Raw genomic sequence first — 72089 nt, 5'->3', positions numbered from 1 at the left:
AAGTATATAAGCATGCTCCCTGTACGGGGATTGCCAAATCTAACTCAGACATTGCTTTCCAGGCAAAATTCTCTCTTGACAAATTCTCAGAAACTTGGATCCTATCCAAGTCTGATTATGGAGACAGCAGCCATCAACAATTTTACCTGACCTGTACAGCATGCCAGCAAGGGAGTAACATCTATTTCTAGGTTTAGCCACAAGACATTTTCCAGGAAAAGCAGTAGTCTACCAATGGCCTTGTAATTTGCCTTGTCCTGACCCACTGGATCTCTCAGCTGCGGGATTTCTAGCCAGTGTCTGCAGTTGCCCCTTCCACCCCGCACCCCATTGTGTTGAACAATGCTAAACTACAGGACCCACCATCCCCAACACTTGTGGAAGGATGCTGATTTAGAGGCGCCAAATCAGCAGGGAGGTAAGCCACAGCAAAGGAAGACAGGTTGGGGGGCTGGAGCTGCATGAGAAGAGCTGGATCTGGCTGCCAAGCCCTGAAGGTTTTCCCTGCCAGGTAAGGAGTGGGAAAACAGCAAGTGAGCAAGCAAAATCTCCCTGCTTGGTGAAAAGAGAAGGAAGAATTCTACTAGCAAAGAGAGACTAGAGGAAAGAGAGAAATGAGAAAATGACTAAACAAAGTTATTTCTGCTTAGCAAGGAGAAAGAACAAAAAGAAAAGTAGGATCTGAGTAGTTCTTAATGGGATGACCTTCCTAGATTGTATTATCCTAAATATGATCTTGAAAAAATATATCAGTTCAGTAATCTAATCTTGGAGTTGTAGTTCTTAAAAGAACTGCTGGCTGAGTGGCTAGAGTGAAATGGCCTGTTTTGCAAGTAGCTGTGTTTCAGATATTTCCCCCCACCACCACTTTTTTCACAAGTTTAAGTTTAATAGCATACTCTTCATTTTGGAATGACTAGAGATTTTTGCAAAAGGTTTCCTGTTGTAACTTTCAGGCCAACAAATTAGTCTTCATGCAGCACTGGCAACAGTCTGGGGTTGATCCACATTAAATTGTTGGCTGGATTTCTTCTGCTACTCTGAGAATGATTTTTCACATTGGTATAAGTCCAATGATTGTGGCCCTGAACTTTGGAACTAGAGAACCAGTTTGTTCTCTTGATTTTATTAAATTAATCCACTGATTGCTTTGTAGATGGCTTGGACATTTTTGAGGGCAGCTACAGTATGCCTGTATTTGGATAATTGATCTTGCATGATTTGTGGAGTATTTCTTTTCAGTACTTTAATGTTTATTCAGAGTTGTTTTAATAACAGTGTCTATTAACTGGTTGCTTGAATAAGTAGAAAAATTGCTGTATTTTAAAAAAGTAAAAAGGTTACCCTGGTTAAATTAGGACATGGATGGCTAACTAGCAATATAAGTGCCATTGTTGGCTAGGATAGGTTCTCTTTATGGACTGGAAAGCCATTTATGGTCTGACTACATCTTCTTTACTCCTTTTATGTAACCATTGCTCAATAAATGAGGGGAAAAACAATTTCAAGGCTCAAGAACTAAACATATAGTGTATGTTCAAGGTATTCTTTAGAGTTTATTGTGATATATACTTGCTAAGGAGTTGGATCATGGGTATGATATTGCTAGGGTGGGAGAACCTGACGTATGCATGATTAAATAAATGTTAAAGATACCTATGGGTTTTAGTACTAGGAATGTTATTATTTGTTGTTTTAACCATTCAGTCATGTCCAACTCTTGGCGACTTTATGGGCAAGTGTTCTCCATGCTACCCTGTCAAACATAGCTTCTTTCAGTTCTTGGATGTTCATATTTGTATCAGTTTTGATATTACCAAGCCAGCATGTTCTTTGCTTGCCCTTTCTTGTCCCATTAACCATTCTAGCATCATTGACTTCTCCAATGAATTTACACACATGACATGGCCAAAGTAAATCAGATGTTGGCTTCCAGTGATATGTCTGGTTTAATACAATTCAGCACCTCTCTCTTGGTTACTTTGGCTGTCCATAGTATACACAGTAATTTACACTAGTATCACAGTTTAGAACCATTAGTTCTTCGATCAGCTGTTCTTAGTATCCAACTCTCACACCTATACATTATTATAGGGAAGACTATTGCTCTAACTAGCCTGATTTTTGTATTTATATCAATATCTCTGCTTGTCCAGATCTTATTCATTGCAGTGCTGCCAAAGTTTATCCTACATTTGATTTTAGGAATAGAACTGCCATCATGAACTATTTTTGATCCAAGGAAGATATAGGACCAAGGACCACCCGGAGGCTTCAGCTGGTGCAGAATGCGGCCGCGCGAGTCGTGATGGGGGTCCCCCGATACTCCCATGTAACACCTCTACTCCGCGAGCTGCATTGGCTTCCGGTTGCCCTTCGGGTGAGATTCAAGGTCCTGGTGATGACCTATAAAGCCCTAAATGGCGAGGGTCCGGGATATCTGAGGGAACACCTGCTGCCAGCATCAAGCTCCCTTCGTCCAGTGCGCTCCCACAGGGAGGGTCTTCTTAGGGTGCCGCCGGTTAAAGATTGCCGGCGGGTAACACCCAGGGATAGGGCCTTCTCAGTGGGCGCGCCTGCCCTTTGGAACCAGCTGCCCGTGGAGCTTAGGACTGCCCCCGACCTCCGTTCATTCCGCCGGGGCCTGAAGACCTGGCTCTTCGAGCTCTCTGGCCCAGGCTGAGAATTTTTAATTTTTAATTTTAACTGGGTTTTTTATTTTCTCTCAGGGTTTCATTTAATCTTTTTAATTGTTTTAACTTTTGTATGGATTTTCTTTTAAATACCCTGTAAACCGCCCTGAGTCCTTCGGGAAAGGGCGGTATGTAAATCTAAATAAATAAATAAATAAATAAATAAATAAATAAATAAATAAATAAATAAATAAATATATTCTCAAACTAGTTCAATTTCCTCCTTGTTGATTATAAATATCTCATGTCGATCTGCAGTTTTTCCATTATCTTTGTTTTTCTGATGTTAAGACTCAATTCTACTTTTTCACTTTCGTCCTTGATTTTCCAGATCATTTTTCCAGGTCTTCCTAATTTCGGCATGATTGTTGTTGTTGTTGTTAGTTGCGAAGTCGTGTCCGACCCATCGCAACCCTATGGACAATGTCCCTCCAGGCCTTCCTGTCCTGTCCTGGCATGATTATTTCAGCATATAAATTGAACAAAAATGGCAATAAAATACAGCCCTATCTAACTCCCTTACTCATCCTGAACCAATCTGTGCTATCATAGACTGTTCTCACTGTTGCCTCCTGATCAGTATACAGTGAACTGCTAAGTCTAATCAGGCCCATGTTCTTGGGACACCAGGATCTTGCAAAGCTAACCGTAGTTTATCGTTTTCTACCCAGTCAAAAGCTTTTCTGTAATGGAAAAAACATATCTATATCCTTTTGATATTCATGTGCCTTTTCCACAATCCATCTATTATTGGCAATGTGATCTCAAGTGCCGTGCCCTTTCTAAAGCCAGCATGTACATCAGGTAACTCTTGACCTATGACATTATGCTATTATTTATTCATGCATTCATTGGATTTGGAAGGCTGCTCAACTCCAGAATGATTCTGGGAAGTTTAATTTAAAGGAAACAGAAAAACAGTCCAAAACAAGAAAGACATATATGCCTAGGTAAAAGAAACAACCAACATCCAAAATTCTTGTAAAAACTGTCATGGGTTCCCTAAGAACCCAATCCCAAACTGGGAGCAAAGCTATGTTTTTAAAGACTTGCAGAAGCCTTGCAGGATGAGACCCATGTGGATTTCTGGGAGGGAGGCTGCTGTAGAGGAGAGGTGCCACAATGGAGAAAACCTATTTCATCAGGTTTGTAAAACTCAGATGACATTTGCTATGTTTTTTATAAAATGTAACCTTTGTGGTTACATTTTCTTGTATTCCAGTAGTATAAAGCTGTAGGCAAGCAGGTGCAATTTTTTTGCAGCTAGCATGCATTTTAGATAGAAAGGTAATTGGAGTGGAAATGTGGAGCCATATTAATTCTGAAGCAGATATAGAACTTCATTCTGAGAAGAATCAAGAAAGGGCCAAGAATGTTGTGGGATTTATTTTATGAATGGGTTGTAGAGATAGTGATTCTAAACTGTAAAACTCCCATTTGAAGTGGATTTACATTTGAAATTATTGCTGAACAGTTCAATTGTTTAAACCTTTGTGGGGAAAAATAACAGCTTGCAAATTTTACAGCCAAACAACCATTTTCTTGAAATGAGTATGACTTTCAAGAAGGACTTACGGTACCTGTTCCTGTTCCTTCTTGTCTTTCGGGGTTCAGTTTATTTAGGACTGTATATAATTCTGCTTCTCACTCTCCCCATCCTCTTTCTCCCCTCCCTTCCCTTTCCTTCACAAAAAATTGTCTAGAGTCCCTTTGCTTGCCTTTATCTAGTTTCTCCAGCACCATTCCTTTTCCTTTTTGTGTTTCCAGAATATGCATATCAATCTTCGACAGGCAATTTTTGAAAAGGCTTTGCAAAAAGTGACAGCTATTTTGCTCCTGGCATATTAATTTCTGTAACATAATTAAGTACCAGGTAGTTGCAAGTGTTAAAATTTTATGAGGAATGCTTCTGAGAAGCTTTTAAAATTGAACTTAACTGCATTATATAGCATTGAAACAGCGTTTTCCAATATAAAATTATTTGTTTATTTTGAAAATTTGCCCCTACTAATTCAGTGCTTATCTGAAGCAAATAATAATCTCGGTAGTTATGTTATGCTGAGAGAATGTATTTGTGTTTCCTCATTTTTTTATGGCATCAAGTCAACTGCTTAGTAATTTTTATTCATTTTATTGTAAATGTTAAAACAATTTCTGAAAGGTAGTATACATGTTTAGTAATGGACATTTCATACTATGAATTTGGCATGGAACTGAGGGTTATTGAGGCATGGTTATTTGAGGGACCATCTCTCTCCAATCACATCCATACCATCACTTCTGACGTGCTCTGGGTCCTGCTGGCTAGGGAGTGTTGCCTGGGGGAGCCCAAAAAAGGAGGCTTTTCTGTTATGGCAGTTTGGAACATCATCCCCTCAGAGATCAGATTGGCCCTCACCCGGCTGGCTTCTTAAAAAGCCCTGAAATCATTATTTTGCTAATGGGCATGGGGAACCAGGATTGTGGTAGAGCCTGTACAATGGCTGTACATGTAGTCCTCAACCTATGAGGTGTGCAGATGGAGGAGGGTTTCCTGTCTGAGCAGGGGGTTGGACTAGAAGACCTCCAAGTTCCCTTCCAACTTTATTATTATTAGATTTACTCAGCAACTTGCAACCTTTTTCTGCTATCTTTTCCATTGACTTCAACATCTGCACAAAAATGATTTTTAAAGTAATGGGTTGAAATTTCTAATATAGATGCCTCCCCTTTTCAAGAGCCCTGGTGGCGCAGTGGTTAGAATGCAGTACTGCAGGCGACTTCTGCTGACTCCTGGCTGCCAGCAGTTTGGCAGTTCGAGTCTCACCGGCTCAAGGTTGACTCACCCTTCCATCCTTCCGAGGTCAATAAAATGAGGACCCAGATTGTTGCGGGCAATGCGCTGACTCTGTAAACCATTTACAGAAGGCTGTAAAGCACTGTGAAGTGGTATATAAGTCTAAGTGCTGTTGCTATTGCTGTTTTGGTAGGAAAGAGGATTTGCTTCTTATTTGCTATCTGAATCTGTAACTATCTTTTATTTATAATACTGTGTGTATGTGGTTGTGGGTGTAAATCTCCATCTGCCTACCTACTTATTTACCTTCCTACCAACTTATCTACCTGCCTACCTACCTACCTCTTGCTTACATCTTCTAATTTGTGATTTTCGTTAGTTGTTTACAGAGAGCCAGTGTTATGTAAAAGGTGTCCCTTTGCTACTTTTATATTGCTGAGTAATTTGTTCACTTTAACAGAATTCTTGTAGCTCTTCAAGCAGATCATAGCCGGCTGCTTTAATGAACAGAGGTGCTTTGCTCATGTGATCTCTGAAGTACTTCTGACTCATTTTCAAAGCATGCATTGTCCTAAGAATTAGAGTAGGCTTATTAAATGCAGTACTTGACTAATTACTTGGGACATTATTTATAGTCCAAACATACACAAAAAAATCTCCCCACAAATTTTACACTTACTGAAAGCCATTAAGGGATTTCTTTTACACAAAAGAACAAATTTGAAGCTGTCTTCTGGGTGGATTTGCTTGCCTTCTTTCTTGTTCCCTAATCTTGTTCCCCATATTAGTGATTGTGGCAAGGAATCTTACATGTTAAGGATTAAGGAAACAGTCTTATACAGCTTCGCTTCACTTGTCCTTAAATACTTGCCATAACCAATTTCATCAAAGCAGTGTTGCTTTAACTTGGGGCTCTATAGATAAGAGCAACCTCATAGTCAAAGCAATACAGCTACAATAGATTGTGCTGCTGGTTGGTCGATCTGCAGGCGACACGAACGCTAAGTCTCAGGAAAGAGTATAGAAATTATGCCTGTCTTCAACACGGTGAGGAGGAATTATGGGAAGTAAACTGCAACACATCTCAGAGATATCAGGCTGACCCAGATTCGTTTGATAGAAACAAGTACCGTATGTATCGCTGTAGCTAATCCTTTGTATAAAATGGTTTATTTTAACTGAAAGGAAATCTGTTATCTGTTGTGAGATTCTTAAGCCTAATACTTATTTGAAACATGTTATTTGAATGTGACAGAACAATGTCAATCCTAGCTTAATTCAGTTTGCCAGTGGCTAAAATTTGCAAATGTTTTCTTCTGGTTATTACCTGAACATGACCATTTATATAAAGCTAGTCTTTCTGTTGTAGTGAATATTTATTGAATTTGTAGCAAGGTCTCATGCTGTTCAGTCTTGTGCTCCTCCTCCTCCTTTTCATGGCCTGGTGCCTCCCCTTCACAATCTCCTTCAGCACAGAATCATCTGGATACGGGCAGGTGTCTATTAAGAAGGCATTGCATCTGTCGGATTGTGTAAACTCTAATTTATGTAGAGCATATTTAATATTGTGATGTTTTTTAACTGATTTTTAATGCCACATTAGTGGGGGGTTTTATAACAAAAATACCAGAATAAACCAATTGCTTTACAAGTGCTGCTGATTTATGATTATGTGAATATCTGTTACCATGGTGATTTTAGGAGCCTCTTAATTTATTTCAAGATATTTGTTTTGAAGTTTAGGTATCTTCTATGTCAGCGGCTCCCAACTTTTCCTATACCTCGCACCCCTAGAATGCTTCTGATATATTCTTTCACCCTTTACAAAAGTTTGAAATAACGGCAACGAATTATGCATATACACTATAATTTTGAAAACCCAAGTTTTCGCACCCCCAGTTGGGAACTCCCATTCTATGTGGTTATACACAGACCATAGGTCAGATAGGTGTGCCTCTAGATTACTTACATTACACATGGTATTCTAGCTGGCTGATACTATACTAGACCTTCTTCATGAAGCTACTTCAGCTACAAATTTTTTGGTATTCTTTCTGAATTGATTCTGAATGGAAAATCTGTGTCTTTGTGTATATAGTCTTTTTTTCCTAGTAAAAGCCATATTACAGGTAGATCTCGCTTAATGACTACCATGTTTAGCAATCACTCCAAGTTATGACAGCACTGAAAAGTGACTTTGCAACCAGTCCTCCCACTTATGACTTTCAAAACATCCCCACAATCACATGATCAAGAATTGGATGCTTCACAACCATCAGGAGTTTAAAAACCTCACAACATCCCGCAGTCACATGATTGTGATTTGCACACTTCACAGTCAGCTTCTGAAAATCAGACTCAGTGGAGAAGCTGGCAGTAAAATTGTAAGTCACAGTCATGTGATGTTAACTATGTTGCTTAGTGATAAAGTTGCGGGTCCCAATTGTCATTAAGTGAGAACTACCTGAATTTAAAGAACCATGATCAACATAGATAATTTTTCTGCTAATTTTTCCTTTTGTTACTGAAGGCTATAAAAGTACAATTCTTTGCAAACCTACAATGGCATACTATCCACTGCATGCAATAGGTTAATCTAAAATAATTTATTTATGCATTGTTTAAATTTAGAAGATTGCTGAACACATAGCAACTCCGGGAGGCACGGAAATGAAAAGCAAAACTCGAATATATTAGTAACTAAAATATATAAATAAAAAATTGCTATGGTAAGCAGGGAACAAACAAACCACAAATGTACTAAACATCTCATCCTTAGGCAGTTACACCTGTCTAGCCCAGACCCTGGGGAAAAGGCAAGCCTTCAGGTTGTTCAAACCTCTGGGGTGATTTAATAATTTTAATTTCAGTTGCTTTCCAAACATTGTGATGAAAATGCTATATTTTACAGTATTGACATTAAATTAATTGAGATTTTGATGGATTTTACTTTGCTTTCATAATCACATCATTCTGGAGATTTTAATGCATCACCATTAACAACCTGCATTCAGCAGTAAATTCTGACTGGACTCCTTCAGCAGCCAAAAATGCAATCACATTGTGTTGCTCAAATTGTACTGATGAATATGTACTGCAGGTTTCAAGTTCATTAATAGTGGCAACATTAACAATAGCAACTTTTTCTTACAACGCCTTTTTGCCAACTGAAGTGAAATGACAAATGTTAGAGAACACACCAGAACTTCTGGAGAACATCATTCTTGCCCTTATAATATTGGAAGTGTTAAATAGCGAGTTCTTTGGCACAGGAATGAAGACGCTGAACTGAGTACAGGGTAACTCATTGTTTATTTTGTGCTGGAACTGTACTGGGGAAATGCCTGTGACTAGCTGCAATATATAGTTTAGCCCCTAGGCGGCAGCCAATAGGTTTGAATCAACCATTGCTGCCTGAAGATAGCCAATTGCAGCACAGGAGACTTGTAGTCTGGGTTGCTGGATAGCCGTTAGCTGCTCCAGCAACCCACGTGGTATTTCACAAGAGCCCAGTACATAACAGGAGGCATTACTTTTCTTTCAACCTTCATAACCCAGAACAATTAATGATGGTGATTATAAGATTGGAAAATGAGAATCAGCACTATTAATACACTCATATAAGGAAATAATTACAGAGAATCTACAAAAGTGGATATTTATGAACTGTGCATATAAATGGATAAAACGGGAGCAAGGAAAAAACTGTTTAGATCCTGAAGATTGTTATAAAAATGCATATTGATAGACAGTCTTCTCTTAGTTGTCTCTTCAGATTTTAAATCTTCTGAACACCTGTCTAGTCAGTTTCATCTACAAAAAATGCATCTATGTACTACTTTTCCAAGTACAGAATTTCACTATGACATTAAGTCTGTAGCCTATAACATAAACAGCACCTAAAATACTTTGAAATCAGTTCCATAGTTAATTGAACATTTAGAAAACTTTTTTGTCTCCATTTTTTTCTTTTAGTAAGAACTGTTTGCAATGACACCTTCAGTGTATCTTTTTTTCTACATTTCTCATCCTTTGTGGACATTTTTCACATTCAGGATTTCAAGCCATTGGATCTGTCCTACTTTCTGTTTGAGCATCCAGTCCACTTGTCTGAAATTACTATACAGCTCTTTTCTACTACTAATATTATGATTAATATTATTAACATCAATACCCTGCGTATTATAAACAGAATGATAACATGGTTGCTTTCTCCTAAGGTTCCAATTACTTTTTTTCCTTCAACTGCCTAATTCTTTCTCTTTAGTGAGAATTAGTTTCAGGATCCCAGACCCCCTTGTTCCTTCACCCATCTTCTAACCAATGGTGTGAACAAAAGAGGGCAGGAATTTGTTGGACTTGGCAGAGTTAGATTTCCATCCACTGTCAGAGTAGCTGAAATCTCCTATTATCACTGTCACATGCTTCTTTGAGAATTTGGTCAACTGACATAGAAAGGCTTCGTCTGTATAATCTTTAGACATAGAAGTTATTTATAGTAGATAAAAACTGGAATTGGGATGGGATAGATATGCAAGGACAACACTTTTGGTGGAACTGCCCACAGAGTCACACAGATGTATGAACACATGCAAACAGCTGGTGATCGTCTCAAAAGCAGCCACAAAGACTTTCTAAAGGGCAAGGCTGCTTGAGGAAAGTTGCCTAACTAACGGTGACAAGCCTAATGAAGCCTCTTATTTGAATACTTCAGGTAGTATGCAGTATTTACACTCTCCCTCACACGCATACATTCTAAGGAGCTATGTGTGATGGGTTAAGTGAGAAACGTAATTCTGGACTGAACATGACCAACTCTTTGGTCCACTCTGCATTCTACAGATTCAGCAGGACTTTAACAAGAAGCCAAAAACCTTACAGAGCCTTGTGGATTTAATAAGAGTCTACTAATTTATAGAGTTAATCCACCTAACTATAGGTAGTCTTTGACATATAAATGTTTAAAGTTATGATTGACCCCCAAAACAATACAACCCAGATTCAAAGTTCCAAAGGCTGTGGTCATGTGACTACAATTTACATTTTTTTTAATGGAAACTGGTCTTTGCTTCCAGCAAAAACCACCCATGATGGACAATAGGTTTACAAAGGACTGCGGTATTTGCTTAACAACCATCACACAAAAAAATGTTGTAAAATCAGATCAATCACATAATGATCCACTTAATGACCCACACGATCTATGACCGTAATTTGGGGCTGAATTACAGTTGTTAGTGCTAAATTATACAACAAAGGAAAGTTTATAATCATTGTCTCCTCCTTAAAGGCCATTTTCTTCATGTCCCATTAAGAAAAAAGCATTTAGAGTGTGAATAGTTATATATGTTGGACTAATGACTTGTTTCCCCTTCATGGATTACTGCCTTGTTGTGGCGAAGGGGCTTGCGTAATTCAATGAAGCTATGAGCTATGCCATGCAGGGCCACCCAAGATGGACAGGTCATAGCAGAGAGTTCTGACAAAATGTGACCCACTGGAGAACGAAATGGCAACCCACTCCAGTATCTTTGCCATGAAAACCCTATGGACAAGTATCAAAAGGCAAAATGATATGACGCTGGAAGATGAGCCCCTCAGGTCGGAAGGCGTCCAATATGCTACTGGGGAAGAGCAGAGGGCTAGTACTAGTAGCGCCAGAAAGAATGAAGCGACTCGGCCAAAGCCGAAAGGACGCTCAGCTGTGGATGTGTCTGGTGGTGAAAGGAAAGTCCGATGCTGTAAAGATTTTTTCTCCATAGGAACCTGGAATGTAAGATCCATGAATCAAGGAAAGCTGGCCGTGGTCAAACAAGAGATGACAAGACTGAACATTGACATCTTAGGTATCAGCGAACTAAAATGGACAGGAATGGGTGAATTTAATTCAGATGACCATCAGGTATACTACTGCGGGCAAGAATCCCTCAGAAGAAATGGAGTAGCCTTCATAGTCAATAAAAGAGTAGGAAAAGCAATACTGGGATACAATCCTCAAAATGACAAAATGATCTCAGTTCGAATCCAAGGCAAACCATTCAATATTACAGTAGTCCAAGTCTATGCCCCAACCACCGGTGCTGAAGAGGATGAAATTGACCGGTTCTATGAAGCCCTACAGCACCTTATAGAACTAACACCAAAAAATGATGTCCTTATCATCATGGGGGATTGGAATGCTAAAGTAGGAAGCCAAAAGATAACCGGAAAAACAGGCAAGTTTGGCCTTGGAGTACCAAATGAAGCAGGGCACAGGTTGATAGAATTTTGTCAAGAGAATACGATGGCTCTACACATGGACATCACCAGACGGTCAACACAGAAATCAGATTGACTATGTGCTCTGCAGCCAAAGATCGAGAAGCTCTATACAGTCAGTAAAAACAAGACCAGGAGCTGACTGTGGCTCAGACCATGAGCTTCTCATTGCAAAGTTTAGGCTTAAACTGAAGAAAGCAGGGAAAAGCACTAGGCCACTCAGGTATGAATTAAATCATATCCCTGTTCAATATACAGTAGAGGTGACAAATAGATTTAAGGAATTAGATTTGATAGACAGAGTGCCTGAAGAACTATGGACAGAGGTTCACAACATTGTACAACAGGTAGCATCCAAAACCATCCCAAAGAAAAAGAAATGCAAGAAAGCAAAATGGCTGTCTGAGGAAGCTTTGCAAATAGCTGAGGAAAGGAGGAAAGCGAAAGGCAAGGGAGAAAAAGAAAGATACGCCCAATTGAATGCAGAATTCCAGAGAATAGCTAGAAGAGATAAGAATGTCTTCTTAAATGAACAGTGCAAAGAAATAGAAGAAAACAATAGAATAGGGAGGACCAGAGATCTTTTCAAGAAAATTGGAGAGATGAAGGGAACGTTTAATGCAAAAATGGGCACGATAAAGGACCAAAACGGCAGGGACCTAACAGAGGCAGAAGAGATTAAGAAGAGGTGGCAAAATTACACAGAAGAACTATACAAGAATGAGCTTAACGTCCCTGATAATCACAATGTGGTGGTCACTGACCTCGAGCCAGACATCCTAGAATGTGAAGTGAAGTGGGCCTTAGAAAAGCTGAGCAACAACAAAGCTAGTGGAGGTGACAGTATTCCAGCTGAGCTATTCAAAATCTTAAAAGATGATGCAGTAAAAGTGCTACACTCAATTTGCCAGCAAATTTGGAAAACTCAACAGTGGCCACAGGATTGGAAAAGATCAGTTTACATTCCAATTCCAAAGAGGCAGTGCCAAAGAATGTTCAAACTATCGCACCATTGCACTCATTTCTCATGCTAGTAAAGTTATGCTTAAAATCCTACAAGCTAGACTCCAGCAGTATGTGGATCGAGAACTACTAGAAGTACAGGCAGGATTTTGAAGAGGCAGAGGAACCAGAGGTCAAATTGCCAACATACGCTGGATCATGGAGAAAGGTAGAGAGTTCCAGAAAAACATCTACTTCTGCTTCATTGACTATGCTAAAGCCTTTGATTGTGTGGATCACAACAAACTGTGGCAAGTTCTTAAAGAGATGGGAGTACCAGACCATCTTATTTGTCTCTTGAGAAACCTATATGTGGGCCAAGAAGCAACAGTGAGAACTGGACACGGAAGCACTGATTGGTTCAAAATTGGGAAAGCAGTCCGGCAAGGCTGTACACTGTCGCCCTGCCTATTTAACTTATATGCAGAGCACATCATGAGAAAGGCAGGGCTAGATGAATCAAAAGTTGGAATTAAGATTGCCGGAAGAAATATCAACAACTTAAGATATGCAGATGATACCACTCTAATGGCAGAAAGTGAAGAAGAACTAAAAAGCCTCTTGTTGCAAGTGAAGAAGGAGAGTGCAAAAGTTGGCTTGAAACTAAACATTAAGAAAACTAAGATCATGGCATCCGGCCCTCTCACTTCCTGGCAAATAGTTGGGGAAGAAATGGAGGTAGTGACAGATTTTATTTTCCTGGGCTCCAAGATCACTGCAGATGGAGACTGTAGCCAAGAAATTAAAAGACGCTTGCTCCTTGGGAGGAAAGCCATGACAAATCTAGACAGCACACTAAAAAGCAGAGACATCACCCTGTCAACAAAAGTGCGTATAGTCAAGGCTATGGTCTTCCCAGTTGCAATGTATGGTAGTGAAAGTTGGACCATAAGAAAGGCCGAGCGCCAAAAAATTGAGGCCTTTGAGCTATGGTGCTGGAGAAGACTCCTGCGAGTCCCTTGGACTGCAAGGCGATCAAACCGGTCAGTCCTAGAGGAGATCAACCCTGACTGCTCTTTAGAAGGCCAGATCCTGAAGTTGAAACTCAAATACTTTGGCCATCTAATGAGAAGGAAGGACTCATTGGAGAAGAGCCTAATGCTGGGAAAGGTTGAGGGCAGTAGAAGAAGGGGACGACAGAGAATGAGGTGGCTGGATGGAGTAGACGTGATCTTAAATGGACTCAAGAAGATGGTGGAGGACAGGAAGGCCTGGAGGAACATTGTCCATAAGGTCGCGATGGGTCAGACATGACTTTGCAGCTAACAACAACAACAATGACTTGTTTAAACATGGTTAATATGGAAGGTCCCAATAACTCATCTTGTACAATCTTCTGTCCCAAGCCTAGAACTGCCTTTTTGCTGATACCTTCTAGTGACTTTGGTTTCTATTGCTTGAATTTTAATGATGGTATGAACATGAAGGCAATAAACAAGGCTATGGTATAGGGTCAACATCCTGTACCATGCTATGCAAAGGATTTTTGCTAACATAGATGCCAACAAAGGAGTTGGGCAAATGGAATTGGCACCAGAATCTCACAATTTATTAACCTTTATAATATGCTATGGTTGTTATGGGTCCTGCAAAATTTCATTTGGACTCCAGTTTTTCTAAGGCTTATCAAAAAGATGTGGAATTTTTTTACACGTCTTCTGGTGTTATCTGGACTATGGATGGCATCGTCCTCAATGCAGAAATTGTTAAAAGGCTCTGTGATAGATTGATGCAAGTGAGAGATTTCTTTAAAAAGAACTTAAACTAAACAAAAGCAAATGCCCCTTTGATTTTGATTTTTTTTTTGTACTATGGTAGATTGTTTCAGTTTAAGGAATTAAACATGATCCAAAGAAAGGAAAATATATTTTAGAAGCACAAAGTCCTGAAAATCTAGATTTGCTGCATTCTCTCCTAGATACTCAAGGCTATCTTATGAAATGTATTCCTAGCTATGCAAATATTTCAGAATAACCACAACTGCTGACTAACCAAGGAGACATTTGGCACTATTTAGAAGCAGCTGAATCTGCATGTTTATAACTTAAAGATGCTTTAACTAAGGATCCTAAGGAACCCATTATTATAATCTGAATGTACCAGCTTTTGTGGTGAGTGATCTTCATGCCTGTCCTGTGGGATTTGGTGCCATCTTGTTACAGGTTTTGGAAAAAAGATCACAGAAGCCTGTTTAATACTATATGTCAGCCATTCACGTTTTTCTCTCGAGCCGAATTCTGCCTAGCAAGATTCTTTGCTCATAAAACTTTGACATGCTGTCCAATCCAATAAATGGCCAGAAATAATTGTTCCCTGTGGCTGTTTAATCATGCAGCTGCCAAATTTTCTGTCCATGATGATTAGGATGAATGAATTGTTTTACCTGAACACAAAATGTGCCAGTTGTTAGAATTAATTCATAAGAAGTTTAAAGAAATAGTGTGAATCAAAGAGATTCTGCTTGCTAAGTTTTACTTGCATAATATGGATGATACACATGTAGAATATTTTCTCAAGAACTGTGCTGCTTATATGCAAACTCAATCTTTTTATTTCGATTGGCTATAATGCTCTCTCCCAGTCATTGGGCCAACTTTTTGGCCCTCTGCAGGGCTCTGGATGATGAAGCACTAGAAAAAAAAGCCTACAGCCCTATTGGGAAACAGACAAAGAATGAACCTGACTGAACAGAAATAAAAGCTCATCTTAGGGATTGTATTGTGGTGAAGAGAATGGCAAAATGTAATTATTTTTCCACTCTTTATCACATCCATAGATAATAATCCAGCAGCCCTGTTTAAGATGACTTAGTTTTTGTAGGAGGTGGACAAGTCACAGGATCATTTGCAGGACTGCTATAACGAATATTCTGGCTATCTAGTGGATAAAGTGGCTTGGATCATTTCAGAGTTGGGCTCTGATAGGAGAGGTCCCATCAAGGTGACTGAGGCAACATCTTGTGAGGTTAGCTAATGTTGTGTAGTGAGTTCTTTGGAGGCAGGAAGCGAGACGGGAGGTTTCAAACAGGAACATTGCTTTATTGAGGCAAACAGGAACAGAACTGAATCAGAGGCTTCTGCGCAGCTACTTATATGGTTGGCCACTAGATGGCGGCCAATAGGTTTAAAGGAACCCATTCCCACCCCAAATCATCCAATGGTCTTCTTGAAGACTGCATGTCTGGCTAGTCAGCGACCGTTACACAGACACCTCAATTGAGCAACCTTAAGCAGCATTCAAAAGACAAGTGAAAGCAGTTCAAGTAAAATCCCAATAAAGGTAAAGGTAAAGGTTCCCCCGCACATGCGTGCTAGTCGTTTCCGACTCTAGGGGCCAGTGCTCATCTCCGTTTCAAAGCCGAAGAGCCAACGCTTGTCCGAGGACGTCTCCGTGGTCATGTGGCCGGCATGACTAGACGCCAAAGGCGCACGGAACGCTGTTACCTTCCCACCGTAGTGGTCCCTATTTTTCTACTTGCATTTTTACGTGCTTTCGAACTGCTAGGTTGGCAGAAGCTGGGACGAGTAACAGGTGCTCACTCTGTTACGCGGCACTCGGGATTCGACCCACCAAACTGCCGACCTTCTGATCGACAAGCTCAGCGTCCTAACCCACTGAGCCACCGCGTCCCTTAAAATCCCAATACCTTAGAGCTAAAATGAAACTTAACCTGCTACTCCTAAGGAAATGGCCATTGTGACTGTGAGCTTGATCATGCATCTATTAAATTGTTGCTTTTTCTGGCTGATGCTGCCTAGGAACATGTAGTAATGTCAACCTCCTTAAAAGAGGTGGTAGTTCTCTTTGCCTTGAAAGTCGCAGTGCTGCACATTTTAAGAAGCTGAACTCAACAGTCTAGATAACAGTTGACTGGTATTTAAACTTCCCCTTTTTAGGGAATGTTGTTGAGAAAGTCTTGAGCTGCACTTCACAGGGACCCAGAGGAAACTTTAATCAGATCATTTTCAGTTGGGTTTCAGAATGAGTTACAATATTGAGACTACAGTTAACATGTTTGCTAATAATCTCTAGTAAGATTGTGACTGGGATGATGCAAGTGTCCTAGTTTTTAGTTGCTCTATAGTTTCTGATACCACTGATCATTGCATCAAGTGGATCCAGTATTCTCTGATTTGCATTTGTTTTTGTTTCAGTTTTTCACTGTATTACCTGACTGCTTTTTTTCTTTTCTTTTCTGGTCATTGACTTAAATAAAGGAATCTATCCTATTGAACTGCCTATGAAGATTAGAAGCTGGAAGTGCTTTTTATGGTGGTTCTCTTCTTTTCTCTGTGTATGGTTCTAGGAATATTGATGGAAAGAAGGGGGGATCCAGCCAAAACCATTTGCCATGTGGGATAACGAAGGCTCTTGTGTTTCTGTGTAACATCTAAATGAGACTGCTAGATGAGTTCATCTATCAGTTCAGGATCCAGTATCATCAGTATGCTGTTGATACCCAGACCTGCCAAGTGATGGAGTCAAGATCTTGACCCAGTGTCTAGATAGTAGAGGAGTGAACAGGGAGGGAGAGAGTCAAAATCAGCCCTATGAAGACTAAACTTCTGTTGCTATTTTGGTTACACGGTCTTGAAGAATTTTCACTTTGAGTCTTAGGATAGCACTTCCCCATTCAGTACTGCGTGATCTGGAGGTGTTCTTAAATTTGTACATCCTGCTCAAAGAGAAGTAATAGAAAGTAATATACAATTCTTTGTATAGGTCCATCTTGTGCACCAGAAGCACTCATTCCTGCATTGGGAAACTTTCTTGAGGTCAGCTATGACTTGAGAACCACACATGTGAAGACACTTGGAAGTAGGAACTGGATCACTATATAGTGCCAATAAAGGTAATGGGCATACCATGTTATACCCATGCAACATGTCTGCTTTGTGAGTTGCACTGCTTGCCAGTTAGCTTCAAGGTGCTGATTACCACGTATAAAATCATTCATGGCATAAGGCCTGCTACCTGATGGACTGGCATTGTTTGCATAATGAGAGAAGACCAGCATCTCTTGGTCTCATTGATTAAACCAGGGGTCTCCAACCTTTCTGGGCTCAGGGACCAGAGCAGCTTCAAAATTGGAGCATGCGTGAATGGGGCCATGCACACTGGTGCAGCACTAGTGGCTCCGTTCATGCATGCAGCATGCACTAGTGCTGTGCGCATGCGTGAATGGCCGTGCACCCCGTTGCAGCTAGCAGCTCATATGCACAAATAGGCTGCGTAATTCACCCAGGTTAGCAGTCCCATTCGTACATGTGCAAATGGGCCACGGACACCCACACCATCCTAGCGTTCTCATTCGTGCCCACACGGATGCATAAATGGGGCCACGGGAACTTGTGAGATTGGGGGGAATGTGCACCCACGCGTGCATGCACTGGACAGCCATTTCTGCGGCCTGCTGGCCAAGAGCCCGCTGCCCAGAACCGGGCCACGGCCCATAGGTTGGGGACCCCTGGATTAAACAATGTCACTGATTGGATCCAGGATATGTGTTTTCTCTGTTGTTGCACCTGCCCTCTGGAAAAGTTTCCCCTAGAGATCCATATGGTTCCCATACTGACCTCATTTAAAAGGTCATTAAAACATGGCCTTGGATTAGGGTGTGTGGTGAGCCTCTTATAGGACAGTGTATATTAAGCTGGACATTTATTCTTTTTTGGATGTGCATTTCCTTTGTTATATTTTTGTACAGTTTTTATTCTAAGCTGCTCAGAGTCAAAATTGGACATCATATCCATAGTTCTCCTTACTAGTTAGAATAGAATAGAGCTGGAAGGGACCTTGGAGGTCTTCTAGTCCAGCTCCCTGCTCAAGCAGGAGAACTTATACGATCTCAGACAAGTGACTGTCTAGTTTCTTCTTGAGAATCTCCAGTGATGGAGCGCCCATAATTTCTGGAGGCAAGCTGTTCCACTGGTTAATTGTCCTCACTGTCAGGAAGTTTCTCCTTAATTCCAGGTTGCTTCTCTCTTTGATCAGTTCCCAACCATTGTTTCTTGTCATTCCCTCTGGTGCTCTGGTGAACAACATGATCCCCCTCTTCCTTGTGGCAGCCCCTCAGATATTGGAATACTGCTATCATGTCTCCCATATGTCTTCTTTTCTTTAGGCTAGCCAAACCGAAGTCCTGCAGCCGTTCTTCGTATGTATTACTATTGTAAGAGTAACAGGAATATACAGGGTTTTCATCATTATTTTAAAATAAAAACCTTCAGGTTGCACTCAGTGAAGGAAGGAATTGGGAAAAAAGTATTAACTAAAGTATTAACTAAAATAATATTGTTCTATTCCACACAGAATTCCAAGGTGGGTGATGCACCAATTAGAGAGTAGCATCAGAAACACCAGGACCAAATGAACGATAATATTAATATCATAAAGTTAAATTTTACCTTTTAAAAATTGGGGATAGTTTACGTTGCTAACAATCTGACTGGTGATAAAGTTCAGCCAACATATAAAAATATCCATTATGTTGTTATTTGTGTGTAGGGGAATGTTTCTGATTCTTTCTTTGGTTAGCTAACCCCCAAATGGTACTGTTTTAATTAGAAATTTCAAGGATCTTAGAATGTTCCATCTCAACCGGAATTCAGTAAGGGGGTTGTCCTTTTAAATTGTTGCAGATTGTGATTTAATGTTTAGAGGGGGGAAATTCTTAATAGGAAAATAAATTTGAAAGTAGAACCTGTTACGCAGCATTTCAAACAAGGGCTAGACAGCCAACTCTCAAGAATGTCTTACTTTAGTTGCCTGGCAGAGATTTAGTGGCTTTAAAGGTTTCTTCTAAATCTGTGATTCTGTTAGTAATCCAAACCAATATGGTGGTGTATTTCTGATTTAATATAACTGTTATATAGTTTCTGATTTAAATATATTGCTGTTTTAACTGACATTTGAATTGTTATTTTATGTTGTGTGCCTATTTGTTGCTTTCCACGTTGTCTTTGACTGTTAAGACTGCAGGCCTATGGCAGGGATTTTCCTTGCTTCTGTACTAAAACTTGTATGTTTTAAATACTATACCTTTGTAAATAAGTAATAAATAGCAATGTGTATGCAGATAGTGCACAAAAAATAGGTATGAGGAGGTTGATTTTTTTTAATATAATGTTGCTTGCTTTTAGTTTTCACTTAAAATGTAGGTGGTGGCTCATGAAAAGGAAGTGGTTTAATATAAATAACTGGAAGTCAGTGAATTCTGCCTTACACTTTTAAAAGCAACATTTAAGCTGCTCATGAATAGACAAATACAATTTAATGTAACAAAACCTCTTGTATACAAGGCATATTCAACATAGTGTCTTCCCAACACACTGATTTAGGAAGGAAGGATGATCATAGTGTACAGTATATACATAGTATACAGTTTTATTCTGATATTCCCACATGGATAGCACATACATTTAGAATTGTTTTGGACATCATAAGTTTCCCATATTTTAGAGATCATACTAGGAAAATAAGTACTCTTTGCATAGGCTTTCACTTCTGTAGCTTCTAATGAGTAAATACTGCAATCAACATGGCATGGCTAGTAATGCATTATATAGTAATTTAAATATTCCACTTTTCTGAGTGTGTTAGTACATACCATGTCAGTCTTAGGTGGTTGTATATGGCAATAGTATGCTGATTGCTGGGGTTCTATAGAATAACAATAATAACAAGGTACAATAGTGTTGAAATAAAATTGAAATAAATTGCCATGTGGTTGTGCTTGTAGGTTACTGACTCAGCCTTCCATCCTTCCGAGGTAGGTAAAATGAGGAGCCAGATTGTTGGGGGCAATAAGCTGACTTTGTAATAATGCCGCTTGGGGGGGTGGTGTAAAAGCCCTAACAAGCAGGCATATACATAGAATGAAGGCTATTGCTAAGCACATTGATTTGTGCTTCTTAGATTGTAAGCCACCCTGAGTCTTCGGAGAAGGGCGGGATATAAATGGGATTAAAAAAATGTATCAAAACAGGCCATTAGTATTCTGACCACCAGGCTGGATTGTTCTATGAGGCATAAGTGTGGCTAAAGCTGGTACTATCTGTATTATAAAAAACATCATAAGAAAGCCTCAAGGCGACCTATGATTGATGGTGGAGGTCTTTGCAACTATCTGGTGGCAACTATGGAAAGTGTAAGATTGTGATTTGCAATGTAAGCGACATACATAATAGTGTACATTAACTGACATAGATTTGAAATGAAAAAAAAAAAGCTTTGTAGTCTGTAAAGCCAAAAAAGGGAAAGGTGGATTGTTCTTATATACTTGAGTTCACACAAAAACTGATCTTGAAAATCAATAAAATATAACCCTGCCCTGCCATCCATATTAAGTGCCTAACTCAGTTCTTAAAGTATCGTTAATAAACAGATGTATGAAAAAAAACTCTGTTTTGATTACCTTCTAAAACACTCTTAAGGATGGTATTTCTGAGAATAAACTCTTTCTCCAGGATGGAACTTAAGTTGAAAAGCAAGTGCCCTTCTTTCCTTCTCAGTTCTCACATGGGGTACCTATTGTCAACATCATCATCATGAAAAACATCAGATAAGTAGTTTTGCCTGAAGTAAGCAGTCCTGCACTTTGAACAATCAGCTCCTTGAATTATACTCAGATGTCTATTCAGTGTCTACAAACCAGTGTTAAATGGTAGTGGAGATTCTAACTTGCCATAGGATGGCTCTGCATATTGCAAAAAATGTGGCTTCCATGCAGTCTTTGAAGCAATCCCATACAGAGTACGGAGATAGAGGAAGATGGAAATGAAGGTATAGGTGTTAAATATGAAAGGAAGGGCTGAACTATACATGAGAAAGTATGAATTGGTGTCACATGAATTGGTGTCATCTCTTGTCTTATGTTAGCAATTCATACGTTGGTGAAAGTTACATATTACCTTTCAGTGAATGGTGAAATGTTGAGCTTCCTAATAGAGCAAAAAAAAAAAAAGATGACTCAGACGTATGTGGCATTACAGTGATCGGAAACATGAAGAAAGATGCTCAATAGAATGATGAAGTGACGAAAGTTTGTGACTGAGGTAAAAATATGTGTAGGAAAATGATTGCTACCAAAAAAAGTAGAGAATAGAATAGAATAGAATAGCAAATGTAAAGGAATTTACTCATCCTGGGAATGAAAAGAAATGTTTCTAAAATATTGCAGAATATAAACAGATGGAGATTTTTGTGTTAGCAAATAAATGATTGCCATGTTACACTGTGGTGGCACAGTGGTTAGAATGCAGTATTGCAGGCAAACTCTGCCCACAGCCAGGAGTTCAATCCTGACCAGCTCAAAGGTTGACTCAGGTTCCATCCTTCTGAGGTCAGGAAAATGAGGACTGAGATTGTTAGGGGCAATATGCTGACTGTGTAAACTGCCAGAGAGTGCTATAAAGCACTATGGGATGATATATAAGTCTAAGTGCTATTGCTATTGCTATCTTCCCCATGAAACTAAGACTCCAAAAGAGAAGTAATGGCAACAATAAGACTCCATTGCATACTAGTCAATGGTAAATGAGTCCATCTTTGAACAAATGGGAAAAACAAATAAACACATAAATGAGGCCAGGGCTCATATACCCAGTTTCCAAGATTCAACAAGAACAACAACAATAATAATCATAATCATGATGATGTTGGAAGGAACCTTGGAGGTCATCTAGTCCAACCCCCTGCTCAGGCAGAAAACCCTATACCAGTGATGGCGAACCTTTTAGAGACCGAGTGCCCAAACTGCAACCCAAAACCCACTTATGTATTGTCGGGTACTGGGTGGGCGTGGTCCATTGGGTGGGCATGGCTGTGGTGGTAATGGCAGACTGCATGGGACTAAAAAGTTCAATCAATCCAACTTTGCGAGATCCTTTTTCCCCCCCTAGAGAAGTTGAAATTGATTGATTGAACCTTTTTTTTTTTGCACAAGGCAGCAGAGGCCTAAAGCGAAAAGGTTTTATAAAACCCAGCTGAAGGCCTAGGACTGGGGTGACGGCACACATGCCCACAGAGAGGGCTCTGCGTGCCACCTGTGGCACGCGTGCCATAGGTTCGCCCTATACCATTTTAGACAAATGGTTGTCCAGGCTCTTCTTAAAAACTTCCAGTGTTGGAGCATTCACAGCTTCTGGAGGCAGGTTGTTCCACTGATTAATTGTTCTGTCAGGAAATATCTCCTTAGAAAGGAGAACCTAACATGTAATTCTGTAACCTAACCCATGCAAATAAAGCAAATTGTAGGGCTGTCCAACCCCCATGCAGCACAAGTCATTCACTCTTTAAAGAAATAGCACATTTTCCTAATATCGTGCAGCTGCTGTCGTGAAGCCCTGGGAAAAGAAGTATTTGGCTTAAGAAGTTACCAGCAGGTACATGACCATGCATGTATTGGGGAAGAAAAAAAACATTGTTTTTCCATTCAGAACTGAAGTGTGGACAAGTTTAATCTATAGCCCTATCAATTATTATTTCAGTATCACTCTTAATATTGGCTCAACGGTTGAATCAAAATTTCAAAATAAAAATTAAACCATAGTTCATTATTTTATTACAGGTTGTCCTGCTTTTCCAATCAATGGTCACATTAAGTCAAGAACAGTCCTGGAAACATGTGGTGAGTTGAAACACAGTGAAAGAAAATCCCAACTGGCTAAGAAATATCTGTTAAGACCCCAAGGTTTGTATCTGTGTCCTTCTTTATTAATGTGATTTTTATGTCATGTTTAAAAATACATACGCCGAAAGATGCAGTTACTTTCATCCATTGGGTGTTTTATGGAGTTGCACAAACAAGATAATATAGATGTATCAAATGATTGCAACTAAAGTTCATTATGGTATTATAATTATATAGGGAGAATAGGTTTTGCTGGGGATTTTGGCTTCTTTTAGGAAGTTAATTATGATTACTTTCTCCAGTGCCTTTTTCCTACTGTTAGCTTAACTATGTAGGAGAACTTAATTCCGATTCATTAAAATCTGTAGCTTCTAGGCGTTTGCAAATGCATGTGAGTAATATGATCTCTGAATCTAAGGTAGTCAGTAAACAAAACAGAATAAATTATATGTTAGGCATGGAAATCCTGTCATATAAATTTATTTAATTAATTTATGTTAGTGTCCAGATAAAAATGACTTTATGCAGCCTAAAGAAGAGAAAAATCATATACCTCAAAACAAAACAAATAATAACCAAGGACTGTCATTTTTTTTTCATAAAACATCTAAAAAGAATATCTCAGAGTAAGAACCACTTAACCTCTGGCCCAACCCGAACAAAAATAGTACATTACAGAAGTCCAGAATGTATCTGGGCTGTTTGGATTGGCCACTGCTTTGACAGATCTGATATGGCAAGCAAAATTTATAGAAGGTAGAAAATATCCAAATAACACAGCTCTATCGCCTTAAAGATGACATCCAGCACCCTAAATTTCACTCTGAAGCCTATTAGGAGCAAATGCAGCTTGCAAAGTAGTGGTGGATCCTATTTATAAGACAAGCCAGTAACTACCCATGCTGTTGTATTCTGAACCAGTGGCAGCTTCTGAGGGATCTTCAAGGGCAGATCCATAAATCCATAAATCATATTACAATCATTCAAATGGGAGATGAATATATTTATCATTTCTGGAATCTGGAAAAAAAGACAATGTAGAAACATACAAGCAATCTACTGTAAGTAAATAACGCCTTTGAACTGTAGGGAATGTGAACTAGGAAACTCTTGGTGCTTACTGAGAACCCAATAGAGGTTTACTGTACTTGTAACAATACTGGGAAAGATTGTTTGTTTCAGAAAGTGATTGAAGGGCTAATGAACCTTAGGAGGTAACTCTATTTAATGGACCTTGACTTCAGTTGCAGGAGGCAAAATATGCTTATACAGGTAATCCTCGGTTAACAGCCACTTGTTCAGGGATTGTTCAAAGTTACAACAGTACTGAATGAGTGGTACTTACAACTTGAAGTGTCCAACAGTCCTAGTACTCCTGTGGTCATTTGAAGGTTGCAAGCCACTGTAGTAAGCAGTTTGTACTCTCAGCACTTTTTACTTCAAGGAGCTCAGCTACAGGGCTCACCACGGTCATTTCCATACCCTCTGCCACCCAGCAGCAACCATCTCGCATTTTTATTGTGCCTTGACAGCCACCCACACATCCTCATGCACTCTTCCTCTCCCAATAGCAGCCTTCCCTCTCCATTGTACTTGTGCCAGCCACTTGTGCATCATCCTCCACAGCACCAGCTGAGCACCTGCCTGTTTAAGAGCTGCCAGGAACTTGCAACTTCCTGCCTGCCCCATTGACTTGCTTATTGGAAGCTGGCAGAAAGATGTGAGGAGGTTCTCACTTAACAGCCTTCAGTTGTTGCATAATAATGACAGTGGGAAGTGTTGGGATTGCCATTGTTAAGCAATCCGGTCATGTGACATGGTACTTTATAATTACATCATTTAGGAATGTGAATTTTAGTCCCAGTTGCTACTGTAACCTGAGGATTACCTTCTGATAATGTGTAAAATTCCATTTCCATTTAACACATGCATCAAATAAGGTAAAGGTAAAGGTTCCCACGCAAATGCGTGCTAGTCATTTATTTATTTATTTATTTATTTATTTTAATCCCAATTTCCAACTCTAGGGGCTGTGCTCATCTCTGTTTCAAAGCCAAAGAGCCAGCGCTTGTCTGAGGACGTCTCCGTGGTCATGTGGCTGGCATGACTAGATGCCAAAGGCGCACAGAACGCTGTTACCTTCCCACCATAGTGGTCCCTCTTTTTCTACTTGCATTTTTATGTGCTTTCGAACTGCTAGGTTGGCAGAAGCTGGGACGAGTAAGAGGCGCTCACTCTGCTACGCGGCACTCGGGATTCGACCTGCCAAACTGCCGACCTTCTGATTGACAAGCTCAGCATCCTAACCCACTGAGCCACCGCGTCCCGCATGCATCAAATACCCATGTGTAAAATCTCATTCATATTTAATGGATGTTCTGTTTTAATGAATGCCCCTTCCCTCCTTTAAATTAAGCTAAACATTTCATTTCTTCCCATAATCCCTCATTTAATAGGTACCACTGTATAATGTAAGAATAGTCTTCCAGAAAAATAGAATCTATTCCCCAAACAACATGGCTTCCCAAATTAAAATTAGTATACTCTCATGATTTCGGATTATTTCTTGGGATGGGGAAGTCAGCCATTGGGTGAGAAATTCCTTTAAATATGTGTATTTCTGTTTTGATGCAAATATGTTCCGCAAAACCATATTTAGATCAAAACTTTCCAGAATTGTTTCAGTAAATGGCAAAAGCAAACAAAATTTAGCAAGAAAATAGGCTGCTAATACTTCAGCAATGTGCATTTAGGTAAGGAGACAGAGCAAGACTGCACTGATTATATCTGTCACTGTTTCTCTAAAAACTTACTGTACTTTCATTCTTAGTTACTTTTTCCTGGTGGAACTGTTATGTACTGGGCTCATAAGTAATACTACGTGGGTTGTTGGAGCAGCTAATGGCTCTCCAGCAACCCAGACTACAGTCTCCAGCGCTATAATTGGCTATCCCTAGGTGGCAATGGTTGCTTCAAACCTATTGGCTGCCACCTAGGGGCTAGACTATATATTACGGCTAGTTGCAGCCATTTGCCAGTACAGTTTCTACACGAAATAAACTATGAGTTTCCCTGTACTCAGTTACCTCGTCTTCATTCCTGCGCCAAAGAACCCACGACATAACAGAACTATGAGTCCCTATGAATATCTCTGTGTTCTGAGCAGACCACTAGGACACAAAAATACATAACGATGTGTAAACAGTGTATTTTAATGTTATCATTTGGGTTCCAATGAAATCTCTGTATCTGACTTAAAGATCAGTCCAGCTCAGCTTGGCCTTGGAACCCATCAGCTAAACACTTTGATTTTCAGTCCAAGCGACTTCTCTCATTAGTGAGGGACTTTGATGGGCTGAGGACTTGTTCAGTTTCTCCACATTGCTGGGAATTTAAACTGTTGATCCTAGTACCCGTTTGGTTCTCATGTTTAGGCTTCAACTCTAATTATCCAGTAAACTCTTCTTGCTTTTAGCCTTATTGAATTCCTAATAACCTGTTGGATTTCGAACTCTGACCTCAGAGAGACCCTGACAGTAATTTCTATTGACAAAGATTGCCATTTTCAACCACACGTATTGTAAAGACCTTGGTACTTTGGGCGATGACTTAACGAGAAGTATTTCTCATTCTAATATTCTGTCTGCTTTCTCACTAGCTTTTGTTTCTATTATTTTGCTTTTTTTAAAATAATTCTAATATCTTTTCTTATTGCCCCTTTTTTCTGTAAATAGCTTAAGTTCAAAAACAAGTCTGTTGTTTTCTAAATTTAAATTCTGAATCCCTGTATAGTTCACTTATGTTGCCCTTGTGAAGTGAAATATAATTTGACAAGATCACATAAAAGCAGGGCATGATTTCTCTTATGTCTCACTTGCACAGCATATAGCATTCTAAAATTTTGAATGCTTAGCATTTTTTCCCACTGAGCAGGTCAAACCTGAATATACACAGGTATTGCAGAGGCAAATAATTGCCATTAATTCTCCTATGTCACTTTTTCTGTTTCTAGTTGAAGGTTCAGTTAAAGTTGCTTTCAGCTATATGGAACAATGAAAACACATGACCTTGTTGCTAGGGGTTACTGCTTGGAGGCTTTGAAAAAGCACTACTTGCTTGGAAGCAGGGTGAGAATTTCACATGGTTTGCTGTGTTTTGAAAAAGACCCACACAGTGGGACTGAAGTGCACATATGTGCTTCATTGTTCTATTCTCCCCCCTCAAGAACAAGCAGCAGTACATGGCAAGTGTTTTTGTCACAGTAATGTGTTCAAGACTGCAACAAAAGAGGAAGGATATTTAGCATATTGTACTATAAAGGGTTGGGGGAAGGGTAAAGGAGAAATGATGGGCTGTTCTTAATTTGCTTTTTGAGGTTCCAGAAGAATGAACATGAGAGGATAAAAAAAAAATCTTTGAACGATTCCATGGCTTTAATATAATCATATTCAGAGTGTTGGGTCACCACTTCTTCAAATGTTCAGCCCTGCATTAACAAGCATTCTAGAAGTTTTGCTAACTGCAATGTCTTTGCACACTGTATATCCTGTTTAGCAACCAGGAAGTGGTCACACTTGTTCTGTCAGACTTGGAAGATACTAGCTTAACATGAACTCATACCATTTCACTTAAAACCAGTGTGCTTGTATTTGAAAATAACCTAATGTTACATGGTTTCAACTGTCGAAAAAGAACAGTCTTTCCAGTTTTTCTAGGAGCACTCGACTTTTGTTCTTTATTAGCTTGAAAGATGAAAAAGACTCTACTTTTGATTTTGGATTTTTAGTACCTCCAAAACCTGTTCATCTTCAGCCTGCTGGACAGGAGAAGATTCCTCCAGCACCATCTAGGCCTTTGCCAGCAGATCCAAAGTCTTCAAGAACTGAAGTGCCTGAAGGAGAAGCCACACATGCCTCAGCAGATATAAGCAGGCTTATTGAAAAATTTGAAGGGATAAGGTAAGAGGAGTTGGTTAATTTTCCTGTTGGAGTCTCTTCATTTAAAGAATTTGGTAAAAATAAGCTACAATGGGGTAGCTGAGGCATACAGTCTCAAATACAGAAAATGGTAGTGATTTTATTGTAGTAGTGATAGTTATTATAATAGTTACTAAATTGGGCCATTTTAAGCCTGAAACCTCATAATCAATGGAGGCTTTTAAAAAACTGTGGAATACTTCTTTTCATATAAATAAAATGATTAGTTTTAAAATTGTTAATATATAATGGGTTGTAATATTGATGAGTGGCCAACCAAGAATCCATGATAATAAATATATTTCTATAGTTTGTTTCTGTTTGATCTTGTTTTAATGTAATTTGCTTGAACTCCATGGTTAGGCAGGGCTTTTTTTTCCTATAAAGAACACTTATTTAAGAATTGACATACTTGTCAGAAATCTGAGAAGTCACGAATATGTTTATATTATAAATGCCTAGGAAGCAGAGTTTTTTTATGATAACGTTATCTGTAGATGCTGGGTTTTGTTTTTGGAAGCTAAAAATACATAGTCTAATAGCTAATTCCACCGAATGCATTGACTTCCTCAATATAGTTCTCTTAAATCTATAAAAAGCCAAATTTGTGGCATTTATTTGTTCCTTATAAAAACTGAAAAGTGTTTAAATATATTTTTATAAATATTTATGGCAGCTTATATGATTATCCATTCAGCTATTCTAAAAAAGTTATAGTGTTTCTTAGCTACATTAATTCAAGGCAAAGAATGGGCCCAGTGCTCTTCAACATCTTCATCAATGATTTAGATGAGGGGATAGATGGGGAACTCATCAAATTTGCAGACGATACCAAGCTGGCAGGAATAGCCAATACTCCAGAAGACAGGCTTAAGATACAGGAGGATCTGGACAGACTTGAACACTGGGTGCTACCTAACAAAATGAAATTCAGTGGTGAAAAAAGTAAGGTTCTACATTTAGGCAAGAAAAACCAAATGTACAGGTATAGTATAGGGGCTACCTTGCTCAATAATAGTAACTGTGAGAGGGATCTCAGAGTCCTAGTGGACAGTCATTTAAATATGAGCCAGCAGTGTGCTGCAGCTGCCAAAAAAGCCAACACAGTGCTAGGCTGCATTAACAGAGGGATAGAATCAAGATCACATGAAGTATTAATACCACTTTACAATGCCTTGGTAAGGCCACACTTGGAATACTACATCCAGTTTTGTTTACCACGATGTAAAAAAGATGTTGAGACTCTGGAAAGAGTACAGAGAAGAGCCACAAAGATGATTAGAGGTCTGGAGGCTAAAACATATAAGGAACGGCTGCTGGAATTGGGTATGTCTAGTCTAATGAAGAGAAGGACTACGGGTGACATGGTAGCAGTGTTCCAATATCTCAGGGGCTGCCACAAAGAAGAGGGAGACAAGCTATTCTCCAAAGCACCTGAAAGCAGGACAAGAAGCAACAGATAGAAACTAGTCAAGGAGAGAAGCAACCTAGAACTAAGGAGAAACTTCCTGACAGTTTGAACAATTAACCAGTGGAACAACCTGCCTCCAGAAGCTGTGAATGCTCCAACACTGGAAGTTTTTAAGAAGAGCCTGGACAGCCATTTGTCTGAAATGGTATAGGGTTTCCTGCCTGAGCAGGGGGTTGGACTAGATGACCTCCAAGGTCCCTTCCAACTTTACTATTATGATTATGAATGAGGCTTAGAAAGACAACCAAATATATTTTGGTGCTGAAGTAGAAATTTCAGATTCTGTAGTTACATTGGTTTAACCAGCCCACTGAAAATTTGCTTCAGTAATAATTTAGTAATAGACCTCTTTTCCCAATCCAAAATTAGAGGTGGTCCTGGAAACTTAAATCTCTGGTAGCAGAATCTGTGATAGAGTAAAGATTACCTCAATTATTACTTCTTCACAGTCAACGAGTTCATATTGAGGTCCTAAAATCTGTCGTGTCCATGACCTTGAAATTTTGTTTTTATTTTCAGGCAACCCACACATGTTGGTCAAAGAAATCAGATTAATTTAGTTTTTAAGATGGAACAAGAACCAGATCCTTCTAAACAGCATTGCCCAATTGTCTATGATTTGGTGGCTTCCAGCACTTCAACAAATGAAAATGAAGAGATGGATGAGAGTGGGCCTAACATCTTGTGTAGTCCTGGAGTGTCTAATACAGACCTAATGAAAATCAAAGAACTAAACATAGATGACACCACAAACACTGAGGATTGTACTAATGCCTCCCTCAGCAAAGCATGTGTGGCAATACACAGCCATAAGGACACATCTGTTGAGATGAACAGCAATGGCAAAATCCCTAACAGGGATAGTGGAATAGACAGCCCTTCTTGTAATGTAGCGGGAGAGAATTTTCCAAATGAGGAAGCTACAGAACAGAAAAAAACAACAGGAACTGGGGTTCTAGCTGAAATGGATAAAAAACCTGTCCTGTTTTCTGCCGGGGAACAGAAGAGAGACTCTGCTCAGGATGAAGATAGTGATATTGACGAAGGAAGTAGTGAAGAGCCAGAAATAGCAGAAGTCTCTAAGCTGGACTGTATAGATGTTAACAAGGTATATTTTTTAACTTTTGCATTGCTGTTACAATACTATGCTGTGTGGGACTTTTACTTTTAGCACATTCTAGTATGCATAAAGTTGCATTATACTGTCATACACAGTGTATGGACTTAGCCCAGTACTTCTTACTACTTGGCTACTTGTAGAGTTTGTCTTTTTTATGCAAAGCATAGTTCTTGATACCACATTATTAACTTTCTTTACTAATTCCAGCTGGTATTTTTTGCACATTCTGTGTATAAGTGGTTTTTAGAAATAAAATAAGTATCATTGACAGCACATGTAAGCAAACATACATAAAAGTAGACTATTAATCAAATGCATTCTTGTGTAAAAATAATACATTTTAAAATTTAAGGAAAAGAAAGACTTTAACAAATTATTTGCTGGATGCTTTCTTTTGTTTTCTCTGCTATCTAATCTTTCTTTTATAACTGAATGATGGTGGATCAATTTCCTTTTTATTTATTTTTTTCAAATAGTTCTAAATTCCTTTTCGGTATTTGTTTCCTGACTGGTGTTTTAGGTGTTTTAAAGTTCCCCCAAAGGGTAAGAACTAAGATGTTCAGAAACTGGCTACAAAGAGAGCTTGTAGCAACCATTAGAACATCCAAATATCTAATAGAAAGGGCAAAGTCAGATGGATGAAAATTGTACCTGACTTCAATATTTACAAAATAGTCCAGAAAAATGGCTGCATTTACTATCATTTTAGCATGAGTATTAATTTGGCCTTAAAGACATAACATATTTTTCCATCAAAGAGACAGTATTATAACTAATTCATGAGCATTAGTTTATGGAGTAGGTGTTTCTGTTTTCATATACACCATCTTTTATACCAATCAGCTTATGAATATGACTCAGAAGGCCTATAAACATTGTTTTTGATGTTATGGCAACCAAGGTAGTGTATGTAATATCTAGTGCAATTAAGGCAAAAATTGGAAACTATTCTAAACATTACAGGCTCAGAATGTGTGTTCTTGTTTTGAAACTCTAATACATGGATAGAATAATTTATAATACAAAGAACGTTATGGTGGCAAATCCTTAATTTGCAATTATAACATCAGTCATGTCTTTTTAGTAATAGCTTGTATTGCATTATCTGAATTATACTTAAGGTAATACTATCCTTAGCATCAGAATTGTTTATTGTTGTTATTTAACTATACTCACCTAAATATATGTGGCAATGCACATAAAATGTTGACTGATTTTATTTCAATTTATATGGCTACCCATTTCAAATCCATGATTCTGGGTAGCTAACAATAATTTAAAACACCAAACAATATTTATTTATTTATTTATTTATTTATTCAATTTATATACTGCCCTTCTCCCGTAGGACTCAGGGCGGTTCACAAGGCTCTTAAAAACAGAGACAACAATTACAAAAATTAAAATCGATTAAAAAGAATTATATAAACCTGGCTATAAAACCCCAGTTAAAAAACAGTTAAAATCCCAATTAATATGCTCAGACCAGGCCAGAGAGCTCAAAGAGCCAGGTCTTCAGGTCCCGGCGGAATGAGCGAAGGTCAGGGGCAGTCTTAAGCTCTACAGGCAGCTGATTCCAAAGGGCAGGCGCACCCACAGAGAAGGCCCTCCCCCTGGGTATTGTCTGCCGGCAATCTTTTACCGGCGGTACCCTGAGAAGACCCTCCCTGTGGGAGCGCACAGGATGAAGGGAGCTTGATGCCGGCAGCAGGTGTTCCCTCAGATATCCCGGACCCAAGCCATTTAGGGCTTTATAGGTCATCACCAGCACCTTGAATCTCACCCGGAGGGCAACTGGAAGCCAATGCAGTTCGCGGAGCAGAGGTGTTACATGGGAGTATCGGGAAACCCCCATCACAACCCGCGTGGCTGCATTCTGCACCAGCTGAAGCCTCCGGGTGGTCCCCAAGGGCAGCCCCATGTAGAGAGCGTTGCAGTAGTCCAATCGGGAGGTCATGAGCGCATGAGTGACTGTGCGCAGGGCATCTCGGTCCAGGTAGGGCCGCAACTGGCGCACCAGGCGAACCTGGGCAAAGGCCCCCCTGGTCACGGCTCCTATATGGTCTTCAAAATTGAGCCGTGAGTCCAGGAGGATGCCCAAGTTGCGAGCCCTATCGACAGGGGGTAACACCTCACCCCCCATCATTAAAGGTGGAATAGACTGGTTAGTCCGAGATGCCGGTATGCACAGCCACTCAGTCTTGGCAGGATTGAGACGAAGCCTGTTTCTCCCCATCCAGACCTGGACCGCCTCCAGGCAATGGGACATCACGGCGAGGGCATCACTGGGTTGGTTCGGGGTGGAAAGAAAAAGTTGGGTATCATCAGCGTACTGATGATACCCCACCCCAAAACCACGAATGATCTCGCCCAGCGGCTTCATATAGATGTTGAACAGGAGGGGAGAGAGAACCGACCCCTGAGGGACTCCACAAATGAGAGGCCTCGGGGCGGACCTCTGCCCTCCCGTCAACACCAATTGCGAACGTCCCAGGAGATAGGAGGAGAACCACTGCAAAACAGTGCCTCCCACTCCCAACCCCCTGAGACGCCACAATAGGATACCATGGTCGATGGTATCAAAGGCTGCTGAGAGATCTAATAGAACTAGGACAGAGGAGCAACCCCTGTCCCGAGCCCACCAGAGATCATTCACCAGTGCGACCAATGCCGTCTCCGTGCTGTACCCGGGCCTGAAACCCGATTGGTACGGGTCCAGATAATCAGTTTCCTCCAGGAACAGAGGAAGCTGATGCACCACCACACTCTCCACAACCTTCGCCAAAAAGCGAAGGTTGGAGACAGGACGATAGTTGTTTAAAATCGCTGGGTCCAGGGCAGGCTTCTTGAGAAGGAGCCTCACCACCGCCTCCTTCAAAGCGGCAGGGAAGACACCCTCACTCAAAGAGGCAGATATTACTGCCTGGAACCAGCTTCGTGTCTCCTCCCGAGCCGCATAAATCAGCCAAGAGGGACACGGGTCCAATAAACAGGTGGTGGAACTCAGCCTCCCCATAATCCTGTCCACATCATCAGGGGAAACAGGATCGAACTCAGTCCAGATAACATGCTCAAGACCATCCGATTCCTCCACATCCGACTCTGCCCAATAAAAGATAACAGCACACATATAATGTGTAGGTAAATGCCAACACAGGTCAGCGCAGCCATTGTACAGGGTTAGGCACACACCTTTATCTTAAAGGCTTTAAGACCTTGCGGAACTCCAATAGAATCAGGACCAATCTAATTTCTAGGGCAGGTTTTCAACCTCAGCAACATTAAGATACATGGAGTTCAACTCCCAGAATTCCCCCAGCTGATACACCCTAATAGGTGAGACCCAGAGCATATCCTTTTTACTGGGTCTAATGGAACAGGTAGACATAATCAGGGAGTGATAGGTCCTCAACTATCCCAGTTCCATTCATAAAGCATTGATTACTTCTTCTCACAGCTGTATAACAGCTCATATTATTCATAATCTTCTGAAGGAAAATAGTTTAGTGTTGCAATGGTAGGAATAGGGAAAAATATAACTCTATTACCTTTATAGAAAAATTAAAACATTTTCTCCAAGTTTGTTTGTTTGGTTTTTTAAAAAACTCATTTGTTTCCTTTACTTGTCTATCAAGATTCTCAGTCATCCAGGTCATGGTTGTCCCAAAAGTGCTTTTTCAAGAGGCAACTGGACTTTCTTTGTTCTTCCTTGAAGACGTTTCACTTCTCCTCCATGAAACTTCTTCAATTCTGAAGCTTCTTCACTCAGAACTGAAGAAATATCTTGGATGAGAAGCGAAACATCTTCAAGGAAGAACAAAGAAAGTCCAGTTGCCTCTTGAAAAAGCACCTTTGGGACTTCACCTTTATTATTTTCTGCTTAGAATCCACCTGATCCTAAAGCTTTCATAGAGAACCTATACAAATATATCTGATTTGCTAACTACTAGTTTTATATACAGTAGGTGGAATGTCCAGATTATTCATTTTTTGTCAAGTAATTTTTGGCACTGGTCCAAAATTAAAAAGATTCTGCTCTTGCTGCTATTTGACAACAGGGTTGGATGATCTCTAATCTTCTTGTTTCAGCTAGAAACTGATTTGATGCTAGAATAGGAATGGGCAAATTAGTCTGTCTCCAGTTCATGTCACTTTTGCAGTTCTATAATTGATTGATTATGTGCCATCAAGTCATTGTCTCAAGTGAACTTTTAAAAAGAGGAAGTGGGCAGCTCCATTTTGCCTTTGTTCCTTTGTCTTCCATCACAGGAGATGACACCTCTCTCTCCCCAGTCTACCTCTCTCCAGATAAAAGGCGCATCCTAACCTGGAGAAAGGTTGGAACATTCAGAAGTAAATAGCCATCAAAAGAAACACAGAGTTTGATATAAGTTAGGAATTTTTAGAATTGATGTTATGGACTGATCTAATCTGTTTCTTTTTATGCTCAACCCTATTTCATTCTAACTTTGTGTGTGTGTTTCTTGATGTATGTTCATGCCTGGAGTTGTGACTAAAAACCTGCAGGATTCGTGAGACCTTCCTTTTCCTTTTTGCCTATTATTTTCAATTTTCAGTTAGTCCTTATCTTAATCATCTAATCTACATAATAAACAACTGAATCTTCTGGTACCAGCAGGCTTATTCTGACAGGGAATGTAGCCTATTATGATTCCAGATCACTCTGTCACTTAGAGAAGTCAAGAGCAGAGGAGAGTTCCCACTTTCCTCTTCCTGCAAACCGGTGCAAAGAGGAATTTTTTTTTGCTAATGAATGGAAAGTGTCAACAACTGAAAAGACTTTCCAAGGATTCTGAGAGAAGGGTAGGGACCACTACTTGAGGGAGCCAAAGTAGCCAACTACCACATATATGTGTTTCCACTACCGAACAAATGTGTATTAACTCACACCTTGCTGATTTAAATCGCCTCTCATTGATTTTGTTTAATGAGAGTACAGTTGTGTAGTTCTTACAACTATTTTAACATTAGTACTGAAGTAAAGCGGTGGCTCGTGCTGGAGAAGACTCCTGTGAGTTCCTTGGACTGCAAGGCGATCAAACCGGTCAGTCCTAGAGGAGATCAACCCTGACTGCTCTTTAGAAGGCCAGATCCTGAAGCTAAAACTCAAATACTTTGGCCACCTAATGAGAAGGAAGGACTCACTGGAGAAGAGCCTAATGCTGGGAAAGATTGAGGGCAATAGAAGAAGGGGACGACAGAGAATGAGGTGGGTGGATGGAGTCACTGAAGCAGTAGGCATGAGCCTAGATGGACTCCAGAAGATGGTAGAGGACAGGAAGGCCTGGAGGAACATTGTCCATAGGGTCGCGATGGGTCGGACACGACTTCGCAACTAACAACAACAACAAACCGGTGGCTCAGTGGGTTAGGACGCTGAGCTTGTCGATCAGAAGGTCGGCAGTTTGGCGGGTCAAATCCCGAGTGCTGCGTAACAGAGTGAGCGCCTGTTACTCGTCCCAGCTTCTGCCAACCTAGCAGTTCGAAAGCACGTAAAAATACAAGTAGAAAATAGGGACCACTACGGTGGGAAGGTAACAGCATTCCGTGCGCCTTTGGCATCTAGTCATGCCGGCCACATGACCACGGAGACGTCCTCGGACAAACGCTGGCTCTTTGGCTTTGAAACGGAGATGAGCACCAGCCCCTAGAGTCGGAAACGACTAGCACACATGTGCGGGGGAACCTTTACTTTTACCTTAAAGCTAAAATAACTTGGAGTTCAGATATTTTCTCAGTGCATTTTATGAAAGTGGAGATAAGCTGGTCTTTTCAAGAGATTTGGGGGAATAGTAATCATTAATATTTTCATCCTATCACTACTCTGGAACATATTGCTACTATGCATTTATTTCAGTCTGGGGCAACAATGGAGCGATCTTGTTTTACTTCGGTGAAAGGGGATTGATTCCTTCCTTCCTTCCTTCCTTCCTTCCTTCCTTCCTTCCTTCCTTCCTTCCTTCCAAGATCAGGAGCACTTCTTAAATCTCTTGTGATGAAACATGGATTGCCTTTGTTAATCAGTCATGCCAGTGGGACTACATTTGATTCAGGGAGGGAAATTCCATACTGAAATTAGTAACAAATTGGAGGAATTTATATAATTCGCTAACCTTGAAGATAATAAATAACTTACATTATTTATTTGTTATAGGGATTTTTGCTGTGCTAATTTGATTTTGGAATAACAGTGAAATGTGCTTCTTTAATAATCATATGCATTATTATTGCATTTAATTATATACCAATTGTATACTTAATCAATGCAAGAGAAAATAAGTTTTGTCACAGGGGAATACTTCAACAATTGGAAGAAACAGTACAAAGAGATTCTTGATTTCTCTTGTAATTGAATATGTATTTAAAATGGATTTTGCATTTTTCATATTGTTACAGTATTCAGAGCCACAAAAGCTGTTTAATATTGCAAATGAACTTCTGCATACAGAAGAAGCTTATGTTAACAGGCTTTATCTTCTTGATCAGGTAAATTTATTTTAACCAAATTTAACCAGCTTTCTCCTATTCTAGTTAAGACTAAACACCTCTGACTGGTAACCTACTGTTGTATGCATGGATCACATCCTAAAGGCACCTTGCTTTCTGGCGGCCTGTCTGTTGCTGTGTGCAATACCCATTTTAGATATGTGCACCTTAATTTCCAAATGGTTTCTTGTCCCCGGGTAGACTGCAGCAATCCATAAGAATGGAATGAATGAGATTATATAAACTGAACCACCTAAATGTTTTTTTCCTGCTTCTGTATGGTTTAACGCAGACATGTCAAACACAAGACCCGGGGGCCAGATCCGGCCCGCGAAGTGGTTTCATGCGGCCCGCAAAGCCATCCTAGAAACAGTGAGGGAACGGCCCCCACTGCCTTGGCCCTGGCCCAGAGACCCTCCTTCTGCCAGATCTGTCCCACTCCTGCCCAGGCCCCCATAGGCACCCTTGATGCGAACGATGTAGAGCTGGCCATGCCCACCCAGTAGGCCATATGCACTCTAGCCACGCCCACCCAGTAGGCCACGCCCACCCTGGCCATACCCACCCGGCCCCCTGAGGGCAACCACAATGCTGATCCGGCCCTCAATGAAATTGAGTTTGACACCCCTGGTTTAACGTTTCAGCTTCAACACAACTGGTTCTAGAATCACAATCACTTGGCCCATTCTGATGAAATGTTATGCTCTCTAAACTCTTTGAGAGGATGCCTTATCAACCAGAGTATTCTCCATCTAATTTTCCTTATTATCTTACTGTACTGCCCTTTTACTATATAATATTTACAATACCATAATCATCCATCCATCTATCCACCTACCTACCTACCTAAACATCTCCGCATGGAAGATAATTTTTCAATTATATGTATTTATATACAGTATATATATATATATATGATATAATATACAGTAATATAGCAAACATTCATTTAGAAATATCCGTAAATTGTATTTGATTCAGCTTTATAGTTTGAGTCTTCATTTTTGTTAAACAAAGCTAAAAAGAAAAAAATATTAATCACCTTATATGCTGAGTGACCTTGAAGGTGGGATACAGCTGCTAAAAAGGAACTGTCTTAACAAATTCAACATCTCTTGAATATATAATGGAAAGATTCCTTAAAAAAAGAATATTCTTTCAAAATCCAGCTACATTGGTATAAGTTATATACTATTTGGAAGTGATTTTGTGGGGAATTTGTGCTCTTTTTTGTGCAGGTTTTTTGCACTAAATTGTATGAGTCGGGAATTCCACCTGATGTGGTAACAGGAATATTTTCAAATATTTCTTCCATTTATCGCTTCCACGAACAGTTTCTCCTTCCTGAACTGAAAACAAGGATTACAGATGAGTGGTGGGTAAATGAAAAATTACAAGGAAATATTTCCATATTAAGATCTTCCTCATAAGTAAAAATGTTTCTGTAATATACTATATTTTTAATAGATTAGTAGAATATATTTACATACACATATATACTTTACAGATAGGAACTCAACAAATTCTATATCTCTATATTGATACTAGCAAAGTAAAGGAAGACAAAAATATTCTCATAAGACTATTCAATAGTCTTCCACCATTTTCCTAACCTTAAGAGTTGCAAGTCAGAACTAGTGCAAAAACATTGACCTTTGCCACTGTGCTCAGGGTTAGTAACTGTTACGTACTTGTATTCTCACTGGGTTAATTAAGCTTGCAGCAGTGAAGCCTACCTTTACAAATTCTAGCACAATCAGAGCACTGGCCAGGATGTAGAACTGGGTCCATAAAGAGGCAGTTGTGTGGATTCTAAGGTAATGATCAGTAAGAAGAATTTATTTATTTAGTTTAGTGATGTGTAATCAGATTGAAAAAATTAAACTGGTTTATGCCACATTTTGTTTTTTAAAAATACTATAAATTGAATTGGTCAGTTTGACATTATCTAAATGCATACTGAAAGGTGTATAATTCAGTAACCTCAAGGGTTATCTCCAAAGGCTCTTAATACAATATAGGTGGCATGGGATAAGAGAAATGGTCCTCTGAAGGAACTGTTATCTGGTTAAAGACAAGAGGAAGAAATGGATTTAAATTATTTTCACAATGAAGAAATAGAAACAGTGGATATCCATTAATATTTTGAAGTGTTATTTAAGTAGGTAATAAAGGATGTAACTAATGGCTATAAAGGGATGCGGTGGCTCAGTGGGTTAGGATGCTGAGCTTGTCGATCAGAAGGTCGGCAGTTTGGCGGGTCGAATCCCGAGTGCCGCGTAACAGAGTGAGCGCCTGTTACTCGTCCCAGCTTCTGCCAACCTAGCAGTTCGAAAGCACGTAAAAATGCAAGTAGAAAAATAGGGTCCACTATGGTGGGAAGGTAACAGCGTTCCGTGCGCCTTTGGCGTCTAGTCATGCCAGCCACTTGACCACGGAGACGTCCTCAGACAAGCGCTGGCTCTTCGTCTTTGAAACGGAGATGAGCACCGGCCCCTAGAGTCGGAAATGACAAGCACACATGTGTGGGGGAACCTTTACCTTTTTTTTAAATGGCTATAAATGAACTTTAACATCATCTTAAAATGATGTAAAATGCCCAGAATTTTGATTTATTTGGGCTGATGCATAAATAAATAATTTTTGCTGGTGACATCAGGATTTTCAGAAAGGTCAAAGTCCTTGAGTCCCAGAAATCTGTAATTGCACCACTATTTAATAATAATGGACTCTCTAATTAATGTTTGGTTATGATACTCAAAATACATTTTTACCAAACTTTCAGTATTGAACTTAATTTCATATATTACAGAAACAAGTAAAATTAACTTTATGCAAATAGAGGTAAACAGATATACTGTAAACTATCCTTGTCAGAAATAGATACAAACATTTGGTGATTTTCATTTTTTTTAATCTTTTGCCTCCTTCAAAATTTGTTCAGGATATTGGAGTATAGTGATGGGGAATGGAGTATTTCTGGTTCCCACCATTTGCAGACAATAAATATGAATCAAATCCAGGATATGCCTATAATTATTGACTATTCCAAGTTTATATATATGCACCTCTTTAAATGTGTGTATCTGTTTCTAGGGATATAAACCCAAGATTAGGAGACATCCTTCAAAAGCTTGCTCCATTTCTGAAGATGTATGGAGAATATGTAAAGAATTTTGACAGAGCAATGGATATGGTAAACACATGGATGCAGAGATCATCTCCTTTTAAGGATGTCATTCAAAACATACAGGTATGTTTTTCAAGTTGCCATTTGGAATGTAAATGTGTATGTATTTGCTCATTTTCTTTGTTAAATGTCAATATATTTTCATTCTGTTTTTAGCCCTACCTACAGAATATAAAACAGAATAATAACATAAAACCATAGAATTAAAATGGATCTAAAGTAAAGAGAGAAGATTTAAAACATTCATTCTCAAAGAAAAATTAAAAACCCATTGGAACAAAAAGATTTCTTTAGTCTAAAACTAATTGGGCATGAGATTGATCTGAAATTGGGGCTGAATTCTGCAACTGTGGGGCCTCAAGTGACCTGGCCTTGTGCTACCCTTATACCAGTCAGACATCAGAAGATGATATAGCCCAATTGCTTATGCTTATATGAAAGTGTATAACAGATGAAGTAAAACCAGTGAATAAATATTTTCCAGTCTATTTGAAGTCATGGCATTAGATATTTGTGAAGAGTTCATCATATGCAAAAACTTAGAGAAGGTTTGTTCTTGGATATTTGCAGCTGATATACATAGCTGAAGACATTTTGTACTGATGGCCCTATTTTTTCATAACTTAAAAAAAGCATCCTAGACTTGCTATGCAAATATTAAAACAAAGAGGTGACATGTTTAGTGTTGCTTTTTTTCTTACTATGCTTATAACATTTTCCAGTGTCTGCTGTCATCTCATATACCACAAATTTATCAAGATAAACTTATTGTATATTTCTGGATAAGCATACCAATTACCTTAATTAATAACTTTCATCTTAATTTGTTTTATAAATTTGTAAAGGTTGCGTGTGAGAGAAAGGCAAATATAATACTAAACATTATTTCAATAAAGAAATATGAACAGGGTAGAAAAGGGAAAAAAGAACTTTTGTAATTTTTGATGTTTAGACTGAAATTAAACTATTAATCGGGGTCTTCTCTCTATCTGATGTACATTCTACTTTTCCCCTTTATTTCTGGTTATTTGCCATATGAAAATAGTTTTGTATGTTTGCCACCATCTTCATATGAATAATATTGCAATCCACTGACCCTTTGTATGATTTTTATGGAATGAAATAGAAAAATAATAGTTTCTCCCCATTCTGTATGAACTAACAGAGTCAGCATGCACTTGGTCATATCAAGTCCTGGGACCTAGGAAGTAGGCTTTCTCTGTTATGGCACTTATTCACTGGAACAACTTTCTCCTAAAGAACTGTTTGGCCTCCATCCTGCTCTTATTTAAACAAGCCCTTAAAACTTGCCTCTTTTAACCAAGCCTTGTGCTATAGTGAGCAAAGGATCCCTTCAGGGATAATTAGTTTGTTGATTACTGGTGTGTGTGTGTCTGTGTGTTTTCTGGATGTTCCTTTTTGAATTATTTGCACTTTATTATTTTATATTGCTTAAATTGTACTCTACCCAAAGTGAGGTGGAACTGAATAGGCTATTGGTTTAATAAATAAGTCATCACAATGCATTCTGCTTATTCAAAGTAGCATCTGTGTCATATTTATTCAATTTGGAGCTGGCCTCACTCTGGGCAAGTCACAAAGAATAACAAAAAAAAATACAAAAAAAATATAACCAGATCATTCAATAGCTTAAATACATGACTATGGTTTTTTTTTCTTGTTTGTTTTAGTGACCCTCTACAATACAGTATATCTTTTTTTGAATTTCAGAAACAAGAAATATGTGGAAACCTGACATTGCAACATCACATGCTAGAACCTGTTCAGAGAATTCCACGCTATGAGCTTCTCCTGAAGGATTATCTTAAAAAACTTCCTGAGGAATCACCAGATAGGAAAGATGCTGAAAGTAAGTGTAGTTTCTATAGGTGCCATTTGAAACAAGTTGCTGCTCATAAATACTTTCTATATATTGTAACAATTAAAACTTGTTCTCATTGTTGTTTCAGTTTAACCACACACAGACAAACACACAGTTCTGGTCACTTTGGGCTATCTATATACTACTAACACTCTTGTCATGACCTTTACCTGGGTAAAGTGGTGCATCATAGGGCAACAGGTTTTGAACCAAAATACCTAAGTTACAGAATGTATCCAAAATCCTAGACCCATGACTCCCCAAAGAATGAAATTTGGGGACGTTGTGTCTGCTTCAGTGCTATTGGCTGCTGCTGCACTTCTGGGCTGTTACTACAATCACATGATCTTCATTTTCAATGTTCTGTGACAGTTTCCCAGCCAGTCTCACAATCCCTTTCCCCCCCTTTCCACCCAGCAGCATCCACCTACTTATCTACTGAGAAGAGAACGGAAGTTGTGATGCATTGTGTCTATGAAGGGGGAGGTGCTGTGATGTACTACAGTGAAGCAGCACTTTACCATGAAAGAGGGAACCATCCAAGGAGGGGCATGAGACAAGAGACAACTTCAGAGAAGGATGGATCAGAGAAGGAACATTGGGATAGCTGCCTCCTAAAATTTCTCAGGGTATATCAGAGTTAAGAGTGGTATAAATTTAGTCTGGTCAAAGATTTTGTTTATATGGTGTGAGCAAATAAAGAACTGAACATTGGCCAGATTTTTCTACACCACTCTAGGGCTAGGACTGATGGAAGGGAGAGGGAAAGAGATAGGAAGGAAGGAAATTATGATGCTTCTTGCCAGCTTCTCACAAAGAAACTCAATAGGGAAGCCAGCAGGAGAGCAGACTCCTGCTCCCTCTTCTTTTTGCCTGCCCTTCGTCATGTTTCTCTGATTAGGTAAGGAAATATCTCTGAAATGATGAACCAACAGGGCATCTAGTCTAGTAAACCCATAAAATCAAGAATTCAAACCTTTAATTTGTTATATACAGCATTTGTTATATACATGCATCTAGTAAGTACAGAAGTCTGTTTCTGTCACTGCTTTCCATTATGCCTGTAGGAGTGAAGCCTCTGGTACCTATTAGTTGAGATGGGTTATTGGCAAATAATATTTCCTGATACTTTAACAGCTGAAGAAGCAAAATGGCCTAGTATCCAACTTGAAAAAAGTTAAAAGGTGAACGAAGAAAAAAATCCTGCTGGGGTAGAATTATGCCTGTGTGGTATGATTGAGAGTTCAAAGACATCTAGTGAGAAATTACAGCTAAGGGGGGAACTGAGCTAAGATCCCGTGGTCTTACGCTCAGCACCCTATCTGCTACAACACACTGACCCTATAAATGAAATGAGGTTTCCATGATACAATACCACCTATTAAATCTGGGCAATTTCATTTAGGTTACTAAAATAACTGGAATCCTTTCTTACAGTTTTTTCTCGCCCAGAAAGGGAAGCCTGTAGTGCCTTCTGCTTATTGAAGAAAAGATTCATATATTTACACAAAAATGCTAAATCACAATTCAGGACCACTTCAATAAGCTCAACTAAAGTGCCAGGTTGTGCAGTCAAACATAAAAGTTAACTGTTATTAAAGATAAACTCAGTTAAACAATCCATGGGTCAAAATTGACTTTTCAAGGAACCGATCAATTTCTTTCAAGTCACATTTTCTGTTTCCATATATAGGATTATATGCAATAGAATTTAATAAGTATGTATCAATGTAGTATGTTTTTTGTGAAGTAGAAGAGAATGTTAGGTTTTCATACTGAATAGCCCATTTTAATACAAATTACCAGTTAAGAGACAGATGTATACCATGTTGTCCATTCAACACAATTTACTGTGTTTTGACATTTTGGTAAATACAATTTTCTTTTGCTTAGTAATTACTGCATATTGTGCTACTTTATCAGTGATGCTAACACTGGAAGACTTAGATTCATATTGATCCTAAAAGGCATGGACATAGTGCAGGGAGAAATGAGTTCGCTAGCTTGCAATTTTGGAGCCAGTTTGTACATACCAGGAAAATGAAAACTGTACTACTAACCAATAGCAATCTTCAGAATGTATAATTGCTACTGTCTACATTGCAGAATCTCTGGAGCTCATTTCTACGGCAGCAAACCATTCAAATGCAGCCATCCGAAAGATGGTGAGTAGAAAGCACATAAAACAAATGTCATCTGAGCCATCAGCTGAGATACTTGCTTGAAACAGTTTTTTTTAATCAATGCTGCGTAATGATGCTCATACTCATTGAACTCTCTAATATTTATCAGACTAAAATTTAACTATTGTGTTTTTATATTTAACATTTATGTGCATGCTTTGTGGGACTTTTTTCTCACTACTTGTTATAAATTATTTACAGTATAGGTAGTCCTTGACTTATGAGCTCACAATTTCTGTTGCTAAATGAGACATTTGTTAAGTGAATTTTACTCCATTTTTTGACCTTTTTTGCCACAGTTGGTAAGTGAATCACTGAATAGCCCATTTTAATACAAATAATATACTGCAGATGTTAAGTTAGTAACACGGTTGTTAAATGAATCTGGCTTCTCCATTGACTTTGCTTGTCAGAAGGTTGCAAAAGGTGATCGTATGACACTGGGACACTGCAACCATAATAAATATGACTCAGTTGCTAAGTGTCTGAATTTTGATCAGGTGACCATGGGGATGCTGAAATGGTCGCAAGTGTGAAAAACAGTCACAAGTCATTTTTTCCAGTGCCGTTATAACTTCAAGCGATCTGTACTATGTAGAAGTTATTATTGACAACAGGAAAATCTAGAAAATATTTTGCACTGGTTTTATTTAAGAAAATTAGTCTAGTTTTCTCAGGTGCTAATGCTCATAAGGTTATCAGAGAGGTTGAATTGAAGGTTTAGGTTTTATAGAACAACACTTTTAAAGTATTCCTGCAGAGTTAAATTTATATTAAAAAACTTAAAATCAAATCTAAAGTATAAAGCTGAAATGTTAATACTAGAAGATCTTAAGACAATTATACCTTTATGTTTGTAACTATTATACAGGGATTCCATCTATGTATCATGCAAAACATTCTGCTTTTCTAAGAAATAAAAATAGCATATTAAAACTATTTTTTCAGTTGAAAGATTCTCAGATTATCATTTTAGTGCTATATGTTATTTTATTTATTAATTTTATTAAAGGCTTATTCCTATTGCTTGATACACAGGCAGATTTTGGAATAATTCTAAATATTAGTTATGCAGTAAGCCATTATAGCAGAATTGTGTTTAAGTTGATATTCATAGGTTTCTTTTATGTTGCTACAAGGTAAATAGGAACTGATTAAAAAACAGATTATTCTGACTTCATCTGATAATTACTAATGTGTGAAAATTGGCACCTGCAGCTGCAAGATGAAGATAAGATAAAAAAGAGATAAAGAGAAATAATATTGAGAACCAAGGATTCCATAAAAACCTTACAAAGACAGATAGTAGAAATTATTCTTATTCACAATATAAAATGGCTGAGACAACTTTTATCTCTCCTTACTGAATGTAGAAAATGTCCTATGTGCCTATATTATTGCAGGCATTTCACTACTGCAGATGGGCATACACGTTTTAGTTCTTTGCAAGGCATGCAGGTTTAATTGTGGACTTTTTAGTGATGGTGTGACATCAAAAGAAAATGTGTGTATAAACAAGTCCCCACTGCTATGATTGTGTGTGAAGTTTTTCTGTTATTAGAAAAACTGTTCTGATGACTTATTTTGTACAAGAGTGTAAAATTAAGGTTGACAATAATTATTTAATGCCTAACATATTGTTTTATTAAATGATGGAATTACCTTCTCTTGTAGCATTTATAATAAATTAGTAAATACTAGAGATACCAAAATTAGTGGGTTTTTTTTTTATTCTTGTAGGAAAAGATGCACAAGTTGTTAGAAGTATATGAACGCCTTGGTGGAGAAGAAGACATTGTTAATCCTGCCAATGAATTGATTAAAGAGGGTCATATTCAAAAACTGTCAGCCAAGAATGGCACAGCACAGGATAGGTATTTATTTCTGGTGAGTTACTTGGTTTCTTTAATATAAAACCCTTACACCCTGCCCACATAAGCTCCTTTGACTAGATTAATCAATCCTTGGCACACACTCCCATACTCGGCAAACTATCAGTAGCTTTGAAACAGTATTCTTACCCCTCTTAGATGGCTTTCATTCTTTTATGATCAGTCCATTTGGTGTTACTACATTCAAAGAGTATTCCAAACATTTTAGAAATAGTTGATGTTGGGCTTTTTTCCCTTTAATCTTAGTGAGGGATTTTGTGTGTCTCTGTGTGTAAGTAAATTGTTAGGGCTTTTGCTAGTGTATTGGGGGTCCCCCCCTGTTTGAATGTGAATACTGCTACTAGGGACAATCTAGAGAGAACAATGTTATTTAGGAAAAGTTTGGTCTGAACAGTTGTGTCTTCTTAGTTGTGTTTGCCTTACCTTTGATCAATTGTCAAGAATCTTGAAAAGGGGACAAAAACAAACCAGGAATCAGCCAGAATTCTGTGTTAGATAAAACAGGATGCTATTTGTTAAACAACTTCAATCCACATTATTACCTTTCTAATTTATTGCCATAATATAAACTGTGCATTTGGTGTGCATTTATAGGCAAAATAAATCCTTCTGCAACTTTAGCACAAAACAGACTAGAAATTAGAAACTTGCAAATAATCTGCAAGGCTTTACTTATTTTTATATCTAAAAACTCTTTTCATGTGCAATTTTTGTAGTATTATATATGTTGCAGCAATAGACTTTATTGTCCCTGAATCCTCTATTGTGAGGTTATATATGTGTTCACAATAATATAAAATTTAAATTTAGATTATTAAATACAATAAAGAGAACATTTAAATAACAGATGTCAGTGAGAGATAAGGAAGCATAATGAGTAATTCTGGAGTTTGTTATCCTAAATATATCAAATTTCCCTTATGGATAAAGATAGAACAGAACAGTGTTGGCACAGTTATCTGCTGTTACATCAAATGAATTCTTCTAAGAAGTTACCTGGAGATACTTTTAAGGAGCAGTTTAGTGTAGGGTTGCAGTTTAGGTCACATTCATGTCCCCATTCAAACATGGTGCTCACTGACTCTGTGCTGATCACTGTATCTAGTAGGACTGCTGTAATTATCAAAACAAATTAGGGAGACCCTTGTATAGGGGCCTTGAAATTCTAGAGCAGGGGTGCCAAACTTGCTGCATCATATGACGTGTCATTACGTATCGTGACTTTTTTCCCCTTGCAGGAGCTGGGGTGGACACAGCTTACGTGTGATGCATCCGGCCCGCGAACAGGCAGTTTGACATCCCTGTCCTAGAGAATAGTGAAATAGAAATACAATAAATAAAAGATAAAACAATAACTCAGTACATGTGCATAACATGCCCTAAAGGGAATGTGCACAGATTGTTTTTGGTAGTAAGGAAGGGCACGATTCCATTGAAGGTAAAAATCCCCTAAAAGTACATCATTGTAGTACATCTAAATCTCCCAATTCTACAATCTAGAATCTTCTAATAAGTATCAAAAGTGTACAATATCTGTTTACTAAAGCTATATTTTATGATTCATGAAAAGATATATAAGAAAGAATTTGGTTATAAATACATATATACATACAAATACACCCAAGCTACAGATATTCGCCACTATTGCATACATATATGTATTCTTATGAAAGAATTATGTAAAGAATAACTTCATAACAAATACCTTTTTGTTATTTGCAGTTTAACAGCATGGTGTTATACTGTGTTCCAAAACTGAGGTTGATAGGTCAGAAATTCAGTGTTCGTGAAAAAATTGATATTGCAGGATTGCAGGTTTGTATCTGATTCTTCTGATTTTAATTTCTGACGTATGCATTTCTAGTCTTGTTTAAGATAGTTACTGTTTTATTTTTAATAAGGAATTCATTTCTGAATGAACTTCTCCTGTTGAGAGAAATACATTGGTTTGTCTGATCATGATTAGAATTAAATACTAAAAGATGCCAAAATGTTGGTTTGGTTTCCTAGGTCCAGGAAATTGTCAAGCAAAATGTGACCCATACTTTTTCAATAACAGGAAAGAAAAGATCCTTGGAGCTACAAGCCAGGTACAGATTATTTTTCTTCCCCTAAATATATTTATTTATTTTGAATGGGACCTTTCCCATCCTAAACTTCTATTGTAAGGTTTGGCAAATATTACAAGGAAAAAAGTTGATGCATCCTGTCTATATTATAATTGCTTAGACAATTAACTGTCATAATCTTATGTTCAATCCCAGCAAAGAATGAGTGCTGTTCAAGTGGAGAATAGTATTGAGTCGAGATTAAATCCTTCTCAATGAAAATGTGCAGCTCCTGAGGAGATCCCACTACAAGGAATAAGAAATATTTGAGGCTTCAACTCTCAGGGGCATGGCTTTGCCTCCCAACTTTCATATACGTTCATGAGAGAGGAAGGAGAAGGAAGCACAGGAGAGCTTTCCTTACACACCCCTTACTTTTCCTATTGGAAAGTGCCACGAAGATGCTTCAAGGGAGCCCTTTGAAATAGCGGGTCTATCTTGAGCCTTTTTTGTTCCTCTTTTGCAATTTCAACAAGACAAAGATCCAGTGAAGCAACTAGTTAAACTTCTAAAGGCTTCTGCCTTGAAGGCTGGCCTCCCATGGAGCAGGTTTGTTTGGCTCATTGGAAAAGATGATGAGTAGAAGAAACCTAAAGAGGTGACAGTATGGTGTGCATAGAGCACTCTTAAGGTGGAGGCTACCTGGAGGGCAGCATTATTTCTGAGTGGAAAAGCACAGTGGGACAGAAAGCCTCTGGAATTCTTTGTTTCATGGTACAGGAGAAGAAAAAAACCTGAGACTTTAGTTTAGCTGGCTGTCTAACAAGATGTGAAGTTTTGTTCCCTAGTTTATCCCTTTCAGACATTAAAACAATTCCATATATTAAATTCTTTAACTCCGGTTATCAAAGAATTGGTACTATAAAAAGGCAAACCCTTTGTTCTAATTTTATAGGACAGAAGATGAAAAGAAAGATTGGATTCAGGTAATAATCTATTTTATCAAGGTTTTCTCTTACTTTGCTCTCTGCTGCTGGAGCAGCTGGGTCTTCCCAGGGCACTGTGCTTTTGCAGTGAGCAGCTCAGGCAGTTATGGCTTCCAAGGATGGCTGCGGGTTCACACTGCACTATTGCTTAGGTTCTTGCAGCCCTAGAGCCGTGGTACGCCAAGGAGTCCCTAAACCACAGCGTGGAAAGTAGCCCCAGAGCTACTTTCAGTGCAGTTCTGGGGCTACCTGCCACACTGCAAGGATAGGTACAGGGTGGCCAAAAGGGCAAAGATTTGGGGGGGGGGGTATGGAATAGGTGGGTGGGAGGAGCTAGAGGCTGTCCCTTGCCTAACTGAGTCTAAGGGATGGGAAGGAACAAGCCTGCAATGGCATGGATTGGGGTGGGTCCCCAGCTAACAACTGGCGGAATGATATGATGTGACACGACCTGCCAGGACATAATGTGACATGACATGACATTATAATAATATAAGAGATACCTGTGATGGAGATGGGTGATTCAAACATATGAAAAATAAATAAAATAAATAAACCTCAAACATTTCATATTAAAAATATATTTCATTATATTATTTATCCCATTTATACACTTAGATTAGATTAGATTAGATTAGATTAGATTAGATTAGATTAGATTAGATTATAATTAAGGCAGTATTTTTTTCCTTTTTCATGCTCCCCCCTATTTTGAGCTGTATCTCTTTCATAACAATACTTTGTGTTCCTTCACCTTGCCAGAATCTGTTAGACATTCCATCTCAACTGAAGTCCACAGTCTGAAAATTTAGAATAGGTCAAAAACCATTGGGGTTTTTTTTCAGAGCAGGCAAGATGCATTCACAATACTTGGTTTGGGTTAAAATTCATGAAATCATATTTTGCACTATATTTTCACTGGCAGCCTGGTATATACTCTATTTCAGTAATGCAACTTAAGTTTTTAAAATGGAAACAGTTTCTGAGTTATAATCTCATCTGCTGCTTTCTCCAAGATCCATTATCTGTCTCATTCTTTCCATTAAACAATTCAGATAAACCTTGTATTCAATTTGCAAAAATTCTTAGCCATTATCTGCAAGACACTCTGTTTTCTGAATAATTTTAATGTGCAATTTTTTGACTTGAAAAGGTAAACTTGTTAAACAATTGACATCTATTAATGATAATTTAAGAAAAATATTGTATGTTTTGTTTGGTCTAGGACTTTGCTGAAAATTGTTTTTACTTATTTTCTTTGAAACTATCACAGGTCATCCAAGCAACAATTGAAAAACATAAACAGAATAGTGAAACATTTAGGGCTTTTAATAACTCTTTTTCTCAAGAAGATGAGCATTTCCCAGATTCATCAGTAAGTAATCAAAGCATTTAAGATATATTGTATGATACCTGTTCAGATATATTCAGTGGGATCTTTTGACAGGTCTGGATTTCACCTGCAGGGCAGAAATAAAAAGCTAAAATGTAAGAAATGGGAATTTTAAATTAAGTTTTGTTTAATTAATTGCTTTGATTTAGCAGTTGCCTGATTCTAAATGACTTTAGACAAACTACACTTTAAAAAGTAAATCACAATAAAACAGAAGTAAAGTACATATCTTTAACATACCAAAGAAAACCTGTTAGGAGTTTAACAAATACTCTAACCAAAGTACTTGGAAATATTTGGGGTATTGGGGAATACAACCCTGGACAAACAACTAAGTTTTCAAAGACTTTTGAAATATCAGGGGAGACCCATATAGATCTCTGGTGATATAATGATCTGAACTTATTCTAGGTTATTGTTAATTTATGCATACAATGATGCCTAGACGTTTGTGAACTCTTTTGAATTTTCAACATTTCTGCATAAGTATGACCTATGTAATCCGTTCTCCATACAAATTCTAAAACTAAATAAAGAGCACCCAGTTAAGCGAAGGAGTCAAAAAACATTGTTCATTTATTTAGTTGCACTTATTGCTGCCCAATAGTTACGGAAAGCAAGGGTTGACATACTTCGCTCACACCCACATATGTAGCTTTGAATCATTTTTTCTCAATAAATAAATGTGAAAAGCCACAAAATTCTATAGTAGCTAAAATGCCTTTCACGTATTTTCATATCAATCATTCATACAAATGTTAGGCATCCTCAAATACCTTGCTAGCACACTGTTGTATGGTCCTGATAGTGCCAGATGTTCATTCTAGGTCAATTGCAAATGTCAGGATAAAGTACTGACACAGTAGTTCTTATCTTTCCCAAAGTACTTGAGCCAACACAAGGGGTTATTGGGCTGACTCGTGAAGGATTCTTTTATTTCTTTGTTTGTTTTATTTGTATTCTTATTTTACAAATAACTGAAGGCAGCGAACATATCCAACATACTATCCACCTCCCACTTTCCCTACCATACAACCCTGTGAGGTGGGTTGGGCTGAGAGAGAGTGACTGGCCCAGAATCACCCAGCTGGCTTTCATGGCTAAGGTGGGACTAGAACTCACAGTCTCCTGCTTTCTAGCCTGGTACCTTAACCACTAGACCAGGGGTCTCCAACTCCCAGCTTTGCTGGCTGAGGAATTCTGGGAGTTGAAGTCCACAAGTCTTAAAGTTGCCAAGGTTGGGGACCCCTGCACTAGACCAAACATTTTTATTCAAAAACATGTTATATACTTTCAATGTTTATTTCAAATAAAATATTTAAAATATTTTATTTATTCAAAGTAGACATTTAAAGTATATAACATTAAAAAGTTTGCATTATTATAACTATTATAAAGTATATAACATTTTGAATGTTTTATTTAGAATTTCTTAAAACCTTTAAATCTAATATCAGGACTGATTTGTTTTGGTTTGTTTTTGGCTTTCTCTTATCAGATAGTGAGCACCAGTTCCATGGAATCCATGCCAGGAACAGACAGTAGCAGCAGCGCATCTACAGGGGTAAGCAGTTGTGAAACCGATGCCTCATTAAAGCAGATGTCAGAATGCTTTGTTTAATGGGGCTCTCTGTGTGTGAGTGCACGTGTGTGCATTTGTGCATGTGGAGGAAACAGAAACTGGTTTGCATGTCATATTTTCCCCTTCCATTTTCCTTACAAAAGCATTTTTGCCGTGTAAAGGTTATGCTTTATCTTTTCTAATACAAAGCGTTAACATATATCTGGTTTATGAAACCTATAAGCCCTAATTTCCTGTACTTTCTTTAAGTGCAGCTTGCTGCACATTCAAGCAAATCCTATCAACCATAGCAATATACATACTATATGAAAGAGGCCTCATAGACTGCTTCAAATTGTCAGTTGCTCAGATTCCAGACAGTATTTTTCACATGAAAATCTCCATTTAACTCTAGGCTCAACTGCTCTGCCTAATTCAGCTGTACCAGTCTTCCTTATAATTAGGGTTGCCATGTGATAATAGAAATTGTTGCTATTTAATCAGTTGTGTTTCCGCCTGGTGACTGATCGGCTTCTTAAGTCTGTGTAAATCTACATATAAATAGACAGTGCTACTAGAGAGGAAAATGCACCCTTCCCTTTATATTTGCACATGAATGTTGTAGCAGGTGCCGCCAGAAAAGAAAAGAGGCGTTTCCTGGAGATAGAAGAATGTCCATCCTACAATCGGGTCCGGCTGAAGATGTTGGGCTGCCTGGGGTGAAGATAGCTCAACTTAGAATAATATTTTTGGCCTTTGTGGTGAACAAGCACTGCTGTGTCATAAAAATAGTCTCTGGAACTGCTTCATCCACAATTCTCTGGCAACCCTTCCTCAGGGAGAGAGGGATGCTTAAGAGGATATCTTCCCTCCCCAGCTGAGCAATAACAAATATAGATAATACCAGCATCAGAGGGCCAATCAGACATATTCCCTACCCCCCTGGATTACAGTGGGTTTACCACAACCCCCTATAAGGGAAACCCGAATTTGTTTATTATTTTGATAAAGATATGCATTTCACTCTTCTAAGGCATACTCATTCCTCTTGCATTTGAATCATTTAAAAGAAAATAAAAATATAACTAATACCTTTATTTAACCAAAGCAAACAAAGAGAGCAGATTCAACCAGTCCTCAACTTACAAGCGTTTTGTTAGCAACTGTTGGAAGTTACAGTGGCCCTGAAAAAAGGTGACATATAACTTGGTCCTCGCTCTTAATGACCTTTGTAGCATTCCCACAACATCATAGTCAAGGGTTCAAAATTTGGGTGCTTGGCAACTGGCCTGCATTTATAACATATGCAGCATCCTGGGCTCACGTAATTACTATTTGTGAATTTCACAGTTGGCTTCTGACAAAGTGGGGGAAGCAGATTCACTTAATGACTGTGATTCATTTAACAACTGCAGTCATTCATTCAACAACCATGGCAAATAAAGTTATAAAATTAGACACGACTCATTTAATAACCACTTGCTTAGCAGTGAAAATTGTGGCCTCAGGTCAAGGACTATCTATGACACCTGCAAATAAAATTTACGCACTGTGGAAAAAATCATGAGCAGTCAGCAGGAAACTACTGGAGTGGAGACTTCTGCCTCAAGGGAGGGAATTCCATCATATTTCAATATTTAAAGTATTTTCTACTCTATTTATTCTTCAGACATTATTTAGATCAGGAGTGTTACATATAGGAGTGTTCTCTTCATTCGTGAGTATTACATAGGCCACATACCTATGGACATGAACTGCCCAAAACCTCTCTAGAAAAGGTTAGGTCAGAAATTCAGCCTTTTTAATTTGGCATTTTAAAATATTATGGAGAGTTTATGGACCAAATGGATGCAGCCATCTGTTTCCCCCGGAAAAACCTATCTTTCCACTGTAAATCCCTCAGGCCCACTTTTGATATTGTTCTGTCCACTTGGAAAGATAACTTTTAATTTGCTGCTCAAGGCCAACCTTTAAGCCAAAATCATGCGCATCTTGAATTTCACTAATAATTATTGCTGCCATGCTTATAATTTATCCCACATATAACAGAATAACAGGTTGGAAGGGACCTTGCTTCTGCTCAAGCAGAAGACCCTATGCCATTTCAGACAAATGGCTTCTTTTAAAAGGCTCCAGTGTTGGAGCACCCACAACGTCTGGAGGCAAATCATCCCACTGATCACTGATAACTGATAAGGAAATCTCCTTAGTTCTAGGTTGCTTCTCTCCTTGATTAGTTTCCATCCGTTGCTTCTTGTCCTGCCCTCAGGTGCTTTGGAGAATAGCTTGAGTCCCTCTTCTTTGTGGCAGCCTCTGAGATATTGGAACATTGCTATCATGACACCCGTAGTCCTTCCTGCAACTATTCTTCATATGTTTTTATCATTTTAATAATGATTTTAATAAATGATTATTAAATTATATTTATTCATATCAATTAAATGAATATGTGGCTAAAAGAAGTTACTGATTTCCTCTGGCTCTACTGTAAGAAACCTTGGCTTGAACTGTAGGAGAAAGCCCATTTTTTCTAACCACTCAGAAGTTGTTGGCTGGCAGCTGTCTATTCATTCAATTTATGCCTGATCTCAGCTACTTAGGCTCATTTGTGCTAGGAATGGCAGATAGATACAAAATAGGTTACTGATTTTCAGATGTGGCCAAAGGTAAAAAGAAGTATAAATATCCTGAGTTATTTGAGCCAAACAGATATTTTTTTTATTTTAATTCCATTTATATCCCGCCCTTCTCCAAAGACTCAGGGCGGCTTACAAGCTTAGCAGTAGCCTTAATTCTATGTATATGCCTGCTTATTAGGGCTTTCACACACACCCCCAGTGGCATTATTACAAAGTCAGCTTAATTGCCCCCAACAATCTGGGTCCTCATTTTACCTACCTCGGAAGGATGGAAGGCTGAGTCAACCTTAACTTGCTAAGTTTATAATGGAGAAGCAGCATGCTGTCTATTGCAAACACATGCATAAACTTGCCTGATCCTTCCAAATTTTTGCACATGCCCACCCCATCTGCAGAATTCTGAGGTATCTTAGTGCCGCTATGAAGTCCAGCGAGGCAGGAAGTTATGCTGCCTTCACTTCTCCTTGAAAGGAGAGATGTCCCTCTCTCACCCGAAAGTTAGATGGGCCATACTGGAAACCCCCCTTTCCAAAGACTAAGCTTTTAAATAAGTGGCTCCAGATTCTCCTTTTTATCAAAATTACCAAACTCAAGCAGTTCTAAGGAGCCTAGTGGTAGTATAGAACCAACACTGGATTTTTTTTTATCATCTCACAATAAAACCAACAAAAGTTTTTATTTTATTTTAATAAAGGCAACAAAATAAGATTTGAGAAAATAATCTATTTGTGTACATCAAGTTACTTGAGGCAGAGCTCCATAAAATCATTAGCTTTTAAACAAGACAGAAGGACATGGGAGAATGGAAGCAAAGTAACACTGTGCAAATAGAGGAAAACACTAAAAGAAAAGAAAAGGAAAAAAAAAAGCTCCCTCGTGCATCTACTGCATTTTTGCACCCCACTTTCTCTTATTGGTTCCAATTCTCTCAGGACATTTTGAGTACTGGGTTCAGTCCCGGTCCAGTCAGGAAAATGTACTTTTACAGTGGCTTTGTGCATTTTATTCCCTGGGGCTAAAGAAATGTCTGCCTTTTTTTCTGTCTAAATCCCACCCTTCTGCCACTCATTGAAAGGGAATTAGTTGCTTTAATTACAGATTACTTAAGAATTGTCAGTTAGTCATCAGCCTTCTGTATCTACGGCAGTTTTATCAGTGTTTCTCTTTAGAATGTCACTTGTGTCAGTTATTTAATAATGATGTTATTTGAATAGACTATGTACGACCAAATACAATCCTGTTAAAATTAGTGCTCTTTAAAATGCACAGGAGGGGTACAATGTTAAATTGAAACATCCTATTTTCACATATTGATGTGAATGCAGTAATTGCCTTTTGCTTGATCTTGTGCTTGATAAGAGATAATTAACCAGTACAGCAAAGGTGAACTCTGCCACTTGCTGGTGATAATAGTTAGCAGACCAGAAGCTACTTTCTTCATACTGTTCAGTATGCTAAAAGAAAAATACTTTGCACATTGAGATATGATCACAATTAGTTCGGAAAACGAAAGTGGTAAAGTTCAGGGGGGAAAATAGATGGGATTATATGATCCTCGATAAGTTTTTTTTTATTTTTTAATTCCAAAGCAATAGAAGTTGTTGTTATTACTGCTGCTGCTTTTAAATTTGCAGCCTGTCCTTGCCTTAGTGGGAAATAGCCCTCTATTCTTTGAAGTATTTGTGCTGAATATGTTGACTTATATCTAAAATGAAAACTCCCGATATGTTCAAAAGTCTGAAACAGTTTTTAGACTCAAATATCATCATCATCATCATCATCATTTTAGCCATTGTCTATCCACTGCAGGATGAAGGCCTCTTCCGCATGTTTCCCACCTATTGTCAGTTGGGCCCACAATACTTGCTGATGCCAGAGTCAAATATATGAGACTTAATTATATTTTCCTGTAATTTCATCAGCCATTTGGAATAGCTTTATTTTCTTTTTTTCAAGTTGTAAGCTTTGTTTAAGAGACAAGGGGATTCAAAGTGGGCAATGACAAGACAAACAGGACAAGAAGCAAGCTTAATTTCACATAATCATACATGTAATTAACATGTAATTAAATGCAATTAATTTTTTATGTATTTTATGATATTTAATATCTTTCCCATTAGAAGTTCCAATTTAGTGGCATACCCAAGAAATGATTTGAGTTTGTATCCACCATTATAAAACCTGCTGTTCTTGCCAGCAGAGAAAACATGGGGATGACCTTTTCACTTATGACAATGTCCAAAATTATCCCTGAAGAGACAGCACATATATTTTTCTCTTGCTTCCCCCTAGCAGGTGTTGTCTGCTAGCTGAGCAGTAAGTGGGACAAGGATGTTTGTACAACAATACACGTGGTCATAATAGGATTTTCACAGAATACTTACAGCCATCTCTACCTCTGTCCTGTGACAAGCTTTAATTCAGGAAAACTATTTACTGTGGTGGATCTTATGGAATACTAAAGATTCAGAATAACCTTTGTGCTTCTCTTAAGTGTCTATGCTATCTAGGCAGTCCCACAGTAATTTAAGAATCCTTGTATAAAGAAAACCAAAGGTGTTGAAGACTTCCACGAGTTGTCCCAATTTTTCTGCATCATTTTTTCTATGACATGAGATCTAGATTCTGAAAGGTGAAGTGGATTATATATTAGGAAGGATAGAGAGACTGACAATATGTAAATAGACTTTACAGAAAATCTGAAATTGTTACTAGGTGTGCTTTAGAAACTCCATCCTCTGTCAGAATTTATTTAATGTTTTATTTTCAAGGTGATCAGTCTAACAAACTTTGGATCTTGGTAACTTTATTGCACTTTTATTCTTTGCATAGTTTAAATATATACCTTACTGATATTAAATAATATGATAGGACTTGAGCTGCATTTTACTGATTTGTAGTGATCTTTCTAAATTTAATTTTTCATTCCAGCCTGAGTGCTGCAGAAAATCTTCAAAATCAAAAAGAGATAAAGAGAAACAAGCTTGCAAAAGTTGCAGTGAAAGCTTTAATTCCATTACAAAAAGACGACACCACTGCAAACAGTGTGGGGCAGTGAGTATTAGAATAAAAAACTCATTATTTAATTTTGATCATGCATAGCATGTGCAGTTTAAAAACACGTGTCATGACATTCTTTTGAAATAGGGTGTATTTTGTCTTCCAAGATTCTGCTAAGAAAATAAATACTATTATTTATTACAAATATATTAACTTTAAATATTTTTTTCTATAGCATAGGCCAGTGGTGGTGAACCTATGCCCCTCTCTGTGGGCACCTGTGCCATGCCCCGGAGGTGGCAACTGTCCCTCTTCAACCAGCCGCCTGCTAATTCGCCGAGATCCCACATGGCTGAATGCATCCCGGCACAGCTGGTTTCTCTCCCCCCCATCCTGTCCCTCCTGGCCTCACATGCTCTCCTTTTCCCAGGCACGACCCACTGCATCACCTTCTCAGCTGTTGGCTGAGCATCCATCTCAGAGGTGGCTTCTTTGAACTGCTGGCGATGGGCTGCGGAGCCCCAGAGTGCGCCTGTCGAGGGGCTGGAAGGCTGTGGCTACTGACAGACACTGTTGGCCCCCATGTGCTCGCTGGCCTCTGTGTGCAGGGGCTGATGGTGTCAGGCAGCAGCTGTCCCAGCCCTTGCCTTGCCCCATGGCAATGGCACCCCTACCCTGCCTCGCCTCACCACACAGGATGAGTCTCCTGCCTACTTCCCTACCTGCCAGAAACCTCCTGGAGCTCCCCCAACCCTGCCCACCCCCCACAGGTGTCCATCCCCATGAGCAACATTGAGGTGACCACACCCACCTTGGCCACACCCACCCAATCTTCCATGACCACCACAGCCACACCCACCCAATCTTCCATGACCACCACAACCACACCCACCAAGTGGGCCACACCCACCTGGCACCCAGCGATAAATAAGTGGTTTTGGGTTGCAGTTTGGGCACTTGGTCTCTAAAAGGTTCGCCACCACTGGCATAGGTATATAAATAGATTGATGAGGGGCTCAATAAATATGCGTGTGCTCTCACCCACCAGAAGAAAATATGTCAGTGTTTATATCTCCTATCTATATTGTATAATTCTTGTTTTGGAATTCACACATCTTAAATATATATTTCAAGTAGCAAATTAAAATCAGTGGCACTTTCATTCATTCCTTTTACATTTTTACATGATTTACATTTTTTAAATATGAATTCATAAAAAATATGAAACCATAAAAAATTACGTTTTACCATTTCCAGTTAGACATGGTTTAACTCATCAGTGTATTTATCACTGGCAATGAATTAATCCTTATTTTGTATAATGCTCAATTATTTACATGCTTTCTTTTTTTCCCTTCTAATTAATTTTGTGAACTTTTAAAAATGCAACTTGTTAATTTCCATTAACATTTTTATTTTTGTTTGGTATAATTTATAGTATATCTTAAAAGAGTAAAATACTATGGCTTTTGGGATTGGCTGTGCAACTTGTTTCATGTGCATGAAGACTGCATCTATGGCTTATGACTGGATTGTTATTGTTCCCCTGTGCAAAGGGAAACATAACAAAAATGAACTCAAAAAGCTACATGAGGGTTAATTTGTTAAGTGCACCTGGGATGGTGTTTGGCAGAATTCTGATTGTCATTTGTTTGAAAGAATTAATTCCATGCTGGATATTACTAAGAAAACTATTTAGAAAGGCTTCCCTTTCCTTCTTTAAACATGAAATAGGATTAAATAGGAAACATAAAAGTGCCATCAAAGTCTAATATATTTAATGCATTATACATTTTAAATTATTAAATTATTTTTGCACAAATTTTTCCCACTCTTTGCTTGAATATTGAATACATACAGTATATCCTAACTTCAAACACTTGCTATTATTTTCAAATAGAGAGGCTTTGGTTTGTTTGTTTTGTTTTGCATGAGGGCTGTTAAACATTTTATTGAGGTTTCAGTCATCAAATATCCTGTAATGTCAGAAGGTATGATTCAATAAATTGCAACAATAGAGCTAAACATTGACTACAAAAATATCAATCTGAGCAACTTCCTGTTCCTTACGGTGCTTTTTATTCTATTTGATATATATATATATATATATATATATATATATATATATATATATATATATATATATATATATATATATATATATATATATATATATATATATATATATATATATATATATATATATATATATATATATATATATATATATATATATATATATATATATATATATATATATATATATATATATATATATATAAATTATTAAAAAAAAACCTTGCTAATTAGCCACTTGTTAGTGGATGTAAGTACTTTTATGTGCAGTTTATCACATTGTTCCCTCTTGTTATTTGTGTCTTCAAATAAAAGAAGTTGCTATTGGCAACTGCTATATTGATCCTGAAAATGTTCAGTAAATAATAATGTTATATTTAATAGGACAAGTTCAGTTTGGAAAGAATTACGTAAATTAGGGCTCCTAATAGTTTTCTCTGTCTATCCTACCCCCTGGCTGAGCAAGCAGGCAGAGCTGATCAAGTAGCTTACCTTGATTTTCAAGTACTTATAGGTAATGGTTTACAGACCATAGGTGCATGAATGTGCACGCATGTACTAGCGCTGCTTACAAAGAGGAAGATTCTGAGAGAGACCAAAGCAGAACCAGTAGGTGGGAACATAGTCGAGACACAGAAGTAGCTCAAGTGTCACTGAAGGGTCCAAGGTGAAATTGCTGAGCTTCAAGTGGCACATGGCACCCAGATACTCAAGAGAATGGATCCAAGGTTGGAGCAGTTATTTCCAAGAGAGCCAAGAATAACCCTGATGAAGTTCAGTTGCCAGATATGGCTTAATTAAGATCATTGCTGCCATTGTTTTTGAAGAATACAATAAAAAATCACTACTCAGCCCTCTGAAATTTGTGGTAATTCTCAAGCTGGATGGCTACTCAAAGTTGAGAATTCCACCAGGTAATTTGCCCAACGCTGTTCCTGATGGTTGCTGGCGAAGTCAGCCTCAGATTCTTGGCTGTTCCCTGAGTCCTGAGGCTAATAGTCATTCGGAGTAGGTTCTTCAGCATTGGAGAACATGACAGTTTTATATATTGAAATGAAGAGATTGCAAATTGGGATTGAATGTCAGATTTACAAACCACCAATCAATACCCTTTCACAAATGGTCTCTTTAAAATTTATATTACAATAAGCTTCCAGAAAACCTTTTACAAATATCAAAAATAGCCAAATCGTTCTGTAAAACATTGAATAAAAAGGAAAATCTATATATGTTTGCTTTTGTAGAGAAAATAACATCAGGTGTTATTATTTCTTAATATTAATATTAATATTATTTCTTAATAGTAAATGAAGTAAGCAGGAGGTAACTATATCTTGGATATTGGTACTGAAAATCTTAGTGTTACAATTCAGTTTAATTGTGTTCAGGAACAGAAATCAATGCTGTTATCAGGATACTTTTTCCTAATACTGTTGTTATTTTTTAATCCAGGTTATCTGTGCTAAATGTTCTGAATTTAAGACACTTGCTGATAATAGTCGCCAAAATCGGGTATGCAAAGATTGCTTTCAACTGCCATCAGGAAACCTGTGCATCTCAGGGACCGAAGGTGCAGGAGAACAAAGGAAAAAAATAACCACAGAGGTATATTTATCATGTTTAATTTACTATAAACTGGCTGATTGCCTCAACAAAATCAGTTTTCATTGTTTGTTTCCTAGTTATATTTTATTAATTGGAAAAAAACAACAAAAAGCAAAATAAAGACAAGGGAAAAGAATATGTGTATATGCATAAAATAAACTTTATATTAGAGCAAGGTTTGAAACAAAAATGCAATTATAAAAAGTTTTTAAAAGACAACATACAGAAAAAAGAAAAGAATAGGAAAAAGCATTCTAGTCACCCCTCTCTTTCTCTCCCCTTCTCCTTCCCACCATACCCCCCCCGCTTCTAACTGCTACCTGAATATTTTTATACTTTATTTTGGACATTATTACACATTTCTCTTTGGATCATTTGATGGTTGATGATTTTTAAAGCAGTTTCACTTTTTCTTCAAAAAACATATTCTGAGTGACTTAGCTTGTCTTGCTTTGTGATTATATATAAGGGAACCATTTCTGCTTGAACTTGCTTAGATTTTTGTTAAGAATATATAGTCATTTTTTCCTTTGCTGAATTTCCCCCCCCCATTTTTTAGTCTTCTATTGATAGCAAGGTTTCTTTTTTCCAATGTTGTGCTAAATTAATTCCTGCTGCTCTCAGCACATATTTTAATAATTTGACATGCTTTTCATTTATATTCTGTGAGGTCATAACTAATAAATATTCATGATTTTAATTTGAATTTTATTTTCAGAATTTTTTAAAGAAGTTTTGGTATACTTATTTCCAGTACTTTTGAGTCTTTGGGGGGAAAAACAATATGTAATAGTAAAATGTTCCTTTTTTGTTGTGGTATTTATATATATATATATATATATATATATATATATATATATATATATATATATATATATATATATATATATATATATATATATATATATATATATATATATATATATATATATATATATATATATATATATATATATATATATATATATATATATATATATATATATATATATATATATATATATATATTATGACTTGGTGTAAAATGTGTTCATGTTGCAAATGAAGGCGAATATACATGTCTCAGAATAATATTGCAGGATCCAATCTGGGTTGGTCACTGGGACCAGTGGTTTTGTCTTCCAAGCTTTCAGACTCTTGCTGGAGCCCACCCTCAAGGAACTTCTCTCTAGCAGTGTGTGTGCTTTGGGCTATTCTGTGTGTGGTATTTACACTGTTTTCCCGAAAGTAAGGCCTACCCTGAAAATAAGCCCTAGTTTTGGGGCGAGGCACACACTTAAAATCAAGCTAGGGTGGGGGTGGGGGGGTGGAGCTGCCTCATGTGCCCCATACCCACTTACCTTGCAGCCAGGCCTCTCCTCGCCGTCCCCCTTCTTCTGTGGAGTCTTCTGCAGCCAGGCCTGCATTTTTCAGTCATAGGCCTTTCCAGAAGGCCACTATAGCCGAGAACTGAGCTATGGATTGAATCCAAGGCTCGGTACATGCTACCTTCCAGAAAGGCCTCACTGCAAAATGCAGGCCAGAATGCAGCTGCAGAATGAAGCTGCTCCTTTGGTCAGAAGAAGTGGGTCGGCTGGGCGGGGCTGTCGGTGCCATTGTTGAGTATAAAAGACACCCCCTGAAAATAAGACCTGGTGCCTCTTTTGGAGGCAAAAAAAAATAAGACCTGGTCTTATTTTCGGAGAAACATGGTATATGGTCCTTATTATGTGTGGCTTTTTAGTTGTTGATTGGCTGGCTGTTAAGTCATCAAGGAGAGTACCCATGTTCTATCTTTGATTTATTGAAACAGTTTGGTAGTAAGGTTTTGTTCTCTCTCTCTCTCTCTCTCTCTCTCTCTCTCTCTCTCTCTCTCTCTGTGTGTGTGTGTGTGTGTGTGTATTTCAGACAATTCCATTATTCCTTTCTCTTCTTATATCCATAGTTCTTAATCATTATTGATTTTTATATTGAAATGAAAATTTGTATATTATGACACAAAACCCAATCTTTTCGAGCAACACTGGGGTATAGGGGAGAGCTATTTCATATTGTACTTAGCATAAGGATTATTTTAATACTAGCACATAAAAAGTCTTGGTCTCTATTTAATCTGTAAGAAGTATGTTAAATATCCTAATGAATTTTAGTTCAGTTGTTTTGAGTGAAATTGTAATTTCTTTGCTCAAGTGATCAGATCTTGTTACCAGTAACAGAATGTCCTCAGAAGCTGGATATTTTCCCACTGTATCCTCTATTTTGTTAGTATCCTTATATGGCTGGACTGATTGATTGACTGATTGATTGCTTACATGCTATCGATTTATATTCAGCTCCTAGCAATCACCTAAATAAATTTTCTCCATGACAATCTATTTCTAACCTGGTCTCTCAGTGGTGCAGTCATGACCATTGTAACTGAGTCCATCCACCTTTTTTGTCGTTTCTTCCAACCATTCCCAGTATTCTAAACCGGTGTGGAAAAATAAACCCCTTTCCCATGACAATTGGGAATTTTCATTTATTCCTCCAGCAGTGTTACACTCCATTTACAATTTCTCATTAATTTTAAATCTCCCATAAGCTATTTTAAGCCTGAAAATACTTCTCACATGCTAATAATTGTTCTCAGTTTCTATTGTACAAGTGAAATTTTGCAGCAATAAATTTGCAGCAATAATCTTATTCAGATTATATAAAAAGTTATCTAAACTTCTGTATATTTAAAGTTTGATTCATTGGTAAATCATTCTTCTGTGCACATTTGCTATATGTGAACCAATATTTAAATCAGAATGTATTGGTGTATATAATGAATTGTAAATGCCTCCAGCATGAGAATATAAATATATTTTTATTATTTTTACCAGAAACAAAGCATATTAGGAGCAGAAAACAGTCTATTCAGTAGCTACCTCCTTTTTCATGAGAAAGGAAAGACTTGGTGTAAAGTGTGGGTCACCATTCCTAAGACAGATCCTCTTGTCTTATATCTCCAAGCAGAAAATCAGGTAAATACCTCAGAATATTTATTACAACTACTGAAAAATAAGTTAGACTGGTAATTCTCAAGCTCTTGGCTGGAATGTACTAGTCTGCTGGCAGGCCAGGGTATGCACCAAAAATATTTACACTTTGGAAATCTACCTGTTTATCTCTGCATGATCTGCTATACAGAATTTCCCCTTCTCCAATCATTCTTTTTGTTAGGCCTTCCTGTATTTGTATCCAATATGATCTGTGTCTATTGTGGATGATCTGCCCTCAGAAAAGGTGGCCAATTATCCTTGTACATTTTGCCTCTCTGTTTTTCTTTTTCTTTCTGGAAGGTCAGAGGTGCCTTGAGCAGAGACTCACACGGAAACTTGGAATAGGCTAGATTGTCCAGAGGATAGTACTGTACAGTAGACCTGTCCTGTAATTTTCAAGAGTCTACCGCCTTCAGCTTTAATTCAGACCAAAAGTGCCAAAGGCTAGGTAATCCTAGGTGAAAGCATTTAGCTTGGTTGCTTTCAACCACAACAGCATTTTACTGAATTTAGTCAAAGTCTCTGGAGTCTTTTTCTTCTTTCATATATTCTTATTTTCTCAACTAAGGGACACAATAATTATTTGTTTGCCTTAGTCTCAAGAAAAGTATTTTTTTTTTCAAATAAATACTTCAGAGGATTTTTTTAAATCTTGAAAAACATTTATCCTCTCCAAGATTAAGAGAAAAATATGACAAGGCATTTTAAGACAGCGTGACTTTAAATCTTTCTTGGATTTGTAAAGTTCAATATTAGATCCATGCAATTGTAGAATTGCTGAGAATGTTTTTGATCATGCATGAAAGAAGTAGATTTCCTCAGCTCAGGCATACTTAAAAGCTGAGTCACATTTACTAGAAATACATGAGATTTATATAGCAGTAAAAGCTACTGAATCCTTAGAGCATTCTCAGATGTCTATACTAGAATGATAAAGAGAAATATGTTGATTCACAAAATATGCACAAAAAACACTTTCCTTTCCCAGCAAACTAGAAACCTGTGGGTGGAAGACCAACTCACCACAATCTTAGGTACCATGTGGGAATAACAGCATCTTCTTCTTCCCCAGTTTTCATGGAACCAACTTGTGCAACTGTTCTTGCAAAATGCTTTTTATTTCCTCAGGTGTGAAAAACCTGTTCACATACTTCTTCCTTTCCAAATCATTGGCCCTGTTGATCTGTTGCATGCCTGTGCTCACCCTTTTTCTAATTTTCACACCTTTCTTTATTTCTGGATTGCACATAGGATGGACGCATTCCACGCAGCATACCCCTGCTGGGATATGAGGTTGACTTTCCACATTCTGGTGAAAAGTTTGAATCAAAATATGTGTTCAAACTTTGCCAGTCCCAGCAAACAATATATTTCAGTGCTGAAGATGAAGACTTGCAAATGAAATGGATGGATATTCTCACCAAAGCAGCAAAAGGAGACGTTCATGACCAGAGTGAGGAAACCAGCAATCCCTAAAGTGATTTCATGTGATCATAATCATAATAGAGGATGGGGAAAAGTCACCTGAACTCAATTTCATGGCACTTTGAAAACATACATGGCTTTATATTTTGGTATGTCTATATAGAAACGGCAGTCAATTCTTTTCCCCTCTTTCTCTTTTTCTTATTCATCACATTCAGTACCAGTTGTCCAACATCTATGTTGTTAGTGTGTATAAATCAATGTAGTTGCTATGAGTGTTTATATTGCTATTAATGGTGAAGGGGGAAAGGGTGGGGGAAAGCATTAATTTTATCTAAGATGATTAGGAAGACAATGGTTTCCTGTTCCCCTTGACTGTTTACTTTATTCCTTTCAATTGCTGTTTCAGTGAAGGATGTGTATAGTCTGTTACAGATGTGCTGCCTCTAAGTAAAATGTTGTACAAGGGCTTGTGGCTGGCCACTGATGTGCTATTATTCTGTTTTCTCTTGGATCTTTTTTAATGGTAACTTCTCTGCCGTATATGATCAAATGTTAACACTGACTTTTCTTGACAGGGTTTTTTTCATAAGACAAATACTGTTTTTAAAGCTATTGCAGAAGGCCTCTTGAAAGCTGGAATATCAAGCATTTCTATATATTTATATATAAATATTTTTCCATTTTTTTCTCTTTTTTTAAAAACTTTTATGCATACTTTTCTTATTTCTTTGTATCACCTCCTTTTTAATGTATGCAAGCAAATGTTTTATACTACGATCTGGGATGATACTCATCAATAAACATTTTTGGTACACCCAGGAAGGTAAACAATTAACTTTTTTTGAATAACGATTTATTTATATAATTTGTAAATATCATATTAAGCATCTTTTAAAAAATGTGCTCATATTACTCTTGTATAAATTGAATTTTCTTCCTGTGTCTTTTTGTTGGCAAATGTATTTATGTATGCAAATAAAGCCCCATTTCACTGATTCTTGTCCCAGCTATTCAAAATACAGGAAGACTTTAGAAAAACTTGAATAACTTTTTGGTGCCTTAATTTTTATTTTAGTGGGGAGATGAAGACTGGATGATGGTGATCATGATCATCATGATGACGACCGTCAAAATTGTAGTAAAGTTTCACATAGGATAAACTGAAATATCTGAATTTGCAGTATTATCCATTTTATAGTGTTTGCACTATAATTTTCATCTGTTTCCTATTTCAAAATGACAGAAAACTCTTATGTCAAGGTTCCGACTGATGAACCCAATGAAGTAAGCATAACTGAGACGATCCAATCTCTAATGCAAAACTTTAATGAGCAAATCATATTGGTACAGATGAAAGGAAAACCAGCTATTTGGCGCCAAAACAGTATATTAAAAGTATATAAACTCCCTTCCCCCCTGACAGTGCAGTCACATCCAATTAAGCTTCAGACAATTATTATGAGAAAAACACTTAGTTCTATTATGTTTTCCCCAAAGTAAGCCCTACCCCAAAAGTAAGCCCTAGCTTGATTTTGGGGGGTGGGCCTAATATAAGCCCTATCTAAAAAATAAACCCTAATTTTGGAGCGAGGCACATACCTAAAAATCAAGCTAGGGTGGGGGGTGGAGCTGCCCCATGTGCCCCACAGCCACTTACCTTGAAGCCAGGCCTCCTTGCCAGCCCACTTCTGTGGCATCTTCTGCAGCCAGCCCTGCATTTCTCAGTCACAGGCCTTTCTGGAAGGCCACTGCAGCTGAGAACCAAGCTATGGATTGAATCCATAGCTAGGTACTCAGCTGCAGAGACCTTCCGGAAAGGCCTGACTGCAAAATGCAAGCCAGAATGCAGCTGCAGAATGTTGCTGCTCCTTCGGCCACAGAAGAAGTGGACCAGCTGGGTGGAGCTGTCGGTGCCGGAGGCAGGTATAAAAGACATGCCCTGAAAATAAGACCTGGTGCCTCTTTTGGAGGCAAAACAACAACAACCCCCAGTAACTCAACAATATCTTGCATGACCTTGCTTCTCAGCTCACCACCTGCAAAGGCACATTCCATTCCTCTCCCCTCCCCACTGGGTCTGTAGGCAACCCAAGAAACAGAAATGGCTAAAACATGAGGCTTCTTCAAGCTTGACACTATTGTATATACAAGTATTTAAAAGGGCTTCTTTGGGTCATGGGTCTACAAAAGTCTATAAGCTACTCAGCTCCAATGGTTACAACCATCTTTTACTATTAAAAACCAAAGCTACAGAATTTGCAAATATCCTTCTGTTGCAACAGAAGTTATTATCTGGATGCAGGCCTTACTACCTAAAACAAGAACTGAAGAGTAACCATCAATTTATTTCTATAAAACCAGCAAAATGAAAGAAAAGGAAGAATGTAGAGTAATACAACAAAGTAGCTTTTATACTGCAGGTTACTGCTAGAATTATATTTTAGTATTTATACAGGATATAATCTTTAAAATTCAGTGTTAATATCAGTATTCAGATATTTTCTTTCCCAGTTTTCCCCAAGGTGGTATACTGTGGAATCCTGGTTCACTGGAAATTCTGTGGTTGGCCTTTTTATCAGCGAAACTATATTGTATGAAGGGCTAACCTTGAAAAGTATCTGGACATTGCAAACAAAATATGCTAAATGATGTGAGATAAATGTGCCAGTTGATCACTGGGCACAATTTAAGGTTAAAAGGAAACAATATTGACATTTACAATCCAAATTCACTTACGACCTAACTACCATATGTAAGGGATCATCTCTCCTATTACAAATTTATACAACTGTTAATATTTATTTATTATTTATTTATTATTTGGATTTATATACCGCCCCTCTCCCGAAGGACTCGGGGCGGTGTACAGGGCAATTATCTGTGCACAAACAAAATCCTAACTATCCCTCCTCATAAACCACATTAAAAACATTAAGCAATAAATTAGTTTATAGATGGCCAGAGGCCCTTTGGCAAAAAAAGGTTTGAGCACCTTCCAAAATGATAGGATAGTGGCCAGTATACTCTGGGACCTTTGTTCCTCAATGTGACGGCTGTAGCAACAACAACTTTATTGATTAGCCCTTGGGCCATATCAAAGTGCAAAGTTCCAGCAACAAACCGTGGGCTGTAGCAGAAAAGACTGCTCTGGCTGATGTTCTTTTGACTCATGAGATGGAACTCAGTGCAAATCTCCTTTTAATGTTTGGACTGAAAGTCCTTGAAGCATTCTATCACCACACTATGTATGGACTTCTAAATATTATAATAACCAGCACTTTGAGCTGGGTCTCAAAACCTATTGATAATCAGTAAATCAACTTCAAATGGTTGTGATGCTCCATTTATAGACATACTTATCCCATCCATCCTTACCCAGATGCCTTTGACATCTGCAGATGGAATATGTGCAGAGATCACTAGACATTTTATCACCTTCTTTGTCACAAATACTTAAATTGTGATGGAATATGTGCAGAGATCACTAGACATTTTATCACCTTCATTGTCACAAATAATTAAATTGTGAGAATTTACCAGTATTTAGCCATATTTACCTCTGGTTTTATTCCCTCATTGCTCAAGACATCACTTGTTACATCTCCTGAAGCTTCTCAGAAAACTAGAAAGATGCCAGTAGAGGAGATGGCAAATTTTGTTAATCCTAATTATTGAGGCAGGTAATTGGTAATTGTTACTATGGAAAAGATAAGCAGCTTTACTGAAATCCTATTTCAATGTATTTATAAGAGTGTCTAATCTCCTTGATCATGTCACAGAAATGCTTCAGTTAGATTGATTAATAACTATTCTTGCAGTATCCAAAAACTGTGACATGGTAATGGAGAAAAGGGTAATGGGAGAAATTGATTTAGAGATTAGACAACTTCCTGTGAAGTTAACATTCTTTATTTCTCTAAGATCAAAGAATGCTTCTATTATTAGCATCTAATATCCATTAAGTCACAACCATTCCTTCTGCTCTCGTCTATTCCTACATGGAATCTTTGCATTCATAATTGGATTGATTCTTCAAACCAGAGAAATTCATAGGAAAAAATATAATTAATAATCTAACTGGTAGCAGGAAGTCTTTGACAAAATATTTAACAGTTCTGTCCATGTTTTAGACTGAAATGGTGGAATCTAAGTTGAAACGAGATTCTACATTTAAGTGATGGGAAATGTTCTCACAATTGAAAATATTGTTAATTGCTTCTAAATGGACCAGTACAAAACAGTACAAAACAGAGGCATAGAATCAAGATCATGCCAAGTATTAATACCACTTTATGAAACCCTAGTGAGACCACACCTGGAATACTGCAACCAATGTTGGTCACCATGCTACAAAAAATATGTTCAGACCTTGGGAAAAGTTCAGAGAAGAGCAACTAACATGATCAAAGACCTGGAGACTAAAACATATGAAGAATGACTGCAAGACTTGGGTTTGGCTAGTCTAAAGAAAAGAAGAAACATGGGTGATATGATAGCAGTATTCCACTATTCGAGGGGCTGCCACAAAGAAGAGGGGGAGGTCAAATTATTCTCCAAAGCACTAGAGGCCAAGAAACAATGTGAGGACAATTAACCAGTGGAACAGCTTGCCTTCAGAAATCGTGGGTGCTTAAAAACTGGAGGTTTTAAAGACTAGACAGTCACTTGTCTGAAATAGTATAGGTTCTCCTGCTTGAGCAGGGGGCTGGACTAGAAGATCTCCAAAGTCCCTTCCAGCTCTATTCTATTAGTAGACATCACTCTCGTACTCTGTGTTGTAGAATTAGTGGACAAAGACAGTAACAGAATCATAAACTAAGTTTATGCACTACAAAAAACTGAAACCAAAGAAGCCACATCATTCTGATTCTTAGTCTAGATGAACTCAGTCATAATATGAATTAAAGTGCGATTTAATCATGTTTGGCCAACATTTAATTCACTTAAACCAATGGAACATAGGAAGCTGCTTTGCGCCATGTCAGCCTATTGTTCTGTTTCAGTATTATTTACCTGGCAAGGGTTCTCTCTTAGTAAAATCTTAAAATGCAGATTGAAAAAGCATGCCTCTCTGAGTGACTGCCATCCTTTACCATTTTTGGTTCACATGATTATATACCGTAATTACATCCAATAAAGATCACTAGAAGAGGCTACATCCAATGGTAAACTACAGCTTATCTTCTTCTTTAGGATGAATGGGATAATTTCAAAGGACTCCTGCTTGTAGAAGCATATAGGAAGGTCAGATCTTGTAGAATAATTTATTAAAAGAATCCAGGGTTTGGGGTTTGGGGTTTTGTTTGTGTGTGTGTGTGTGTGTGCACACACATATAATTTATATGCTATATTTACTTACAAGAGACACACACATATATCATGCACATATATTTTTATTTTGTATTTTCTTTTGAGATCTTTCAATTAACAGCCCTTTATCACAATTATTACAATTAACTTGGAATTCCAAATTGCTATTGAAGCAATAATTTAAATCAGATCAGTGGCTTCATTTAAAATCTGTAAAGAAATGTGTCTCTTTTTGCAGAGGGGTTGGAACAAAATAATTGGAGAAAAGTATTTTGAGCTGTCTTTAAATTATAATTCCTTTTCACAACACAGTCTGATATATACTAGACATCTGATGTCTAGAACTATATCTTTTCTCAGCTCTGAAGCTTACTGATTAGCCCTGGGCATTTTGCAGCTTCTTCAAAGTGGCTGTAAGGCTAAAACACTCTTCTAAATGCCTTAGAGGAGGA

The 72089-nt window shown here is 38.1% G+C and overlaps 1 protein-coding gene across 1 annotated transcript; it reads left to right on the top strand.

The window, feature by feature from the left end:
• Positions 1 to 23354: 23354 nt before the first annotated feature.
• Positions 23355 to 67323, top strand: FGD3 (FYVE, RhoGEF and PH domain containing 3; the record flags this gene model as incomplete). Its single annotated transcript, XM_081319064.1, has 18 exons — positions 23355 to 23359; positions 28105 to 28320; positions 30329 to 30917; positions 37347 to 37436; positions 38675 to 38811; positions 40533 to 40689; positions 42358 to 42496; positions 44615 to 44673; positions 46432 to 46578; positions 48306 to 48398; positions 48594 to 48673; positions 49587 to 49617; positions 50891 to 50992; positions 52509 to 52574; positions 58142 to 58264; positions 61739 to 61891; positions 64741 to 64881; positions 66151 to 67323. 18 exons carry the CDS (start codon positions 23355 to 23357, stop codon positions 66373 to 66375), a joined length of 2553 nt encoding a protein of 850 aa, XP_081175190.1. The 3' UTR covers positions 66376 to 67323.
• Between the last annotated feature and the right edge of the window lie 4766 nt (positions 67324 to 72089).

The sequence above is a fragment of the Vipera berus genome (genome assembly GCF_964194415.1).
Source record: "Vipera berus genome assembly, chromosome: 2".
Classification (NCBI taxonomy): domain Eukaryota; kingdom Metazoa; phylum Chordata; class Lepidosauria; order Squamata; family Viperidae; genus Vipera; species Vipera berus.
This window is presented reverse-complemented; position numbering and strand designations above follow the sequence as displayed.